General features: G+C 39.5%; 1 protein-coding gene and 1 long non-coding RNA gene across 2 annotated transcripts; both read left to right on the top strand.

Moving 5' to 3' along the window:
- Nucleotides 1-52,789: 52,789 nt before the first annotated feature.
- On the top strand, nt 52,790-62,933 carry LOC104215836 (protein DETOXIFICATION 33). Its single transcript, XM_009765755.2, has 10 exons — nt 52,790-52,937; nt 53,047-53,386; nt 60,241-60,436; nt 60,519-60,864; nt 60,954-61,040; nt 61,373-61,429; nt 61,550-61,788; nt 61,931-62,049; nt 62,159-62,245; nt 62,662-62,933. The coding sequence occupies exons 2-10, from the start codon at nt 53,102-53,104 to the stop codon at nt 62,716-62,718; spliced, it is 1,473 nt and encodes a 490-aa protein (XP_009764057.1). The 5' UTR covers nt 52,790-52,937; nt 53,047-53,101; the 3' UTR covers nt 62,719-62,933.
- On the top strand, nt 53,393-57,908 carry LOC138882092 (uncharacterized). The gene is made up of 2 exons (XR_011403571.1): nt 53,393-57,356; nt 57,562-57,908. It is a non-coding gene; the product is annotated as an uncharacterized lncRNA (long non-coding RNA).
- Nucleotides 62,934-72,089: the final 9,156 nt, after the last annotated feature.

Here is a 72,089-nt window from a genome sequence, read left to right as displayed (position 1 = left end):
AATTCCATAAAGGTTTTCCTACGATTTCATTAAACATGGAAATTAAAGTCCATAAAAAGGACGTCTGACAACTCAAACGTGCTTTCTTGTTTACAATAGGAAAATTTCAATGTTTGGAATTGGACTTCATGGAAAGTCCATGATTCTCGGCAGTCACGTTACCCATTGAGAATGAGATTGCGAATTTTCATACAAAATCCCATAAAGTTTATTTTGGAAAAAACTTTTACCCTAAGTAAATCATTACCTCAACCAAATAGGAAAAGAGTTTGTAGGTGATGTTATATAAAGGGTGATGGAGAAAATTTGCCGAATAATTTTTCCATGAGAAGAAAACCCACTTTGTGAAAGTGAGAGTGCAATACAAAGCCAAGAGAGAAAATACAATTGCAAGAAAAGTGTTTCTTGTTCTTCTACTTTGAGTTGAGATTTTTGAGAAAAATTTCAACACATTATTTTGTTCAATTTGTTCGCGGGTTTCATTGATCAAAGAGTTCATAGCAAGGATCAGTTTCGGTGTGGATACGCATAGAGTCTTCGCACTATCAAAGAAATTTTGAAACGAGACTCTCTTCACCAGGTACGTCTTAGATGTGATCTATTAACATGTAAATAAATTTTAAATATGAAAAGATCTGCCTAGGATTGTTATTGTCTTCCGCTGCGTGTTACGAACACCTATACGCAATCCTTCATAAATAACTCCATTCATGTTAAGAAATCTAGAAGTCTTCCTCTCTTGATGACCAACATGGTCTTAGTGAATGTGCCGTGTTACAATATTGTTTATTATTCTTATTTTATATGGGTAGAATGTATATGTTCAATGAATTGGAAAGTATTCTTTTACTTTCTTTCCTAAATGGACATGCTATGATAAAAAGAACTTTCTTTTGCTTACTTTAGGTTAATTAATTTGTGTGCATGATAAATTAGATAAATGCAACTTTTTTAGGTAAAAACTATTTGTTCAATTACTTTAGAAATAATAGCTTTTTATGATTGAAAACTATCAAAACTCCCAAATTAAATGAAAGAGGTGAACAACTTAAAATTACCACATTAAAGCTTTAAAATTGAACTCTATTTTACCTTGTATAGACACTATAAGTGTTTCGGAAAGTTCTTTTTTTTGTCTCTTGGAAAGGAAAATAAATACTAATATTTTATCTTTTTCTTACAAAGTGCATCCTCGACGTTTCAGTTATCCTAGTAGGTATAAATATGCATACTTAAAACTCTGAACTTAATTATCACCCCCATGATATACTCTCTATAATTAAAACTTTGTCTCCTGAAGAATGATCATATTTGCACGGATCGCATCCTACACGATAATGCTAATTTCCACATCTAGTCATACAAACCACAAAATTAATTAATTAACTGTGTAAAAAACTTAATTCAGCCTAAAAGATAGCAATTCCAAACTTCTACCCAATATCACACTAAAAGTACAAATAGTTCTGTTTACCGTCAAAATCGAATAACAATAAATGGTTTTAAAGATATGTAGATTAAATTGACACAAAGCAATAAATTAAAAGTACAATTGAAGTAAGTAATGATAAAGTAAATTCAAACCACACAACTTGAACAGTTACTGCCTTGGAGGGTGAGCCATCATTGAACAGGATACACTTCGATCGGTGTCAAGACACAATTGATTATAAGAACTTAAAGAGAAAATAATAATATATTGCTTCTGAATGATTGTTACAATGTCTTTTACAAGTAATCAAACACCCCTTACCCCATTATATAGTAGGGTAGTCCTACTTTAATTAGGTACAATTCTATAAAAGGTAAAAATCTTCTAATTTGCTGATTTGTCGGTTCCTTATTGATACGTGTTGCGATTCCTGCCGTAATACCCGACCGATCATGGATATTTCGGTCTTCCATTATCTCGGTCTTCGGTTGGTTATACTGACAATGTTTCCTCGAGCTCGTTTGGGATCAAGATCGATTCCGAGATCATGGACTCAATGTTCTCAAGAACGGACATTCTGACCTTGTGTTTTGGTTCTATGGGACTCGGGGTCGATCTTCAATCCCTCATGTTCCGAGCCCGATTTATCATGTAGTAGACGAGCTCTATTTCGATCGTATACAGATAATCCCCTCGTTTTTTGGAAAGTAAATGACGAGAAACGATATGAGCTTCTGATTCTCACATCGTTACTCCGCGTTAGAAACGACAAAATGAAAGAAACGTCTCTTCATTCACGTCTTAATGGCATTAAATGCTTGTCAGTTGCTGGTCGGCCACTCATGGATTTGAACCATTGTTTCAAAACTATAAATACCCTCTTATTCATTCATTCAAACTTTACATCCAAACCTTCTCTACTCTTGTTCCTTAGAAATCTCTACATTTTCTAGCACTTGTATCCTGGTATCTTGAGATTTTTGTAAGAATTTTCGCTCGTCTTTATTCCAAACCATCAAGTGTATCCCCTTAACTTCCTCTTTTTCATCTCTTTCCCTCCATTTAAAAGAAATGGCGAAAATTGCAAAAATAGTTCCCCAAAAAGAAACTCCTTCTACATCGCGGTCGGCTGCCGAGGAGACTGTTCCGCATATTGTTGTCGTGGAACCAGTAGTGGAACCCCCTTGATCACGTTTATACCTGGTGGGTGCTCGGTAACCGCTGATTTCAAGGTTGAAAAACCTCCCTCTGTTCCCGGCTGGTGTAAGAAGGTTTCGAGATACGTATGCTCGATCACTGAAGAAATCATCCCATGGTAAAAAAGGATTGCAACTGGGCTGACAAGCACGTGGTGGTTCCCGAACCCGATGAAGATATCATTACCCACGTTGAGGGATACTTAAGTGTTTACACTTATCCCTTTACGCTGGGCCTATTTGATCCAGTTATCATCCATTTCTGCAAAAGATAAAAGGTATGCCTTGGTCAAATTAACCATTCATTCTAGAGGATCGTGATCCTTTTTCGATTCTTCGTGAGCAAGATTGATGGATGTCCATTCACCGTCGACCACCTCATGTGTCTATACAATCCCTGACTCTTTCAAGGGGGACTGATCAAGCTCGTGCGTAGGGCTAGTAAAGCTCCGTTCTCGAGTATCGATGAAGATCAGGATCGAAACCGGCTAGGCCGGTTTGTACGAGTGAGGACCTCGACACTAATCCCATCAGAGTGCATGTCGTTCCTCGAGACGTGGAACACAAAACGTAAGTAAGATTTCCTTTTTCCATAATTTTATTTTACTCTCTTTTCCTTTTTTCTTATCGGTGCTTGGTGGTGGTGCAGCTATTGTTGGGGTCCCGAATGCAGTTTCTCCGCTATCTTCGATACTGCCAAGCATAGGTATAGTTGTTCGTCTGCCTTCAGCGTGTGAAGCAGCGTTGGGCTCGATAGATATTGCTTGAGCTCCTCCAAGGCCCGTTGGCACTCCGGGGTCCATGAAAAGTTATTCTTCTCTTTCAGCAGTGAGAATAATCGGTGGCTTTTATTGGAGGACCTCGAGATGAATCGCCCCATGGCGGCTATGTGTCTGGTTAATCGTTGTAGGTGTATGCGGCGAAATCAGAGGGCTTGATTTCTCGCTATCAAGACACTTTGGAAGAATACCTCGAGACCCCGAGGACATGGAATTGCGATCGAGTCCCCTCCCTCGGGGCTCGTCAAGGCCCGACTCAGAGAAGATGAAGACCGAGGCTAGATCAAAGGGGGAAATTCCCAAGGCATGTGGCTCAGTCTGACAGAGTCGGCCTATCCGGGGCCTCTGTCGAAGCGTCACATCTAGACATCCCATCTCCATACTTTACAATTAATGCATGTTATACTATAACCGGGTTCCCCTCCTATATAAAAAGAACCCACACTACTTTGTAAAGGGAGGATGTTGCTCCATCTATTTTCTCCACAAGATCAATAATATCTCTATCTCTTTCTCCTCTCTAACTTACTCGTTCCCACTAGCTCGAGGCCACTCTTAGCGTTTATTGCTTTCATACTTGTTCTCCATTCATTGCTTGGTATTGGCCATGAAGAGCCTTGTTTGATCATATCTCAACTATTATCCCATCCCAGATTACCCCTGATTGGTCGAACTTGAGCCAGATATCGACCTCGAGGTCCTTCATCGACCAGTCCGAGGCTCGGGCTGCAAGCCTCTCGGTTTGATTACTGCCCCGTTTTAGCTTGTATTTCTTCATTAAACTTCATACTCTCAACATCAACTGCTCTAACAACTAGCATAAAAATAGACCACGTATTTTTAGAATCCCATTTACAAATTTAATTATTGTTACCATTTTCACGGTAAACAGTTTGGCGCCCACCGTGGGGCTGAAAATAATAGTGATTATTTTCTTGCTGGTTTCATTCCACAAACTCAAGTTATCTTTCACACTTTTTCTTGTCCAAGATCTTTTGATTTCAGGTCAAAATATCTGGCTCGGTAAACAGAGTCGAGAACGACAACCTCGAACACCACGGGGAAAACGGTGTGGTTGTTCCAGCTACCGGAACGCAACCACAGCATCCCGATAATGCGCCCGGACCGATTCTAGCAAATGCAGATTCACAGGACGCACAACAGGTCGACGAAACCTCGCACACCGATAGAAGTATACGGCATAGCGACCGACAGGAAGCCCAAAAAACTCCAGCTCGGGAAGAACAGGAAGTTAGTCTTCATGTTATTTTTGAAATGTTGCAGGCACAACAATTGGCCATCGCTCAGTTACAAAGCCATCCGAAGACTCCCAGCACAGCAGTGCCGGAAACAACTCCCCCCACCGAATGAGTACCCGAGAGATCAAGATATAACGGATCAGTAGTCGACCCTGCCATAGTAAAGATGCTTGAGGACCTCACCGAAAGGATCGAATCGGGTGAGAAAATGATAGCAGCCAACGATAAAAAGGTCGGGACCTACAACTCTAGGGTCGATCAGAACCCGGGTGCACCCCCGATCCTCAAGGTCGTGGATTCGAAGAAGTTCATACAAAGGCAGTTCGCCGAGGAAGCGGCCCCAAAGCCCATTCCAAAGAAGCTCAAAACGCCAGAACTCCCTAGGTACAACGGGACCTCAGATCCTAACGAACATATTGCTGCCTATACGTGCGCGGAAAAAGGCAACGACCCAAAAGATGATGAGATCAAGCCCGTCTTATCAAAGAGGTTTACGGAAACACTCTCGAAAGGAACCATGATATGGCGTCATAACCTAGAGCCCGGCCCCATAAAATTGCTTACCATACCAGCAGATCCCTCCATAAAGGCATATGCCGGCACAATCGAAGCAACGACGAGAATGCCCGATGCATCTAGGGCCGAACAAAGGGAGAATGAAACACCACAGGAATTCACACCACATTCCCCGATGGAACGAATGAGATTACCCCGGATCTCAGACGACTGGGCAATACAGGCCTTCACTCAAAGCCTAAACAAACCAAGCCCGACGATTTCAGGGCAGTTCAAACAAAACTTGATCAGGTACCCAGCCAAGACCTGGTCGGGTGCTTGTACCCGTCATCAGTCGCAAATTAGGGTCGTGGATGACAATCCAGGAGCCTTCTCGGGCTCAGCTTACCCAAACAGGCTCCTGGCAAAGGAACCAATGCCAAACAGAGGAAGGTACCACCCGTGTTCCGCAGACAGGAGGAATGCCCCGAGATGCAATCTACCTCACAACGATCGGAGAATGGCTCGAGGGCAATATCTTCGAGGAATCATTAACAAAGCCAGATTCAACGAGGACGCATGGCCGACAAGGGCGCCTCGCCCATCAGAGTACAATTTCCACATCACTATACCAAACGTCGTGTTCGCCGTAGGTGAAACTAGGGACATCGAATGGCTCGGACCAATTCGGTCGAATTCCTATCATAGGAATCACAGCCTGGCACGGGAACTACATAGCAAGTGCGGTCGAGGGGCCGAAGATATCTGCCAGCTAAGAAGGAAAGGTGCCACGCCGCTCGACAAAAATCGCCGCCGATAACTGACGAGCAACCGAATTCAAGTTCAATCCCCAGTATGGAAGGAGGCCAAGAGGAACAAAGCAAACGGGCTGCAGCGCGTTACCACGATAATGGAGGAACGACGACCCTTTCCAAGAACTTGTAAAAGGGAGAACAAAATTTCCCATCACCGGAGAAAGGCAGATCTGGGGATATGCCCCTAAGGACGTCCTTACATTCAGCAAAGAGGGTACCGAGACCTCGTCTCGACCTCACAATGATGCATTGGTAGCTTTCTTCCTCTTTCAATCCGTTTTAAATAAAATATGTGCACGTGAGTGCAGGTGGCTCGATCAGCACTTTCGGGCTGAGGATGATGGGGCGGCTTGGACCACCGGGTCAAAACACAACCACCTCTCGAATCTTTGACAGATTCTAAACGATGATCGCTATGACAAGGAGAAAGACCATTCTCTCATAACAGCATGACTGGCCCAGACCGGAACACCGAGTTCCATATCATCAAAGGAGGCACAAGACACGGCGCCTTATTCAGACGACCACGGGCGCATTGCCCGAAGATAGGGTCACCCCCACTTTGCCAAAAGGATGAAATTCCACACAAGGTCCAGAATTAAAACCATCAGTAGGAAGCAATACGCGATAAGGGGAAATTCCGCATCACATGACACATCGCCGACACCAATATCTCCACTCTCGAAAAAGTCAAAGGGTAAGCAAACCACATCTTCGGCCAAGCCTGATTAAACACAGCGTAGGGCTGTACTAGAGTCCACACCCCGAAATAGCAGGAACATACCAAACCTCGGAACATCACCTACACATCCCGCGATAAAGAAAAACTACCTCCCTCCTTTGATATTTTTCACTAACCTGTATGCAGACACCCGGTTAGGGCGTTCGGAAGTTCTCACTCTCCCCGGGGACCTCAAGGCCTTAACAGAACCCGTCGCACTCTTTCCCCTCGGCCGGACTTCCACCCCGAAGAGGGTCTCGCCAGCGAGGTTCTTAGCGGAGCAACGTACCCCTTGAGGAGGATCCGACAAGATCACAGGACTTCTTTTGCAATCAAACGATGAACGACACCCCCCCTTGAAGGTGCCGCCCGCTCAAAAGGACTGGGGAACGGTAGACTAAGTTTCAATAGGGAATCATGTACCGGATCAAACGGTCCAAGGAGCCGCGCCCGCTGGGGCCAAGTTCACAATAATGAAACGATATGTATTTACGCCAAGCAATAAAAGAATATCTTTTAGCATCTCATACTCCAGAAAAGGAAATTTTAGCATACTCTCGGCAGGGATCCCTCCACCAAATGCATTCCAAAATATTCGGAGACTTAGTGTCAACAATTTGGCACCCGCACGACCCCAGGGTCGGAACTCCGGGCTCATAAAGCCCCAACAAGGTAGCTCCGAGCTCACAAAAAACGGCCTTCGAGCCTAAGCAAACTCGATGACTTAGAGACTGTCGCCAATCGTCGTATACTAGAAAACCTGAGGCCGTAAGACCCCGAGCAGGTAGACTCGGTATAACTAGATCTGTTCTACATAGCAACAAAACTGTAAGACCTCAATAGGCATGACAAACTGTAAGACCTCAACAGGCATGACAAACTGTAAGACCTCAACAGGCATGACAAACTATAAGACCTCAACATGCATGAAAATTTTGTAAGACCTTACTACATGCATAAAACTCAATCCCGAAGTTTAGCCCATACGTTGCATTTGTAAGAATCCCGAAAGGGCATACCCTCGGTGTAGACGCCTAAACTATCACTCGAGATAAAAAATGGCTCCAGCCAAACATATATGACTACAGTCAAAACAGCTGCACCAGCCAAATTAATGCGACTCGGGGACGCCTGACTGTCGCTAACAAAATCATAGGCCATTACTTCGAATATACTTCGAAAAGAACCGATTAAAACAGGCTTCCCTCAATAGGCAAATGAGCTTCGGCCATGTCAGCTCCAAATCACAAGGCTTCGAGCTACTCAGCCTACGAGCTAAGAACCTTCCGAGGTGCTCGAACATCGCCACTAACGACTTGTAATCGAGGTTCTTCCCGAACCGACAATGGGTCAGGCAAAATCATTTCAAAAAGACCTTAATGAGAGGAAAACAAAGACTACAAAATGCCCACGGGCAAAAGCGTATGAGCCATTGTCGCCAGCCAAACGAGCCTCCGGGCCGTACACTAAAAGGTCTCAACGACCAAACAGTATAAGAGCCACTACCGCCAGCTTGAAAATTGAAAACTTGAGGATTAAAATGAGCTCGAGTTGTAACCTGATTCGGAGACCGGATCCAAAATAGTTAACTATAAATGCCTAAGGGCACAGCGTAAGTGCCATTGTCGCCAGTCAAACAAGCCTCTGGGCCACACATTTAAAAGGTCGCTTCGACCCGAAGCGCAAGAGCCATCGTCATCCGCCCATGCAGGCACGAAAAAACTTGAGGGTCAATTAAAGCTCGAGTCACAACGCGACTCGGAGACTGGACCCAAAATAGTTTAAACACAAATGCCCAAGGGAAAGGGACAAGAACAATCTTCATCCGCCCATACAGGCACAGAAGATTGAAGGTCAGGTAAGCTCTAGTCAAGGCCTGACTCGGAGACTAGGCCTAAAATAGTTGGGCAATGCACAGAGGCCCTAATGCTTACTCACATCAAAAATTGCACTTAAGAGCCTCCGGACCTGCCTAATTAGCTTCGGACCCACTGGACTTCTACCAAAATACTGAAACCAGCTCGCCTGGTCGAAAGCAATGCAGAAAGAGATACAAAAGAGATAAAGCTTCAAGTTTTCTCTTATTTACATATACAAAAGGCGCGCTCTCAATCTACAAACATGCTCTGCAAATATCAAATACAAAATGGAAAAATGGTGAAATCTATGCTCCGCTCCAAAAGTTATAGCCTGCCAACCCCAGATTCGCTCTATATGATGTCAGCAAGAAGTGACCGAGCATCGCGCTCGTCCGCCTTTGCTCGAGCCAACTCCTCCGAGAGAACGAAGCCCCTTGCGCCGATCTCCTCGAGTACCTCTCTTCGGTATCTGCAACGAACATATTCCTCGATCCTCTTCTCACAATCGAGGGCCCGCTTCAACTCGGCTTGGGCATCGGCAGTGTCCTTCATATGAATCGACATCTCCTGATCAGACTTGGTTTGACTTAATGCTGCTTCAGCCCGGGCATCGATTATCTCAGCCCTGACCTTCGAGAGATCGGACTCGAGCTTCACGATCATATTCGCTTGAACTGTAACATTGTCACGAGCCAAGCGAAGTTGGGCCTCGAAGTTGGGAACCTTGGCCAAGGCGCCCATCTCCTCTAAAGCTTGAGCTTGCACCTGAGCCCTCAATTCACCGCAAGCATTCCTGACGCGGTCGGCTTTGCCTGTAAGGTACTCCAAAGCCTCCATCTTTTTTTGTAGCTGAGATAGGCAAAGGGATTAACCTTAAGGGTAAAAAATAGCGAAGCACGTACTACAGAAGATTACTTGCTCCATCAAATAGCTCTCGTAATTCGAGCTCCAATACGCCTCATATCGCCAGTGCATCAACTCAACCTCATTCTCCTTGATAAGGAGCCTAAGGGACTCACCCTCATCCAGAGCTTTCTGAAGCATGGCCCCGTGACGGAGCTGTTCAAACCTAAGCCTATCAAAGGCCTGCAAAAGAAAGACTCGATAAAGAAAGGAAGATGCAAAATACAAAAGGACTGCGCCGAAACTCACCATGAAGTAAAGCCGGCAGACTTCCTCGAAGGCGGAGCACACTCATGTTGGTCCTGCCCCTTTGGCCCTGGAAGAACCAACCTCGGTCAAAGCATATTCACTCAGAGGAACCACCATTCCGGAATCAGACGCTCTGGGAACAGTAGGCTCGGGCGATGTCCTCTCCTCGAAGACACGGGCCCATTGAGCCCCATTAAAAGCTCCATCACACTACGGGTGCGAATCCCGTTTATCGCCAGCATCCCTCAGCTCGGAGGCTGACGACTCTTTCCCCTCTCCGGAGGAACACAACCTCGCCCTAAGGAAACACCCGATACCTACAACGGCAAAGCCGGTACAAAAGAAAGATGGAAATGTCATCTCAAATATACGAGGACCAAGGTAGGAGCAGCATACGCGCATACCCCGGTATTTTACTTCCCATCTGTCACGGGACATAGCTCGCCACATACACTCATCGCAAGTCGAATGGGTCGCCAACTTCCGAACCCAGCCGAGCAGATCAAGAACTTCATCCGGCGTCCATGAAGTCACTGCAAAAAAAGGAAGGAGACACAGTTACTCAGCTGGTTTTCGCTATAAGCAAATCCAAGGGAGCACGAGACACTCCATTCACGCGCGTAATTCCATCCCTCGGGAAACGACATGAGCTCCACAGGTATAACATCAGCCATTCAGACCCGGACGAATCGACTGACCCACTCTTGATCCCCATCTTCTTCATCATCGACAACAAAGGGCATGGACGAGCGGCACCGCAAGGTTAACAGGCCTCGGTGATGAAAAGGCCGGTACAGCTTGACGAGGTGGTTGAGCGTGAATTCAAGCCCATCCTTCTCCGCAAATAACCTTATCATCCGTACCACTCGCCAAAACAACGGATGTATCTATGCCAAAGTAACCCGATACTTCAAATAGAAATCAAGCACGACCCTATCAAGGGGGTCAAATGCGAAAGTATATAGGTATATGCTCAAGAATCCAACCAGAGTCCATAATACTCTCCTCCGGGGAAAGCACCTGCAGCGTTATCCCCTCACTCCATCCGCAGTATCTCATCACTATCTCCAGATATTCCTATTTTATCAAAGACACAGTCTTTAGAGTGAACTCCCATGGATCCTGAACACTGGGAATGGAATACTCCCCTCCCTGCCGACCCAGCCCCGAAGTAGCTGCCATGGCTATGGTAGAATTGACAAACTAAAGCAAGGACGTGCGACATGCTTTTTGTCCTTGAAGAGATGAAGGACCCGATGCCAAGGCGGAGGGATAACTATCCAAAATAATGAGATCTCCCAAAGAAGCGAAAGCCACCCCACATATATGTGGGAAACAACAACGATTCGCCTATCTAGAGTAAGCCCCGGGAGGCCAGCGGCCTCGGTACAGATCCTGGGGTGGTACCCGACCCCAGAGGCATCCATCGACAAGAAGTTAGGTCTCAAGGAGTCAACTGTATCGTCTCCAGTCTTGAGGTAGTGCCCGACCTCGAGGATCTCTGCCAAAAAAGAAGTCAGGCTTCGGGAAGCCTCAATGCCATCATAGAACTCAAGGCGACACCCGATCTCATGGTTTTTCTTTCTAAAAAGAAAAATAAGCACGCGAAGCCCTGATCATGAAGGCTCTAGGAGGTCTTGAGGCATCGCCTAAGTATAGGCAACCCCTCAACAGAAGTCTATCCACTACGCTTAAAAATGCTATCTACACCAAGTTCAAAGCAGACCCCCAGGTACCCAAAGCCGACCTTCGCTCAGGATACCACTCTCAAAAGCTCCAAAAACTCATCTATCTCCATACAACTCGAAGGGCCCGACAACCCAAGTCTATCAGATCAATTTAGGCTTGGTCCGAGGTACGACGATGGGCTCGGAAAAAAGCCATGTCAATCGGTAGAGGATCGGAAAGAACGCTCGCATCCAACTTAGATGTCAGCGGTCAACAACAATGGAAAACATTCAAAACACCACAACACAGCCTACAGGAGCTCTGGCGAACGGCCTTAAGGCCCTGAGCCCCAAACATAATGTTCAAGGGAAGAGAATGATGATAAGAAGAAATGGGAAAATGAGCCAACGAAGGTACTTGGATGGAAGAAACAACGCCAAAGCACCCCCATTTATAGGGGTAACGACACGGTCATCAAGGCTTTGGAAGATTGACCGGCAAATGCAATTATTGCATTCTTGAAGAACCGAATCGATGGCGGAGCATTCATTTTGGAGAACGGGAATCGACAGTGCATTGAATGATATCAAATACACAAGTCCATGGGACACCCCGGTTGCCGAAAAAGCTCACGCCACAGGTTGCATCACTGGTATGACATTGCCGTAAGAAGCTCGTGGAATCAGGTGTTAGAATTATTTCCCATCGCTTCGTTCTGGGAAACGCGGAGACTATCTATATGCGAAAACATCAGAGGACTTGATTTCTCACTGTCAAGACACTTCGGAAGAATACCTCGAGACCACGAGGACATGAAATTGCGACCGAGTCCCCTCCCTCGAGGCTCGTCAAGGCCTGACTTAAAGAAGATGAATACCGAGGCTAGAGCAAAGGGGGAAATTCCCAAGGCACGCGGCTTAGTCTGACAGAGCCAGCTTATTCGGGGTCTCTGTCGAAGCGTCATGTCTAGCCGTCCCATCTCCATACTTTACAACTAATGCATGTTGTACTATAATCGGGTTCCCCTCCTATATAAAGGGAACCCACACTACTTTGTATAGGGTGGATGTTGCTCCATCTATTTTCTTCACAAGATCAATAATATCTATCTCTCTCTCTCTCTTTCTCCTCTCTAGCTTACTCGTTCCTACTAGCTCGAGGCCACTCTTAGCGTTTATTGCTTTCATATTTGTTCTCCATTCATTGCTTGGTATTGGCCATAAAGAGCCTTGTTTGATCATATCTCAACTATTATCCCATCCCCGATTACCCCCGATAACTCAAACTCGAGCCAGATATCGACCTCGAGTTCTTTCATCGACTAGTCCGAGGCTCGGGCTGCAAGCCTCTTAGTTTGATTACTGCCCTATTTTAGCTTGTATTTCTTCATTAAACTTCATACTCTCAGCATCAACTGCTCTAACAACTAGCATAAAAATAGATCACGTATTTTTAGAATCCCATTTACAAATTTAATAGTTGATACCATTTTTACGGTAAATAGTAGGGCCTTCACGTTGTCCACAACCGTGATATCTTCGATGGTTTTGATCTTGTCGGGGTTGATCTCAATTCCTCGGTTAGATACCATGAATTCGAGGAACTTACCTGATCCGACTCCAAACGCAAATTTCTTTGGGTTCAACTTCATATTATACTTTTTCAATATGTTGAAGGTTTCCTGTAAATGTTTTAAATGGTCCTCTGCTCACAGGGACTTAACCAACATATCGTCGATGTAAACCTCCATGATTTTCCTATTTGTTCCTCGAACATTTGGTTAACTAGGCATTGATAAGTAGCACCGACATTATTTTAGTATAAACGGCATCACGTTATAACAGTATGTTCCGTATTTAATGATGAAGGAGGTTTTTTCCTGATCATCCGGGTTCATTCGTATTTGGTTGTACCCATTGTAGACGTGTGATTTTTGACCCTCCCCAAGATTTTACATATTTTAGCATTTAAATATTTAGTTTAGGTCTAATATAGCTATTTCAACTAATTTTAACTCTTTTACTTCATTTTATCACAAAAAATAAAAATTACAAAAATGGTTCATTTTTACATTCTTAGATTTTAATTTTGGATTATTATGTTTTCTCTTTAAATTTAGGATCAACTAATTTTTATAAATATTATAGTTAGATAATTAGCTTAATTTTATAATTTGAATTAATTTAGGAATTTAATTTAGGTTTTTAATTAATTAAAGAAAGAAAAGAAAACAAAAGGAAAAGGAAATTGAAAAAGGCTGGTTTTTAAATTCAATTGGGCCAAATATTTTAGAAGTCCAAATTTTCCCTCCAACCCAGCCCAGACCGGATCGACCTGACCCAACCCCCAAGATCTGGACCCTTATTCTTCTTAAATTAACCTAAAGCACAATACACATTAGACCTAGGCCCTAAGAGAGATAACCTAAAACCTAGAGACCTAACAAGCTACAGCTGTCACCCTCACAAGGAACGACCCCTCATCTTCTTCTTCAACCAAAAGAAGACCTGAACCTTAGAGAACAACAAAGGGAACGACCTCTCCAGCCGCAGACGCTCCTTCTTGAACCAGCGACGAACTCGCCGAAAAGAGCTAACTCCTCTCCAAAGAGAACCAGCGGCTGCTTCTTGACCTCAACACCCAATGACCACTCCTCCATAACCACCCTTCAAAGAACAAACCATCTTCAACCTCAAAACACCCCCTGAACTTCTACTTCTTCACTCTTGACCAACCCTTTAAGTAGCAGAAGCCATCAGCGAAAAACTCCATCCCCCTCACGCCGGACACACGCACACATGCACCAACAGAACTGGCGAACCACCAAACACTAGTCAAAAATCGAACTCCAACACCAAAACACTTCATAACAGCCCTTTTCCTCATAAAAGGTAACGTTTTCTGTTGAGATCGAGTTCAGTCAAAGTTCTATTCATTGGTTGCTAGTTTCGTTTGAGTTGCCGGCGAGGTTCTAGTGCCGCCGTGCTTTTTGTTCGAGCCCTTGTCTATTAGCTGAGCTTTGAAACAATCTTGTGAAGTTTTCTGAGGTCGAAGCTCTGTTACCCGAGGTCGCTGGCGAGTTCTCCGTTCCCGGTCCAGTTTTCTCGAGATTTCTCACCGAGTTTCCATCTTTGTACTCTCATATATAAAAGGTCCGTTTATTTTCGTGGTGCCATATAATTAGTGATGTTTGGAATTATTTCATGTGCTCTATGCTTTTTAGTCAACATAGATAAACTATGATCTCATAGTTTCTTTCGTTAATGTTTAGCATTTTAGCTGATGACTCTTATCTATTCTTTTATAATTGATTTGCTCGCTTAATTTGAAATAGAGTTGTAAATATTGAGATGTTGTTAGATTGCTTAAGTTTGTTGAATTCATGGTTTTCTGTTGCCTCAAGGAAATTAGCGAGACTTTCCCTATGAATATGTATTGAATGTTTGAGCTCTTTCTTGATTTATTGATTTTTCGTTTGATTTTTTTCGTTTTCCCTTCTGTTTCTATTTGGAATTTGCACAAACTGATTTAAATCATTCATTGTTTGTTAGCATTTGAACATTTTAGTTGAAGGTATTCAAGGCAGAATAAATGGATGGGCCGTGGGATTAAGACTAAAAGAAATAGATTAGTGGACCATGAGTTGGTTTTCTTAAAATCGGATTTGGGCCATGAAGCTAGCCCTTTCATATAAAGTAAAAATGGCGTGTAGTAGCCACTAATTAAGGGTGTCTTTAATTTTTATCCACTAATTATAATGCTCAGCAAAAATAGCCACCACTAATAGAAAAAAGACAATTTTACCCTTTCTTCCTCTCTTTCGCGTTGCATTTTCATCTGGAATACCCAAAGTGATTTCATGGTTGGCCTCCTCCATGCTTGGTCAACAGCATCAATCCCTCAATCCCTTATCTGTGCACATCAATCCCTCAATCCCTTGTCTCTCTCTCTCTCTAAAAGAAAATGTCGGAACCCCTCTTCATTTCACATACTGTTGTTGCTTCTCTCAAGCACTTCAACTTTCAAAACCCAAAAACTTTATAATAAACCCATGGATGAATTGCAGTTCAGTTCGACTCACAACTACTGCCACTGCCACTAAGTGTAGTGGAAAAGTGAATAGATGGTCCCTTTATGGCATGAATGCTCTTGTAACTGGTGGCACTCGAGGTATTGGGTACTTTTTCATTTGCTAGTTCATGATTTATGTTCTGTTTCAAGATATTTATAGTGTTCAATCCATCTACAATTAAAAGCAACTATTATGCATATTGTTTCCATCGTACAAGTCAAGAAAATGGGAAACAAAGGACATACGTTATAAAGTAATCCTTGTAGAATTAAGAACAGGTGTACTGTAAGTGCAAAACCAAGATAATGACTGTATGTCCTTAACATTTAAACATGGAATTAAAAGTTAAGGACTTTCAATCCTTAACTTTTGAACAAGAAATTAAAACTTAAGGACTGTCTGTCCTTAACTTTTGAACCAAAAATTAAAACTTAAGGACTGCATGTCCTTAACTTTTTAACCAGAAATTAAAAGCTAAGGATTGTCTGTCCTTTAACATTTAAACATATAATTAAAGTTAAGGACTACCAGTCCTTAACATTTAAATATGGAATTAAAGTTAAGGACTGTCAGTCCTTAACTTCTGAACCAGAAATTAAAAGCTAAGTACTGCCTGTCCTTTAACATTTAAACATGTAATTAAAGTTAAGGACTGTCAGTCCTTAACATTTAAACATGGAATTAAAAGTTAAGGACTGTCAGTCCTTAACTTTTGAACAAGAAATTAAAAGCTAAGGACTGTCTGTCCTTTAACATTTAAACATGGAATTAATAGTTAAGGACTGCTAGTCCTTAACATTTAAACATGTATTTAAAAGTTAAGGACTGTCAGTCCTTAATCCTTGTAGAATTAAGAACAGGTGTACTGTAAGTGCAAGACCAAGATAAGGACTGTCTGTCCTTAACATTTAAACATGGAATTAAAGTTAAGGACTTTCAGTCCTTAACTTTTGAACAAGAAATTAAAACTTAAGGACTGTCTGCCCTTAACTTTTGAACCAAAAATTAAAACTTAAGGACTGCATGTCCTTAACTTTTGAACCAGAAATTAAAAGCTAAGGACTGCCTGTCCTTTAACATTTAAACATATAATTAAAGTTAAGGACTGCCAGTCCTTAACATTTAAACATGGAATTAAAAGTTAAGGACTGACAGTCCTTAACTTTTAAATAAGAAATTAAAAGCTAAGGACTGTCTGTCCTTTAACATTTAAACATGGAATTAATAGTTAAGGACTGCTAGTCCTTAACATTTAAATATGTATTTAAAAGTTAAGGACTGTCAGTCCTTAATCCTTGTAGAATTAAGAACAGGTGTACTGTAAGTGCAAGACCAAGATAAGGACTGTCTGTCCTTAACATTTAAACATGGAATTAAAGTTAAGGACTTTCAGTCCTTAACTTTTGAACAAGAAATTAAAACTTAAGGACTGTCTGCCCTTAACTTTTGAACCAAAAATTAAAACTTAAGGACTGCATGTCCTTAACTTTTGAACCAGAAATTAAAAGCTAAGGACTGCCTGTCCTTTAACATTTAAACATATAATTAAAGTTAAGGACTGCCAGTCCTTAACATTTAAACATGGAATTAAAAGTTAAGGACTGACAGTCCTTAACTTTTGAACAAGAAATTAAAAGCTAAGGACTGTCTGTCCTTTAATATTTAAACATGGAATTAATAGTTAAGGACTGCTAGTCCTTAACATTTAAACATGTATTTAAAAGTTAAGGACTGTCAGTCCTTAACATTTGAACCAGAAATTAAAACATACAATTTGAAACTCAAGCTACAGGACTTTGTATACAGAAGAACAACAACAAAGTGAAGGACATTTTGTCCTTAAGTTTTTTTATTCAATTTGCAAAATGAGGCCAGTAGAATCAAAGTTAAGGACATAGTGTTCTTATTTTTTTGAATTCAATTTCTAAAATGAAGGCACTATGTCCGGAATACAGAATTATCATAGGAGGCGATGTCTATAACTTTATCAATCCTCAGTTGATCGCCGCTGTGGTAACTGCTGCTGCTGCTCGTTTCTTCTCTTTGTGTAACTACTGCTTGTGTTGATAGCGTAGGTATAAGTTATACCATAAGGGTATTTTCGTCCATTCATGTATAAGTTTTTTAAAGGAGTGGCTAAAGTCTAAATACATTGAAAACAGTGGCTTTAAAATAAAAGTCACTGCTTTTAGTGGCTATTTGTGCCGTTCGCCCTCATATAAATTAATAGACCATCTGAATCCTTCTAGCCTAGTATAGATAATTGAACTTGCTAATAAATCTAATAACTAATTTGCACCCTTTTCCATAACAAATAATTCCATAATTCATGACCTTCCATTAATATTAAAGTAGTTTAGGAAAATGACTAATGAACATGATAGTTTGCTTTAGGCGCGATTTAATATATCATCGTGATTGTGTACACATTCGCGTGACATAATTACGATACTAAAAACAAAATCGAGGTATGCGTTCGTGTAACTTCGGCCAAACTTTTTTAATAACAATAAAACGTTATTAATCGTGGACACGTACGTGTGACATGGTTTTTGACGCGCCAAACAAATGGGTACACGTATGCGTGACCTGTTTTAAGATAATTTCTTAATTAAAAGAGGTGAAAGCACATAGGTTCCAAAACGAGTAATTAAGCAATTTAATAAGCCAAGTATGATCAAAGCGACCGTGCTAAAACCACAGAACCCGGGAATGCCTAACACTTTCTCTAGGATTAACAGAATTCCTTACCTAGATTTCTGTGTTCGCAGACCATAAATAAGAGTCAATTTTTCTTTTTTAGGATTTTAAACTGGTGACTTGGGACAGCATAAATTATCCCAAGTGACGACTCTGAATTTCTAATAGTTAATTCCGTTTTGATTGTCACTTCAATTGGAAAAAGCTCCCTTATACCCCTTTCGGGGTAGTAAAAAGGAGGTGTGACAACTCTGGCGACTCTGCTGGGGATAAAAAATCAAAACTTCTGGTTCAGGGATCAAGAATTCGAGCTTGTTTTTATGATTTTTACTTGGCTTTATTTATTGTTCATATTATTGTATTTGTGGACCTAATGTGCTAAACGTTGTTTATTTACCGCTTGCATATTATTTGAACTATATTAAACTGTCTCCCTACGCCTTCTTTCTGAGTCTCCAAAAAAAATGGTGCACACGTTCGTATGTCACACTTTTTCTATTAGAAGTTATACCAAATAGAACGAGGCTAGGCCAGCAACAAGCCCGGGTAGACTTTCGTGCTCCCGGTACGTTGCCCCCTCTTCGGCTCGAGTAGTCCACTCGGGTAAGCAAGGTCAAGAACACAATCCCAGGTTTAAACTTAGAATAACATGCTCTCATACTGGATCCCTACTAGGAACGTTTGTTTGCATCATATGCATTTGACTTTGGGGACTCAACACAGGGGTTGGATCCATCTAGGACAGATGTACCCAAAAATAAAAGATCATCCTGATGCATCCTATGTGCCACATGTTGCCTTTCTTCAAGGGTAAAAGGATCATTTGGCTGACCAATGATGGCTGAGGGTAAATGAGAAAGAAAAGAGGGTGAAGTGTAAAAATAAAGCAAGTAGGGCCCAGTTATATTTTTCTTTCACATTCTTTTTAAAAGAAAAAGACAAAAAATAATACATGAAAAATTCAAAAAAGATTTGCACTTTTTCATCATGTTCCAAAAAAAGGAAAAAGAAATTCCAACACGAGTTTACATGTTTCATCATTTTTCAAAAAAAAAGACAAAAAATAATTTTTCTCTAAATTAGTTGTTTTTTTCTAATTCTCGCCCGTATCCAATCTGCCCGAACTACGCATACCTGATTCTCGTCTTTCGGGGCGGGATACGTAAGCAACCCACATAGGGTCCGGTCTTCCTAGTGAGTCTTAAGTTCTTGGCTTCGCAGGGTCTTAGCTAAATCTTGCATTTTTAGCCACTTTTAGCCACATAAGTTAATTTTAGAAAAATAGTCACAATCATGTCTTGAATATGTCCAACAGGAAGGGTTATTATCTCACATAGCTTTCTAGGTCTTTAACTTTATTTGGTCTTAATTTTCTCATACATGTGTGGATTTGCTTATCGGAGTTTGAGCATGACAGACGCCCTAGGACCATCCAGTCAGGATCGCTCATTCAGGAGTTGCTTAAGGAGATTTTTCTTTTTATGTTTTGAGTCTATTTTTCTTTTTATGTCGTCTTTTACCTTCTAGTTTTGTACAGTAATGTCGAGTCTTTTGTTATTGTATTTCTTATTTTGTATTGAAAAAAAGATGTGTAATAAATCAAAAATCCAAAAAAATTGTGTTTTTATATTTCTGTTAGATGTTTTCTTTAGAATACTAACTCTAGAAGTTCAAAAAAAAATCTTTTGTGGTTTTCCTTAGGAAATTAATATCTAGAACTCAAAATAAAAATTGCTTTTATATTTCCTTTAGTATATTAAGATTAAAAAATTCAAAAAAAAAAGAATTTTCTTTTAGTACCTCTTTAGAAGTTTTCTTTAAGATATTAATTCCAAAAATCCAAAAAGATTTTTTCTTAAGGTTATCCATTGGGAAATATATAAAAAAAATATTTTCTTTTTATTTTCACTAGAACTTTAGGATATTGTACATAGAAGAAAAAAAGCATACTTCATCTTGTGTTTATCTTCAGAGTTTCTTCCTTAGGTAATCCAAAACTGAAATCCAAAAATATTTTTTTATCTTGTTCATTTCTCGTTTCAAAATCTTTCTTCAGCGATATCAAATGAAAATTCAAAATAATTTTTTTGGTTTATTCTTTAGATTTTCTTCCTAAAAAAATATTTTTTTCTTCTAGAATTTTTTCCTTAATAATTTCCCATAGAGTATTTGTTTCAAAAAGAAATATATGCCCGTTAAGCTTGAGTTTAGGATAGTTTGTAGAACATTAAGTCTAGGAAATTCAAAAAAAAAATTGCCTCTTTTAATTCCTTTTTCTCGTCAGAGTAATCATTAAGTAAAAAAAAAAGAGAGAACGTTAGTTTGTTTAGTTTATTCCCGATCTTTCCGAACTACACAAAGATCTGATTCACGCGGCGTCATGATACGTAGGCAACCTACATAGGGTTTGATCGAATCATTTTTTTATTATTAAAAGAAAAAGAAAAAAAAGAAAAAAAAAGAAGAAAAAAAAAAGATGAAATTATGGGATGTGAGAAATGAGAGGAAAGAAAAGAGTGGTAATTAAAAAAATGGAAGGAAAATGAGCAAGCTAAGAAGTGTTAGAAAAAAGAAAAGAGAAGATTCAAATGGACAAATTAGGATGATGCCAAGTGACCTTGTGACCCCCGAAGTCATTCTTGAAACGTTAATTGTTGCTAGGCGCATTGCACGTAATGTGATATTTTTAGCTATTAAATGCCTAACGCTAATATGATGACTTCATTTTGTTCCTCTTTGTTATCCTCATTATAGCATAAGGGTGGTTGGTTTGTGGTTATTAAACTGGTAACTCTTCCATACAACACAAGGTCAAAGAGCAAGGTAGTCATGGATAGCAAAGACTTGGACACAAGAGTTGTTGACCCGTCCAGGGAGTTCGTGAAGTTAGAGTCTGAATTAAAAGGGGAGGTCCAAATGTTGAAACAGCAGATGGCAGAAATGTATCAGTCCTGGATCAGGGGGCATCATCCACCTTCATTCCCTACTAACTACACTGAAAACCCTGCAACTATCCCACCACTATCACAAATCTAGATTCTCACTGCTGCTGATATCACCCCACAACCTTTTCACACTTTACTCGCCAAAACCACCTCATATCCCGCTCCTTTGGCCACTCATGCTCTTGTAGCTCTTCCTTCAGCTACTTTTCCTGGATCCTCTAACGAGATTGTGTTCAAAGTCCCCGATGCCCAACACTATGCTCCAGAACCAACTTTCAAAATCTTGGATCCATACTCTCACGCTTCTCATTTTGAGCCTCCCGGTGAAATTGAAAAGCCTACTAAGACAGTGGACCAAGATGAGATATCCAGGAAGGTAAAAATCTTAGAGCAATCTTTAAGAAACATGCAAGGGATAGGGAGCCAGATGAGCATGTCTTACAAAGACCTATGCTTGTTTCCTGACATCCAACTGCCTACTGGGTTTAAGATGTCGAAGATTGATTTGTATGACGGACATAGAGATCTCGTGGCCCATTTGAGAGGATACTGCAGTAAGATAAGAGGCTCCTGTGGGAAAGACAAATTGTTAATGGCGTATGTCAGTTAGAGTCTAAGTGGGACAGTTTTGGAGTGGTACACCCGCCAAGACGCTAGCAGGTGGTACACATGGGACAATATGGCTCAAGCCTTTGCCCGGCACTTCCAATACAATATAGAAATCGTCCTAGATCGCATGTCCCTCACCAAGATGGAAAAGAAGCCTAATGAAAGCTTTAGGGAATACGAGCTCAGATGGAGAGAGCAAGATGCCAGAGTCAATCCCCCGATGGAAGAAAAAGAGATGGTCGAGTACTTTCTTCAAGCTCAAGAGCCAACTTACTTTGGGCATTTGATTTCAGCTGTGGGTAGGCCTTTTAATGATGTGGTTAAAATAGGAGAAATGGTAGAAGATTGGCTGAAGTCGAGCAAGATCATGAACTATTCTGCTTTAAAAGCCACAACACAAGCAATTCAGAACTACCAGGAAGCTTGCTGGGTCAGAAGGAAGATGATGATGTTGCCATGGTTGTCTCAAGATCAGGACATGGTTCAATAGGTCTGCCTCACCAATATACTCAGCCTCAACCCTAACCCCAAACCTATCCCCGAGCTCCACATAATCCACCTCAGTGTTATCCTCCAAATAATGTCCGATCATCTGTCCAACCACCGGGTCACTCCTTATGGTGAGCGCCAGCACCGCATAATGCACTCTTGCCTTCACAACATTTTCGAGCACCCAACAACCCTAAAAACCAGGGGCAGGGAGGGGAACAAAGGCAAAGAAATAGTTTCACTCCAATCGGGGAGTCCTACACAAGCTTGTTTGAAAAGTTAAAGCATCCTGGCCTGATTAAGCCGCTCCTTGGCTATACTCCAGACCCATATGCAAAAGGTTTTGATCACACTGTATGATGCATGTACCACTCTAACGTCCAAGGGCATAGCATTGAAGATTGTCATGCTTTGAAAAGGGAAATAGAAAGAATGGTTCAAAAAGGGGTAATTTTAATCAAGGACAATGACAAGGAGCATGCGAATCCTCTTGGGAACTTGCTGACTGAAGTTAATGATATTGAAGTTGGTAATGGTCTTGGCAATATTGATGTGGAACCCAGTGGCTAAGATGTCGTGCTTGGTAATTGGAAAGACGCTCCATTTCTTGGTTAGCCGGGGAGGAGTTTTGGTGGTTTATTTTGTTGTCCGGGTTATTTTCAGGGTTGTAATACGGATATTTTCTTGTGACTCAAACCCTTCTATCCTTTTATTTTGCATAGTTTATTTAGTCGTAGTAGCTCATTTAGTGTTGTCTGGTTTTGTTCCAGGGTTGTAACCCCAACTTATTTTACTTGTTTTGTTGTTCAAACCCTTTCGCCATCTATCTAATACAATTTCCTGTTTTCTGTTATTTCTAGTCAGTATTTGTTTAGTTCTCTTTCCCTTTTATAGTTCTTTTTCTGCTAACTCTAGTGAAATGACATGCACGTGTAATTCTCAGCTTGGTCTTAAAATTTAGTTTAGTCATGAAGCAATGAAACAATTTTGAAGATGATAGGGACATTTGAGGGAAATAAGTAAAGGCATTTTGAGATCATTTCAAGCCCGAATTGTGTGAAATTGGGGCAGATAGAACACAAAGAAACACTATTGAAACGCATCATGCCGTATCAGGTTGAAGCTAAAAGCAAGTTTGCCCCAAATTGGCAGGGGCTGTTCGTGGTAGCGAGAGTGTTGTCCAATGGTGCTTTGTATTTAATAGATGTCGAAGGCAAATGTGTGGATATGGTTATTAATTCTGATGCAGTCAAAAGATATTATGTATGATTTCTTTGGTTTGTTTAATTGTGTTGTTTGTATTTTGCATGCTTTGAAGATTGGAATGACGAAAGCATTTTTTGCTATCTAAACACTTTATCCTTTGTTACCCCTTTGAGCCTTATTTATTTTCTTTTATATCCCTCTTTTGGAATCAGAAGAAGAGTTTAGAAATATGATACAGAATAAAAAAAGGAGATAAAAGAGGAAAAAAGAAGAGAAAAAGAGAAAGAAAAAATGGAAAAAGAGTAAAGAAAAGAAAAGAAAAGAAAAGAAAAGAAAAAGAAAAAAGAAGAAGAGAAAAGTATAAAAACAAGGCAATTCCTATGTCATGAACTACGTTTGACCTGATTCCTTTTAAGGATACATAGGTAGCCTCACGGTTCGGTCCCATCAAAATAAAAATTCAAAAGTCCACAAGCAAAGAAACTGGGGCAGAAGTTGTGGTTGTTGTAAGAGATCTGATTCTAAAAGTTGTAATTTGAGCCCTTTTAAGCTATTTTTGAGCCTTTATGATATCCTTTCTTTCTAATCCTATCAAAAATCTTACATTACGGTCTAAAGAAAGACTTTTGATCAATCTTTGAGTAGTGCCAAGTCAAGCGAGTTAGAGGTATGATTCACATCAGGGGCAACACTCCGTTCTACACAAGGAAAACAAAAATGAGATTCTTATCAGTGAAAACCTTCGCAGGCGCTATAAGGCAACAGTAAGTTGAGAAAAAGAACAAAATGAGAGAGGCTTGATGGTGAAAACCCTTCGGGCACTACAAGTCGAATAAGGACCATGAATCAGATGGGATAATCGGAGCATTGAAACCTAGTTTCACGACTCAGAGGTACGACAAGAGTTGAACATTAGACTTGCTTGACAGATTAGGCCACTTAATCAAAAGGTGCATGTCATGGTCATTAGAGTTGTTGTCCACATCTGATAGGTTTCTACTTTGTAATTTTCTTGTTAGGCATCATTTCTTTCCATTGTCCCTTACTTTGTTCCTTTTGTCTTGTTTACTTCCTCTTCTTGAGTTTGTTTGGTCAAAACAAGTGAGAAATAACATCAAAATTAGCTACCATCTTTCCAATTGCACAAAACGGAATGTGGCTAGCACATCAAAGTGACATAAGTCAGGAAAGAACAGTATGCGCACTGAGTTGGTAACAATCAACGTGCTTTGGGGTTCATCCAAAATGCAAAGTTCGGTATTCATAGGCAAAATGCAACAGATAGAGAGTGTTGGATTTGAATGGATCAAAGGTATTTTCTGTGATAAAGTTGACAGAGAAAGTGGTTAACCAATAACAAGCAAGGTCTTCCAAATGGAAATCAAAGTTATCACGGCAAGTGAAGGAGTAATAGACCTCAAGGCCAAGGCCAGTGGCCTATGTCAGGAAAGAACAACAAGCGCACTGAGTTGGAAAAATCAACGTATTTTGGGATTCATGTGAAATACAAAAGTTTGGCAAATGTCAATTCATGAGCAAAATGCAACAGATATAGGATGTTGGGTTTGAACGGATCAGAGGTATTTTCTGTGATAAGGGTGACAGAGAAAGTGGTTAGTCAATAAATAAGCAAGGTCTTTCGAGTTGAAATCAAAGTTATCATGGGAAGTGAAGGAGCAATCGCCCTCAAAGTCAAGGCCACAAACCAACCACCATGTTTAAACTCACAAGTTTTTTTTGTTTGAAATAGGGATGAAAGCTATGTTCATATCAAAACTTGGAAGCTTGAATTTTTCAGGTGTAATGCCCCAGTTCTGCTTACGCAAAGGCTATTGAGAAGATCACACATCACCCCTAGGAGAAACACTTCCTAGTCTGGGTTTTCAAGTTATCTATTGTTGTAGGAGATGCACTTCCTAAATTGAGGTTTCACCCTTAGGAGACGCACTTCCTAGCCTGGGTCTGTAAGGTTATATTTTTATTTTAGGAGATGCACTTCCTAAATTGAGATTTTTTACCATTAGGAGACGCACTTTCTAGTTTGGATCATATGAGTTTTAGTTATTCATGTTTCACCCCTAGGAGATGCACTTCCTAGTCTGGGTCTTTCAAGTTATATTTTGTTTTAGGAGACGCACTTCCTAAATTGAGATTTCGCCCCTAGGATACACACTTCCTAGTTTGAGTCATTGAAGTTTCACCCCTAGGAGACGCATTTCTTAGGCTGGGTCTTTTAGGTTATATTTTTACTTTTAGGAGACGCACTTCCTAAATTAAGATTTTACCCCTAGGAGACGCACTTCCTAGTCTGGGTCTTTTAAGTTATATTTGGTTTTAGGAGACGCACTTTTTAAATTGAGATTTTACCCTTAGGAGACGCACTTCCTAGTGTGAGTCATACAAGTTTTACCCCTAGAAGACGCACTTCCTAGTCTGGGTCTTTTAGGTTATATTTTATTTTAGGAGACGCACTTCCTAAATTGAGTTTCATCCTTAGGAGACGCACGTCCTAGTCTGGGTCTTGCAGGATACACTTTCAGGAGACACACTTCCTAAATTGAGATTTTACCCTTAGGAGACGCACTTCCTAGTCTGGATTCTTCAGGATATACTTTTAGGAGATGCACTTCCTAAATTGAGATTTTACCCCTAGGAGACGCACTTCCTAGTGTGAGTCATACAAGTTTTACCCCTAGGAGACGCACTTACTAGTGTGAGTCATACAAGTTTTACCCCTAGGAGATGCACTTTCTAGTTTGGTTCATTCAAGTTTCACCCGTATGAGACGCACTTCCTAATCTGTGTCATTCAGGTTTTTTTAGTAGATGCATTTGCTAGTCAATTTTCTTGGTTTTTACTCACAGGAGACGCACATCCTAGTCGAGTCTTTAGTTTACTCTCATAATTGCATCAATAGCATAAGTGGTTTATAGTTTTGCTAACAACTTACAAATTTTCCGAGTGCAAACTGGGGCAGAAAACTTTGTTTGTTTTGTTGTTTTGATTGCAGGCACCCACCTGGAGAACAAGGGAATTTGTTTCGGAATTATTTCAAGTTTCAAGTTAGTAGCAGGCGCCCACCTGGAGAATAAGGGAAGTCATTTCAGAATTCGATTCAAGTTAGAAGTAGCAGAAGCTCGCGGCAAGAATGCGAATCAACAGTCCGAGATGATCAACAGAAGTAATCTCAATCCAGAATAAAAAAGAAAAAAGAAAAAAAAGAAAGTAAAGGGAAGTGAATCCAAAATGCAGAAGCTGAGACAAGAGGTGGATTTCTCAAGACATGACTGAAGTCACAAGTATGGTGTGTCCGGTTTTGATCCGAAAAGTTGAAGGAGAATGAACTAGCACCTGCAGCTAGCAAGTGTCAAGGTTCAAATCTAAAGTCTGCATGAACAACCATTCAAGACTCAAGATCAAGCTTAAGAAGACTTATAGATAGGAATCTTGTAACTCATAGTTTACAGACTTAGTTAGTTTTGTTGATTTTTTGATTTTGATGTAATAACAGGACCGCGGACCAAAACCTCGACGGAACGGCACCTAGACCGGCTCTTCACCTGGGTACACTCCATCATTGTTCCTACTTCTGAACTACACGTGGCATGATTCTTTTATATCCAAGGATATGTAGGCAGCTCAGATACCAGGGCTCGGTCATATCCTCATTTCTTTTAGGTTTTAGTCTCTCTAAATTAGGGTCGGGTCAAAAAATCTATCTAGTCATTCTTTGTCTGAAAATACTTAGTGTTTCCACTCAAAGAGAGGCAGCTGTAGACATGTGATTTTTGACCCTCCCCAAAATTTTACATATTTTAGCATTTAAATATTTAGTTTAGGTCTAATATAGCTATTTTAACTAGCTTTGACTCTTTTATATTATTTTATTACAAAAAAATAAAAATTACAAAAATGGCTCATTTTTACATTTTTAGCTTTTAATTTTGGATTATTAAGTTTTCTCTTTAAATTTTGGATCAACTAATTTTTATAAATATTATAGTTAGATAATTAGCTTCATTTTACAATTTGAATTAATTTAGAAATTTAATTTAGGTTTTTAATTATTAAAGAAAGAAAAGACAACAAAAAGAAAAGGAAACTGAAAAAGGATGGTTTTTAAATTCCATTTGGCCAAACATTTTAGAAGTCCAAATTTTCCCTCCAACCTAGACCAGACCAGATCGACCCGACCCGACCCCCAAGATCTGGACCCTTATTCTTCTTAAATTAACCTAAAGCACAATACACATTCGACCTAGACCCTAAGAGAGATAACCTAAAACCTAGAGACCTAACAAGCTACAGCTGTCACCCTCACAAGGAACGACCTATCATCTTCTTCTTCAACCAAAAGAAGACCTGAAACTTAGAGAACAACAAAGGGAACGACCTCTCCAGCCGCAGACTCTCCTTTTTGAACTAGCGACGAACTCGCCGAAAAGCGCTAACTCCTCTCCAAAGAGAACCAGCGGATGCTTCTTGACCTCAACACCTAATGACCACCCCTCCATAGCCACCACAACAGACCATCCTCTTCAAAGAACAAACCATCTTCAACCTCAAAACACCCCCCTGAACTTCTACTTCTTCACTCTTGAACAACCCTTTAAGTAGCAGAAGCCATCAGCGAAAAACTCCATCCCCCTCACGCTGGACACATGCACACATGCACCAACAGAATCGGTGAACCACCAAACACCAGTGAAAAATCGAACTCTAGCACCAAAACACTTCATAACAGCCCTTTTCCTCATAAAAGGTAACATTTTCTATTAAGATATAGTTCAGTCAAAGTTCTATTCGTTGGTTGCTAGTTTCGTTCGAGTTGCCAGCGAGGTTCCAGTGCTGTCGTGTTTTCTGTTCGAGCCCTTTTCTGTTAGCTGAGCTTCGAAACAATCTTGTGAATCTTTCTGAGGCCGAAGCTCTGTTACCCGAGGTCGTTGGTGAGTTCTCCGTTCCCGGTCCATTTTGCTCGATATTTCTCGCCGAGTTTCCATCTTTATACTCTCATATATAAAAGGTCCGTTCATTTTCGTGGTGACATATAATTAGTGATGTTTGGAATTTTTCATGTGCTCTATGCTTTTCAGTCAACATAGATAAACTATGATCTCATAGTTTCTTTCGTTAATGTTTAGCATTTTAGCTGATGACTCTTATCTGTTCTTTTATAATTGATTTGCTCGCTTAATTTGAAATAGAGTTGTAAATATTAAGATGTTGTTAGATTGCTTAAGTTTGTTGAACTTATGGTTTTCTGTTGCCTCAAGGAAATTAGCGAGACTTTCCCTATGAATATGTATTGAATGTTTGAGCTCTTTCTTGATTTATTGATTTTTCGTTTGTTTTTTTTCGTTTTCCCTTCTGTTTCTATTTGGAATTTGCACAAACTGATTTAAATCATTCATTGTTTGTTAGCATTTGAACATTTTAGTTGAAGGTATTCAAGGCAGAATAAATGGATGGGCCATGGGATTAAGACTAAAAGAAATAGATTAGTGGACCATGAGTTGGTTTTCTTAAAATCGGATTTGGGCCATGAAGCTAGCCCTTTCATATAAATTAATAGACCATCCGAATCCTTCTAGCCTAGTATAGATAATTGAACTTGCCAATAAATCTAATAACTAATTTGCACCCTTTTCCATAACAAATAATTCCATAATTCATGCCCTTCCATTAATATTAAAGTAGTTTAGGAAAATAACTCATGAACACGATAGTTTGCTTTAGGCGCGATTTAACATATCATCGTGATTGTGTACACGTTCGCGTGACATAATTACGATCCTAAAAACAAAATCGAGGTATGCGTTCGTGCAACTTCGGCCAAACTTTCTTAATAACAATAAAGCATTATTATTCGTGGACACGTACGTGTGACATGGTTTTTGACGCGCCAAACAAATGGGTACACGTTTGCGTGACCTATTTTAAGATAATTTCTTAATTAAAAGAGGTGAAAGCACATAGATTCCAAAACGAGTAGTTAAGCAATTTAATAAGCCAAGTATGATCAAAGCGACCGTGCTAAAATCACGGAACCCGGGAATACTTAACACCTTCTCCCGGATTAACAGAATTCCTTACCCGAATTTTTGTGTTCGCAGACCGTAAATAAGAGTCAACTTTCCTTGATTCGGGATATTAAACCGGTGACTTGGGATACCATAAATTATCTTAAGTGGCGACTCTGAATTTCTAATAATTAATCCTATTTCTATTGTTACTTCATTTGGAAAAAACTCTCGTATACCCCTTTCGGGGTAGTAAAAAGGAGGTGTGACACCCATAGTAGGCGTCGAAAAAACTGAGGATCTCGTGCCCGACCGTGGCATCGATAATGCAATCGATATTGGGAAAAGGGAAGGAGTCCTTGGGATATGGCTTATTCAAATCCTTATAGTCTACACACATTCTTAATTTATTCCCTTTTTTAGGGACTACCACTATATTTTCTAACCACTCCGGGTATTTAACCTCCTGAATGAACCCTATTTTAAGGAGTTTAGATACCTCATCCTTGATGAAATCATGTTTGACCTCAGATTGGGGTCTCCTCATCTGCTTGACCGAGTGGAACTTCTGGTCCAGGCTCAGCTTGTGAGTGGTTATCTCTAGCGGGATCCCTGTCATATCAAGGTGGGACCAAGCGAAACAATCTATGTTAGCCATAAAAAATTGAACGAGTTTCTTCCTAAGCTCGGGATTTAACCCCATGACCAGGTATACCTTTCAATCAGGTAGATGCTCGATCAATATGACCTGTTCCAGCTCCTCGACCATCGATTTAGTAGCGTCGGAATCATCCGGGGCTATAAAAGACCTAGGAACCCCATAGTCATCGTCTTCATCAGTTCAGGTTTCTCCGATTGGGTCGGGGATGGCATTGGTAATTTTTATTTTATCTTCTCGTGGCTGAGCTTGGCCCTTTTGTCGTTGTAAATGCGAATATCAGAATCTCTTCTTCAACCACAAACATTTCCTTCGCGGATGGATGCTCTCCGTAGATTGTTTTAATCCCTCCCGGTTTTGAGAATTTTAACACTTAGTTCAAAGTCGAGGATACTACCCTCATATTGTGCATCCATGGCCTCCCGAACAAGGTATTGTACCTCATGTCTCCTTTGATCACATAGAACTTGGTTTCCTAGATGGTCCCGGTGGCATTCACTGGTAATGTTATCTCCCCCTTAGTGGTTTCATATGCCATGCTGAATCTGTTTAGAACTCAGGCTGCAGGCACGATTTGATCCTATAGGCCGAGTTGTTCTACGACCCTAGATCGGACGATGTTGGTCGAGCTACCTGGATCAACTAACACAAGCTTAACTCGAGATTTATTTATGAGTACAGATATTACCATTACGTCATTGTGGGGCTGCACGATCCCTTCGGCATCCACATCGTCGAAAGACAAGGTTCCTTCTGGTATATATTCTCGAGTATGTTTTCCGTTGTGATGGATACCCCGGTGCTTTTCAACATCGGCCCTTGAGGGACATCGACCCCACTGATGATCATGTTAATGATGTGTTGAGGTTCATCCTGTTCAATCTATTTATTAGAATCCCTATTCCCGAAATGGTTCTTGGCTCGGTCGCTCAGGAAATCTTGAAGGTGCCCGTTGTTGAATAACCGGGCTACTTCCTCTCTTAACTGTCGGCAATCATATGTTCTGTGGTCGTGAGTGCCATGATATTTTCACATCTAGTTAGGATCCCTTTGGGCTGGATCAGACTGCAGAGGTCAAAGCCACTTAGTGTCCTTGATGCATCCGATAACTGATACAATAGCGGCAACATCAACGTTAAAGTTATATTTGGATAACCTTGGTGCTTCCTTAGGCCTGATAGACCTATCAAAACCGTTCTTGCTCACGAGTCCCCGGTTGTTCTGACCTCGATCACTTCTCCTTTCATTTTGCATAGAATTCCACCCGGACCCACTGCTTCGTCGATCTTCATTATCAGGCTGATACCGATATTTTTTTACCTTGGTTCACAGTTGATATCTCTATTGACTCCGTCGATGGTTATGACGAGATAAACAGACACCGAAGGGGCCCCAAGTTGGCCATCTTCGACTGTGATTTTTGATTGATACCAGCTATGTATGTCGACCCAAGTAACAGCCAGATATTCTATCAGATTTTGCTTTAACTGCTTTGAAGCCACTAAGCTTCGAACATTGAGGCCCCGGGTGAAATCTTGGATGGCCCAATCATCAATGACCGGTGGTTAGTCCATCCGTTCCATTTGAAATTGGGATACTAACTCCCTGAGCATCTTATTATCATTTTGTCTTACTTTGAAAAGGTCTGACTTCCTGGTCTCTACCTTGATAGCCCCGACATGTGCTTTCATGAAAGAGTCTGCAAGCATAGCAAATAAGTCAATAGAATTAGGAGGTAAGTTTTGATACCATATCATAGCTCTCTTTGATAGGGTTTCTTTGAATTTCTTCAACAGGACAGACTCGATCTCATCATCCTCGTTTGGGTTGGTCGATCCGTTGTATTTAGGGATCTCAGGCAAGTGGAATTTTTTAAGCATCGGCTTTGCAGCTTCACTCGGAGGGAAAGGTTTTTGCACGAACTTTTTGGAATCTAGGCCTTTCAGTATCGATGGCGCTCCCGGGATTTGATCGACCCTGGAATTGTAGGTTTCTAATTTTTTGTCATTTGCTTCAATTTTCTTCTCCCATAATTCTATCCGTTGTGTCAACTCCTCGAGCATTTTTATGATCTTGGGGTTGGTCCCCGATTCATTTTCATTCAACCTCTCTACAACCGGTTCTTCCATGCAGGTGATTTCCCGGGACGGATCGGGTTCAATTCTGCTCGGTGCGCGGCTTTGGTTCTGTAACTGAGCTATCGCTGCCTGTTGAGCCTGTAACATTTCAAAGATCACCCGTAGATTGATCCCGTCTCCTTTATTGTTTTGAATATTATGTGCTATCGATCGGACTCCACCACAGATGTTATTCTCGGGGTTTTGTGTCAGTAGCCACATGTAGTTAGCATCAACGGGTCCGCGACTGGAATTTCGATGGGATCAATGGGCGGTACCTCGTTACCGGGCGCTATGTTGTTATATTCACCGTGGTGACCGAACTCATTGTCGACAAGTAGGGATGCCAATTGTGAGTTTGACATTTAGAGCTATAACCAGAAATTAGAGGCACTTCGAAGAACAAGTATAAAGTAGTGTGTGTTATTGAAAATTTGTATCAAATTACCACTATTATCCTTAGCCCCACGGTGGCGCCAAACTGTTTACCCTCAAAATCGGATAACAATTGAATTTGTAAGTAGTTTTAAGGATACGTAGATTAAATTGATACAAAGTGATAAATTAAAAGTACAATTGAATTAAGCAATGATAAAGTAAATTTAAACCGCACAACTTGAACAGTTACAGCCTTGGGGGGTGAGCCACCCTCGAACAGAATGCACTTCGATCAGTGTCAATACACAGTTGAATAAGAACTTAAAGAGAAAATAACAGTATATTTCTTCTGAATGATTGTTACAATGTCTTTTACAAGTAATCAAACCCCCTTTATATAGTAGGGGAGTCTTACTTTAGGTACAATTATATAAAAGGTGAAAATCTCCCGATTTGCTGATTTGCCGGTTCCTTATTGATACGTGCCGAAATTCCCGCCGAAATTCCCGACTACTCACGAATATTTCGATCTTCTGTTATTTAGATCTTCTGTTGGTTATACTGATAATGTTTCCTCGAGCTCGTTCGGGATTAGGGTCGATTCTGGGATCATGGACTCAACGTTCTCGAGGACGGACATTCTGACCTTGTGTTTTGGTTCGATGGGACTCGGAGTCGATCTTCAGTCCCTCATGTTCCGAGCCCGATCTATCATGTATTAGACGAGCCCAATTTCAACCGTATATAAGTTCAGCTTAAACATAAATAAGTAATGAATTTTAACTTTTGAAAGTTTTGAAAATTGTATAGAGACAAATGGTGCCATATACATTAAGGCGTTTCAAAATAAAAGGAGCATCATAGAGTTGAAATGGAGGGTCAATATATACATTTGCCATTATCTATTATCTTAAGAAGATTTTAAAATTTAAAAATAGATGCCATTTTTATTTTGACCAAAAACACATATTTTTGTAAGCATAAAAAGTCTGATTTTACCTTCTTCTTTTTTTCTCAAAATAAAATCTTGTGTCTCTCTCTATATATTTTCAATAGAACTAATTAATTCTAAGAATAGTAAAATTCCAAATAATTCCCGATGTAATAAAACTATTAATAATAGTAAGTTATAGTCTACTGCAGAATTTCTACCTTCATTTCTCTGATATCTAAAAAGAAAAATAAAATTAATACGTATGTGGTGAATATACGTATGTATACAAAATTGTGAAAACGTATATTCAAGATTCAAAAACCGCGCCAAAACCCTCTACCCATTCTCCAACATCGACAACTCATTTCCCTCCATTTCTTCCTCTTCTTTCCAACAAACCCTAATCCCCCATCTCCTATACAACTCATTCAAAGCTCCCAAAAATAGAACTAATTAAAAGCCACGTTAAACAAGTGAGGTAAAGAAATGCATTGTTGCGGAAGCCAAATGTATATAGTGTGAATGAGTCACAATTACTATATCAAAAATTATAACAACCACCAAATAATAAATAAGACAATAAGACAACAATAAGAGAATACCAGAATTTACGAGGTTCAGTCAATTTTGCCTACTTCCTCGGACACAACCAATATTTTATTTCATTCCAAAAATACAAGTGAAATAATACTAAAGAGAGAAGATACAAATGCCTTAAACAGATGAGAATGCAAATGAGAGGTGTGTTTAAATCCTAAATATTAGGCCTCCTTTTATAAGGAAAAATTCCCAAACCCAAATTGTCACCCACTGATGTGGGACTTTTGACAATCAACAAATCTCCACCTTGGCAAAATTTCACATCTTCAACTTTCTCTCAATAACAAATTTTGGTTGTGTCTTCATCTTCAATCTTCAGTGTTTAACAATGTTGATCAAATCCAAACAATGTTGAAACTTGACCGCAGTCATTACTTTTGTCAGCATATCAGCAGGATTCTCCGTAGTATGAATTTTCTTCACCGTGACTCCACCTTCTTCTATGATTTCTCGGACGAAATGATACCGAACATCAATGTGCTTTGTCCTTGCATGATAAACTTGGTTCTTCACTAATTGAATAACACTTTGACTATCACAAAAAATTGTGATACTTTTTTGTTCAACACCAAGCTCTTTTAGCAACCCCTGAAGCCAAATTGCCTCTTTCACAGCCTCTGTAATAGCCATGTACTCTGCCTCTGTTGTAGACAAAGCAACTGTTGATTGCAAAGTAGACTTCCAACTAACTGGTGCCTTTGCAAAAGTAAACACATAACCAGTAGTTGATCTTCGTTTGTCCAGATCACCCGCAAAATCTGAGTCACAATATCCAACTACAGACTGATTGTCTTCCTGCTCAAAAACTAACCCGACATCTACAGTATTATGAATATACCGTAGAATCCACTTCACAGCTTGCCAATGCTCCTTCCCTGGATTGTGCATATATCTGCTAATAACTCCAACAGCTTGTGAAATGTCAGGCCTTGTGCAAACCATTGCATACATCAAGCTACCAACAACATTTGCGTATGGTACCTTTGACATATACTCTCGTTCAGCTTCATCCATTGGCGACATATTAGTACTTAGCTTAAAATGGGGAGCAAGTGGAGTACTAACTGGCTTAGTCTTGTCATCTATGCCAAAACGTTGTAGTACTCTTTTCAAATATTCTTTCTGAGATAAACAGAGTTTCTTTGAACGTCTATCTCTTATTATCTCCATGCCAAGAATTTTCTTTGCCTCACCCAAATCCTTCATCTCGAACTCCTTCTTCAGTTGAATCTTCAACTTATCAATTTCTTCCGAATTCTTGGAAGCTATCAACATATCATCAACATATAGGAGAAGATATACAAAGGAACCATCTTTAAGCTTGTGCAAATACACACAATGATCGTATTTGCTTCTCTTGTACCCTTGCCGCAACATAAACTCGTCAAATCGCTTGTACCATTGTCTAGAAGATTGTTTCAATCCTTTCCAGCAACTTTGAATCCTTCTGGCTGAGTCATGTAGATTTCCTCCTCCAAGTTTCCATGTAAAAATGCAGTTTTTACATCCATCTGAACTAGTTCCAAATCCAATTGTGCTACCAAAGCCAACATAATTCTAATGGAGGAATGTTTTACAACTGGAGAAAACACTTCATTGTAATCAATTCCCTCCTTTTGAGCATATCCTTTGGCCACCAATCTTGCTTTGTAGCGAACATCTTCTTGGTTAGGAAATCCTTCTTTCTTTGCAAATACCCATTTGCACCCAATTGCTTTCTTTCCCTTCGGGAGATTGGCCAATCTCCATGTATGATTCTGATGAAGGGACTGTATTTCATCATTCATGGCAATCCTCCACTTATCTTCTTCTGAACTTTGGACTGCGTCTTTATAAGTGGTAGGAACATCATCAGCTACAATTGAGGTGGCACAAGCAACCGTCTCTATAAGACGAACATGTTTTGTTATTGTTCTTTTTGGCCTGCTAATTGCAATTGATTCAAGTTGTTATTGAGGTTCCTGAGTTGGAATCTCCCTCTCTACTAGCTCTTCTTCCAGAGGATAATCTTCATTTGTTTCCTCCTCTGCTTCTTGTGTAGGAAAAATAAATTTTCCCTCAAACTCCACCTGCTTAGAAGCACCCTCATTTTGTTTGGTATCTTCTGTTACCTTATTTACCATAGCAGATTCATCAAAGGTAACATCCCTGCTGAATATTACTTTCTTTGTCATAGGACACCATAAGCGATATCCTTTGACTCCAGAAGTAATTCCCATAAAAATAGCCTTCTTTGCCCTTGGATCCAATTTTGACTCTGTCACATGATAATATGCAGTTGAGCCAAACACGTGCAAAGAGTCATAATCTACAGCAGGCTTTCCATACCATTTTTCAAATGGTGTCTTGCCATCAATAGCAGCAGATGGTAGACGATTAATGAGGTGGCATGCATATGTAACTGCTTCATCCCAAAATTCTTTGCCCTAGCGAGCATTGGACAACATACACCATACCTTCTCTAGCAAGGTCTGGTTCATACATTCTGCCACTCCATTCTGTTGTGGTGTATGTCTGACAGTGAAGTGTCGGACGATGCCATCATTTTCACAGACCTTATTGAAATGATCATTTTTGTATTAACCTCCATTGTCCGTGCGAATACACTTGATCCTCCTGCCTGTTTGATTCTCCATCATCGTCTTCCATTTGAGAAAAATTCTCAACACTTCATCTTTTCTCTTCATTGTATACACCCACACTCTTCGGGAAAAATCATCAACAAAGGTTACAAAATAGTGCTTCATACCCAATGAAAGTGTTTTGGAAGGACCCTAAACATCAGAGTGTACATAATCCAAAATGCCTTTAGTATTATGTATCGTTGTACCAAATTTAACCCTTGTCCGTTTCCCTTTGACACAATGCTCGCAAAACTCCAAGTTGCAAGCCTTTACTCCTTTTAACAATCCTTGATCTGATAAAGTTTTCAAGGATTTTCCTCCAGCATGTCCCAAGCGCATATGACATAGCCTGGTTGTTTCTGCCTCTTTTTCGTCTCTGGATGTTATTGTCGCTATCCCAATAACTGTACTACTGCGAAAATGGTACATGTTATTGTTCTTCCGATTGGCCTTCATTACCATTAGTGCACCGGAGCATACTCTCATCACTCCATTTTCTGCAATGATTTTGAACCCTTTTGATTCTAGGGCTCCCACAGAGATAAAAATTTTCTTCAAATCCGGTACATATCGAACATCTGTTAATGTTCTGATCATTCCATCATGGTTCCTTAATCATCTTGAATCAATGCCATATGAGGTAAGAGGGCTATTATCCGCTGTGTGGATGACTCCATATTCTCCTTCTTGAAAATCCACGACCAGTCCATGTTGGGACACATATGATAGCTACAAGCCGAGTCCATCAACCATATGTCTGATGATGTTGATGACTCTGTTGTAACTAATGAGAAGTCTGAATCATCACAATCAGCTACATTTGAATCCATAATGGCCTTTCCATTGTTATGTTTGGCCTTATTCTTCAACTTCGGACAGTCTTTCTTCCAGTGCCCTTTTTCTCGACAAAAGGCACATTCATCTTTGCTGGGTCTGGATCTTGACTTGGATCTTCCCTTCTTTGTCCTCGTTTGATTTTGAGGACGACCCCTCACAAACAGTGCTTCTCCTTCTCCGCCCTTCTGTTTTTCTCGCTTTCTTTGTTCATAGCTGTACAAAGCTGAACAAACTTCTCTGAGAGAAATTTCGTCATTTCCATGGAGTAGAGTAGTTTCAAGGTGCTCGTACTCATCAGGAAGTGACGCCAACAACATTAAGGCCAAGTCACCATCATCATAAGTTGTATCCATATTTTGCAAATCTGTGACCAACTTATTGAAACTGGTGATATGTTCATTCATCGTGGTACCAGGAACATAGGTGAAGTGAAACAGTCTCTTCTTCATGTACAATTTATTTTGACTGTTTTTCTTCAAAAATTTATCCTCCAGTGCTTTCCATAATTTACTTGCAGAAGTTTCCTTTGTGTATGGATATTTCTGCTCTCTAGCAAGGTAGGATCGAATGGTACCGCAAGCAACACGGTTGATAATTCTCCAATCTTCTTCTCCAATAACATCTGGTTTCTTTTCTTCAATGGCCAGATCTAGCCCTTGTTGAAAAAGGACATCTAGAACCTCGCCTTGCCACATCCCAAAATGTCCGGACCCGTCAAATATTTCGACCGCAAATTTCGCATTTGACACAATTCTTGTCATAAGCGAAGATGCCAATGATGACGTATTGTTGACACTTGATGTAGATTCTTCTTGTTTATTGTCTCCCATCTTTGACACAAATATTATTTAATAGCTGACGACACAAATCAAGATTATTTCCTTTCTGGTGTGGAAGATCAGACTAAGCTGCAACCACAGAGCATACTCAGACAGAACCTTGACTCAGTTACCAAGATAAATCTTTTCTGATGTGGAAGATCAGACTATGCTGCAACCACAGAGCATACTTAGACAGTACCTTGGCTCTGATACCAATTGTTGCGGAAGTCAAATGTATATAGTGTGAATGAGTCACAACTACTATACCAAAAATTATGACAGTCACCAAATAATAAATAAGACAATAAGACAACAATAAAATAATACCAGAATTTACGAGGTTCGGCCAATTTTGCCTACTTCCTTGGATACAACCAATATTTTATTCCACTCCAAAAATACAAGTGAAATAATACTAAAGAGAGAAGATACAAATGCCTTAAGAAGATAAGAAGACAAATAAGAGGTGTGTTTAAATCCTAAACATTAGGCCTCCTTTTATATGGAAAAATTCCCAAACCCAAATTGTCACCCACCGATGTGGGACTTTTGACAATCAACGAGCATTTCCATTGCAGCATTTTCCATCAAGTGTAAAGGTCCGTTTTTTAATCTCTCTGTTTTCTTTTTTTGTGAAATTAAAATGGGTTGTAATAAGATTTGTTTTTTTTCCTTATATGATAGACAGTACCTAATGCTATGAACTTCTGGAATGTCAATATTTAAGGTGTGGTGTTATGAAAGTTGAACTTTTAATATAGCTTTTGGAATGATTTCTGGAATTACTATTATGTCTAACACTCTAAATTTTGATGGCATTTGGGAATTTCAGTATTTAAATATTGAAATATGTGCATAACGTTTGGAATTATTCAGGTCTGTTTTCTTCAATCAACTAATGTAAAGATCATTTGTAGCTTGTATCCAAGTAACTTTAAGATTTTAGAGTAAGAGAGATAGCTGAGAAAGCTATGGCTAAGTGAGCAATGTTCTTGTTCGTATTCATGTAACAAGAATAACACTGATCCAACAGCTTCTTGGTGATGTTTGGTATAATGTTTGTTATTTATTCCGCTTGTTGCTCTTCCTACAACTATGAAAAATTAGCAAGAGCATATAATTTTTTTTTGGGGGGTTGCTATTATTAACTATAGAAACCAAACAAGTGTATTTTACAAATGTGTTCTTGAGCCTGTTCCTTGTGCCTTGTCTATTTGCCATGTTTTTCTAATCTTTGAACTATTGGACATAAGAACACTACATTATTATTTTTAGGTTCAATATCCCTGAGAATTGCAGGTTTGAAGGTGGTAACTTTCTTGGTCTATTTTAAGGTTTTCAAACTTCGCAAATCAAAATTACTTTAGCATTTGGTTATCTTTGTGTTTTAGGGTGGATGTTGTTTTGCTGGTTGATTCTTTTTTTTCGTGCTTCTTTTATTTAAACGTATATTATTCACTTTCTTGCTTCTTGTGTTTAACTATATGTTTATTGCTTTTTGTACTTTTATCTTGCTTGTAGTTTGGTTGATATAATATAACCTTTTCTTTATTAGATGGCAGAGATTGAAAGTTTAAGTGAACGTGGGAGTTCAAATGAAACAACTAACACTACATCTATCAGTGAAAATTGTTCAAAAAAAAAAAAGGAAAACTATGAAGTCTGGATCTATAGTGCGGGAACACTTTGAGAACTTCACTGATTCTTATGGAGAAACAGGAGCGAAGTGTAAGTACTGTGATAAGTGCTATGCTGCTCATACAATAGACAATGGTGCATCCACATTGATTGGTCATATGATAAAGTGTGCGAAATTTCCCCATAACTATGAAACTAGACAAACACAACTAGGCTTTCAACTAATTTCAGGTGGCCCAATAGTTGAGGGAAATCTTTATCCTTGCGAATTTGATCAAGAACTTTGTAGCAGGGCATTAACTCGGATGATAATAGTTGATGAGCAACCTTTTAGTGTTGTTGAAACGGAAGGTTTTAAGAACTTTATAAAAGTCCTACAACCTCAATTTCATATTCCTTCTCGTATTACAGTGATTAGGGACTGTTTTGATCTTTATCGTGAAGAGAAACAGAAACTGAAGAAAATTTTCGAAGAAACACAACAGAGAGTTTGTCTTACTGCTGATACATGGACTTCATTGCAAGGAATGAATTACAAGTTGTTGGGATAAAATAAATAATCCCGCCCAGGAATAATATCCACAGCAAATAATAATAACACAAGAGAGTAACAATGACACCAAATATTTTAGCGGGATAAAATACAATATCCGAGTGTAGCAATATTACCACTATAATATTACAACTCAATAGTGTCAAGAAACTACTACAACTTTGAAAGAAATAATACTTTTTATATAAAACACTTCACTACAATATTACTACCACTCGCTAGTTATCTCACAGACAACAATCTATGGATTACTCTCTCTAACTTCTATTGTTTCTCTTTTATTTTGGTGTGTTTAAACCGAGAGGGAAGCATCTCTATTTATAGGTAAAATAGCCACCCTCTCAGCCAATCAAAATTGACTTTTGCATTGCAAATTGAAATCTTGATCAACCGCCCATATGCAATTTTTCAAGCAGCTTATTTTGTCGTCTCCAACTTTTCTATCTTATTTCCTTTAGTAAGTGAGGTATGGACCCCACAAATCTCTCCCTTAATTTTGATTTTTCTTCTTCAGTCCAAGTCTTGTTCTCAATCTCTGAAAATCTTCAAACTTGAGAGGCTTTGTAAAAATGTCTGCAATGAGACTTCACATATTTAAGCTCGACTTCCTTCTTGGCAATGCACTCTCTGATAAAGTGATACCTTGTATCTATATGCTTGCTTCTATCATGATACACTGGATTCTTCGCGAGTGTCTATGCTGATTTGTTATCAATACAAATCTCTATAGCTTCCATTTGTGGCAAATTGAGCTCCTTTAATAATCTCCTTAGCCAAATAGCATGACAGGTACATGATGTTGCTGCTATATATTCGGCTTCACAAGTCGAGAGAGTAACAATGGACTGTTTCTTTGAACTCCAAGAAATAACAGAATCACCCAAGAAAAATACAAAACCAGTTGTACTTTTTCTATCATCAATATCTCCCGCATAATCACTATCACAAAATCCCACAAGGTTGAAATCATTAGAAGAAGAATAAAATAACCCAAAATCGATCGTACCTTTTAGGTAACGAAGAATTCTTCTAGTGACCTTCAAGTGAGTAGAGGTAGGAGCCTCCATGAAGCGACTTACTACTCCAACTGCAAAAAGTATATCTGGTCTGGTACAAGTCAAGTACCTCAAACTTCCCACAAGACTTTTGAAGAATGTGGGATCCACTTTTTCTCCTTCATCAAACTTGGACAATTTTGTCCCACTTTCCATCGGTGTGTTCACGGGGTTGCAATCGAGCATGTTGAACTTCTTCAATATCTCCTTTGTATAGCTTTCTTGAGAGATAAAAATTCCATCCTCCATCTGCTTCACTTCTAGGCCCAGGTAATATGACATGGGCCCTACGTCTGTCATCTCGAACTCACGGGACATATCTTTCTTGAAAGCTTCAAACAAACTTGGGTTATTACCCGTGAAAATAAGATCATCAACATAAATACAAACAATTAAGATATCTCCATTAGTATGAACTTTAAGGTAAATAGCATATTCATGGAGACAATGAGTCTTGAAAATACTTGTCGATGCAACTATTCCATGCTCGTGGGGCTTGCTTTAATCCATATAAAGCTTTCTTCAACCGCAATACTTTATCTTCATGGTTTTTGACAACGAAGCCTAATGGTTGTTCAACATATGCTTCTTCTTCAAGATAGCCATTCAAGAAGGATGACTTGACATCTAGTTGATGAATCTTCCACTTCATTTGCGCCGCCAAAGAGATCAGTAAACGAATAGTCTCCATGCGGGCAACAGGTGCATAGACTTCTTCATAGTCAATGCCTTGCCTTTGCTTGTAGCCTTTAGCCATAAGTCGTGCCTTGTATCTCTCCACATCTCCATCAGCATTCTTCTTTGTCTTGTATACCCATTTCACTCCAATTGCTCGATAACCCTTGGGAAGAGTTGTTAACTCCCAAGTGTTGTTCTTCTCTATTGACTCAATCTCCTCCTCCATGGCTTGTCTCCACCTTTTGTTTGTAACAGCTTTATCAAAGTTCATTGGTTCACTGTCAGCTAAGAGACAAAATAAAAAATCAAAATTAGTAACTTCTTTTGTGTCCTCATAGAGCTCTTGAATGCCCTTGTCTTTTGCAGTTGTTCATTTGAACCTTCTTGAGAAGAGGGAGATGCAACATTTGTTGGAGAAGAAGGTGGAGTTGTATCCTGCACAGGTTCCAAGGTCTCCGATTCTTCTTCATCACCAAAGTATGGAAGAAAATCATATGAAGTTTCTTCCTCAGCTTCCCAATTCCATGCCAGTTCTTCATCAAATTCAACATCACGACTTACCACCACCTTACCGCTGCTTGGGTTGTATAGCTTGTAGCCTTTTGAACTCGTATCATAGCCAACAAACACATGCTTGACACTTCGATCGTCAAGCTTTGCTCTCCCTTGATGTGGCACATGAGCATAGGCTATGCTCCCAAAGATTCTCAAGTGCTTGACACTTGGCTTTCTTCCACTCCATGTTTCTTGAGGGGTTTGATCTCTAACATTTCTTGTTGGAGACCTGTTATTCAAATAAACTGCACAAGAAATAGCTTCGGCCCAAAATTCCTTAGGCATACTTTTAGCTTTCAACATACATCTAGCCATATTAAGAATCGTTCGATTCTTTCTCTCTACAACACCATTTTGTTGAGGTGAATAAGGTACCGTTAGAGGGCGACGAATTCCATGAAGTTGACAGAAGTCATTAAATTCGTTTGAGGTGAATTCGCCTCCTCTATCGGACCTTAGATTCGCCTCCTCTATCGGACCTTAGAGCTTTAATTTCATAGCCACTTTCTTTCTCCACAAGTACTTTGAAATTTTTAAAAGCAGCAAAAGCTTCAGATTTTTTGTTCAAGAAATAAACCCAAGTCTTTCTACTGAAGTCATCAATGAAAAGCAGAAAGTATTTTCTTTTACCAAAAGAAGGTGGATTGATTGGTCCACACACATCAATGTGGACAAGCTGGAGCGGCTTGGTTGATCTTGACATGGCCTCCTTTGGAAAACTCCTCCTTGCATGTTTTCCAAGAAGACAAGCTTCATACAATTTTTGGGATGGTTAATTGATGGTATCCCATGCACCATGTTCTTTTCTACCATTGATTTGAGTTCTTCAAAATTTAAGTGCCCAAATCGCATGTGCCAACACCATGATTCATCTTGCATATTAGCCTTCAAACACTTTGCATCAATTGTTTTAAGATTCAGAGAAAACAATCTATTCTTTGCCATATGCAGTTTAGCAATTAGAATTCCACTTGAATCTCTAAGCCAAAGATGCATATTTTTCATGTGGATGTCATATTTCTTTTCAAGAAGTTGGCCCAAACTTAAAATATTACTTTTAATTTTGGTACATAATAAACATCTTGAATTAACTTGTGACTACCATCTTTACAGGAGATCAGAATCGTACCTATCCCTTCGATTTGAACCTTTGAGGTATCTCCAAAGGACACATTACCTCTCACTATTTTATTGATCTCCACAAACTTCTCTTTGCATCCACACATATGATTGCTTGCTCCATTGTCCAAATACCACGAGCTGCAATCATCTCTGTCTTCTTCCTTGAGTGCCATCAACAACGTTGACTCATTTTCTTCTTTCTTGTCGTCAACAAGGTTAGCCTTTTCTTCAACATTGCTACGACATTCCCAAGAGTAATGGCCAAATTTATGACAATTATAACATTCAATTTTTGATTTGTCATACCTTTGTCCATTATTTTCTTGGTAGTATCCACGTCCTCTTCCTCCTCTTTGTCCACAACCACGACCTCTGAATGTTTAGTGGATTTTAACTTCATTGTTGAAGTTGTTACCATTACTTCTTCCTCTTCCATGACCTCCTCGACCTCGGCCTCGTCCTCGTCTGTTTCCTCGATAGCTTGTTTCACCTCCATAATCCTTAAAGGATGCCTGAGTTTTAAGAAGTTGCTCCGATGACACTTCTTGTCTCCTTTTGATCTTTTCTTCGTGGGCCTGTAAAGAACCTTCCAATTGCTCCACTATCATAGAGTCTAAATCTTTAGATTCCTCAATAGCACACACCACAAAATCAAATTTAGGTGTTAAAGTGCGAAGGATCTTTTCTACCATACAGACATCTTCTATGTCCTCCCCGTATCTTCTTAGTTGATTTACAACAGCCTTCACTTTTGAAAAATAATCCGAGATGCATTCAGATTCTTTCATTTTTAAAACTTCAAAATCAGCCCTTAGAGTTTGAAGTTTTACTTTTTTCACCTTGTCAACTCCTTGAAGAGAATTTTGTAAAATCTCCCAAGCTTCCTTTGAGGTGGTAGCATCTGCCACCTTCTCAAACATGGCATCATCCAAACTTTGGTGGATGAGCGTGAGGGCTTGTTGATCCTTCTTCCTTTTCTTTGTCAAGACCTCTTTTTTATTTTGGGGCAGAGCTTCCTCATTATCGGGTTTTGCATACCCTCTGTCTACGATTTCCCATACACCCTGAGAGCCAAGGATGACTTTCATACGTAGACACAATTTCTCATAATTATCTTTTGTCAGACGGGGGTACTGAAAAGATAGCGGACCATTATTTGTCATGGCTCTGATACCACATTGTTGGGATAAAATAAATAACCCGCCCAAGAATAATATCCATAACAAATAATAATAACACAAGAGAGTAACAATGACACCAAATATTTTAGCAGGATAAAATACAATATCCGAGTGTAGCAATATTACCACTATAATATTACAACTCAGTAGTGTCAAGAGACTACTACAACTTTGAAAGAAATAATACTCTTTATATAAAACACCTCACTACAATATTACTACCACTCACTAGTTATCTCACAGACAACAATCTGTGGATTACTCTCTCTAACTTCTATTATTTCTCTCTTATTTTGGTGTGTTTAAACCGAGAGGGAAGCATCTCTATTTATAGGTAAAATAGTCACCCTCTCAGCCAATCAAAATTGACTTTTGCATTGCAAATAGAAATCTTGATCAGCCGCCCGTATGCAATTTTTCAAGCAGCTTATTTTGTCCTCTCCAACTTTTCTATCTTATTTCCTTTAGTAAGTGAAGTATGGACCCCACACAAGTGTCTTACGACTCATTTTATCGATGAAGACTGGACTTTGCATAAAAAGATACTGAATTTTTGTCCAATTTCCAATCATAAATGCGATGATATGGCAACTGTTATTATCAAATGTTTGCGTGATTGGGGTTTAGATAAGGTGCTCACTGTTACGGTTGATAGTGTGGATGATATCACAGTAGAAGAGCTGTCTAAACAATTTAGTAGATGGGGAACAAATATAATGGATGGTAACCACTTTCATATGAGATATATGACTCACATCATCAATCTTATTGTTCAAGAAGGTTTGGAAGAAGTGGGTGATTCTGTGAAACGTGTTAGACAAGCTGTGAGATACATTAGGCAATCTTCCAAAAGGTGGAGAAAGTTTAAAGCATGTTGCTTATTTGAAAGGATAACGTGTGAAAATTCACTATTCTTGGATGTTCCTACTAGGTGGGATTCCACATATTTGATGTTGAATGTGGCACAAGAATTTGAGGAAGCATTTGTAAAGTATGGTGCTCTTGATCCTGGATTGATGCATTATCTTGTTACTTATGTTTGTGACGATGGAAAACCTGCCAGCTCACTTGTAAGTAGTGATTGGGAAAATGTAAGCATATGGTGAAAATTTTGAAACCCTTTTATGAACTTACCTTGAAGGTCTCTGGATCACTTTATGTCACATCTAATGTTCACTTTGAAGAGATATGTGAGCTTGATGTTGTGTTGAAAAAATTGATAGAAAATGAAAATGTTGAGATGAGTTTGATTGCAAAGAATATGGAAGATAAACTTCACAAGTATTTTGGTAATCCAGAAAAGATGAAGATAATTTTTATTGCAAGTGTGGTGGATCCTCGGAACAAATTTGAATATGTTGCTTTAGCTCTTGTGAGTCTATTTGGGGAAGAAAAAGGGGAAAAAATAAATGATGAAGTGAAGAAATACATGACTTCTTTGTTTGATGAGTATCGAAAGAAAAATTCAATGGGATCTCAACTTTTATTGTCTTCCGCCATTGACACATTTGACCATAGTCATCCAAACCATTATAAAACACCTATCTCAAAATTGCGACAAAAATACCAGAGACATTTAGCCAAGGTCAAAAGTTCGGATGTTAGAACAGAGTTGGACAAGTATGTCGGTGAAGAACTTGAGAATTACAGTAATGACTTCAATATCTTGCTTTGGTGGAAAGATAATTCACGTAGATTTCCTATTCTTGCGGAGATGGCTCGTGATATCTTAGCAATTCCCGTTTCTACTGCGGCATCAGAACGTGCATTTGCTACTGGAGAATATATTCTTGATTCATTTAGGAGCTCATTGACTCCTTCATTGGTGCATATTCTTGTTTGTGCTCAAGGTTGGCTTCGAAGTGAATCTCTTCCTGTTAGAGTTGAGGAAAATTTAGATTATCTTGAAAAACTTGAATTGGGTAAGAATTTTTTATTGGTATGTGCCTTTATATTGAAATTTCAAATAGTTTATTTATGTGTGTTGCATGACACGTTATTTTAAATTCTCTTTAGATTGGTTCAACATCGGCAGAGCTTCTCTCGATGATATAGAACTGTAAGTTGCAACATATAAGGTGAGTCAAAATTTTAGGTATTTGATGAATGCATTAATTTATACATAAAAATTGCGTTTAATTTAGTGACCATTTTTCTTTCAGATGTGTGAGCATTCTCTCTTACTCTGCTGGTTTGCTGTCAGATTCGGCGTATGGCATATGAATTTCTCCAGCGTTCATGTGTTAGTCGTTGAAATTTGCTTGCTCTATGGTGGCTTCAAAGTCTTGAAATCCTTGTCGAATTTTGTAGTGATGCTCAATCTATTGGTATGCTGTAGACTTGGAATTGAATTTGTATTTTTGTGTAATGCACAATATTTATTGGTTGTCAGTGCTGTGGTTTTGCATTTGCATACACTTGGTGGAATTATTGCGGAAGGGATTGCTGGTTTGGCCTTCAATGGAACGTCGAATTATATTCATTCCGTAGTCTGCAGAATTGCTTCCTTTTATGTGAGTTATGTAATTTGTATTACATTATTAACGTGCATCATTGGAGATGTTACTATTGACTTAGAAGAGACGTTAACAATGTCAGATTGATTATCCAACTTAGAAAAAGCAGAGTCACATCCCACCACATGAAAGTTTTTTTTTTTTTTTGGCAATCCGCTAGGCAAGCGCCTAAGGCTAATTTTTTATTAATAAAAGAAAGAAAAAAAATACAACAATTAGGAACAGTACAAATAAGGGGGACAATAGCACCGGTATTGTTACCCATATGCCTTGGCTATATAATCACTCTTCTGCGCCTCACATTGCCTTTTGATGACAGCCTCATGTAAAGGATTCATGGTGTAGCTGCCGGCAAAGTCTCACGAGGGCATATAATCTCATAGCCGTGTGGATATTTTTCCAAAGGCATAGGACCAAGGCAACTCAACATGAAAGTTAACTTCATGCCTCTTTTTTTTTTTTTTTTTGAAGCTCATTTTACAGGTCAGTGCCATACGCTTTTTATTTAAACTTTGTTTCCCCAATCAGTAAATAAGTTTTTTAATAAAGATGAACTCGTGCTGGGCTAGTTAGTTTTCGGACTGGTCATTCAAGAATAGCCAGCGTTTGCAAAGTCATTGAAAAATAGTCACTATTTTGCTGCAATAGGGATCGGTCTAGCATAATATACTGGAGATCGGTGCACTTGTGTATGAACTTCCAGCATATTATGCTGGAACTCCAACACGTGAAAAATTCCAGCATAATATGTTGGAGATTGGAGCACCTGTGTATGAAATTCCAGCATATTATACTGGAACTCCAGTATATTATGCTGGAGTTCCAGTATACTTATGCTGGAACTCCATTATAATATGTTGGAGTTCCAGTATATTTATGCTGGAACTCCAATATATATTGCTGGAGTATTTTCGGATTTTGAACAACGTTTTCGTTCAGATTTATCTTTACATGAAAAATGGCTAAATTTCGATTACTTTTGAAACTGTGGCTATTTTTGAATGTCCACTTGTAAATTTGACTATTTTTGAATTTCTCGCTATTACAAATGGTCCAGTTTTGAAAAGGTTCAATTAATGTAAATTCCTTAAATTTCTTTCTACTGAACTTTGTGAGACTGATGCCAGCGGAGCACAACATCGAGTGCACTAGAGCCAGGGTGTGTTTGCTCTTTTTTCTGATGACTGGGAGACTCGTCAATGTGGGTGAATTTATGTTGGGGGAGATGGCCCGCACACGATTTGGGCGAAAAATAAAAGGTTCTTCTTTGATAACTTTTTGACGCAGTACATGCTCTCTCATGAGGTGCCTGAGTACCCCGGTTATGTTGAGGCGGTGGAGGCTCTGAAGGGACTGATGGACATTATTTCTTTGTTGGAGACTACTTCCAAGCTGAGCCACGCTACGAAATGAGCGGGATGAAAATTTCAACAAATATCTATATGGATCCCTGAATTTGATAATGAGCAAGTTGGGTATGACGGATGAGGAACGTATGCATCTACGAAATGATCTGTCCAGTTCTTCAAATGGAATATTGGTATTGCACCTGGAAGTCCCATTCACCCATTGGAGGATGAAAACACCAACAAGGTCTTAGATGATGAGGATGATATTGGTGCTAATGTCACGGGGCCAATGGCTTTAGTTCCCTTGGGAGCAGATAAAGATGAGCCTGGAGCTTCAGCTGGTGGGCGTTCCGAGGATGAAGGCTCCTAGTATAACCCCCATGGGTCCGAGTAACAGAGAGCTCTTCTCTCCACCTTACTTTTATTTTCAATTGTTATATGCATCGGGAACTATGCATAACATAAGTGGGTGGAAGAACTACTTTCTGAAGTGTAATTGTATAAAACTGTTTTTTTAGAAGTCGTAGTAGATATAGTCTAGTTAGTTAGTAGTAGTCTAGCGTAGTTAAAATAAAATAAAAAATCAGAAAAAGCTCAAACTTTTCCCGACGATGGATCTCTTGGACAGCTTTCTTAAGGGATTAAGGTTCAGTTAAAACAACCAAAAAGTTTTTTTTTAGAATAATTAGGTAGTATCCCTTGATTTCTTTGGGCGCCAGTTCTTTTCCAAGGTGCAGCTTGAATTCAGATATTTTTGTTTAAACTTTTCAGGAATAGGATAGGAAGAAATCTGACTTGCTCTAGATACTTGTTGACATGGTTGGTGCTGGCGCGTTAGGCTATGGCATGCGCTATGTCTTCCTGTTATATTTGATTTGAATTGTGATGCCTAAGTTAAATAAATAGCCTACTCTATGACGCATTTTTCTCAGTTGTTTGACTTGTATGTTACCTAGTGTATTATTGCTTATATATTTTCAACTATATTTGCTTGATTGTCTTGAGAGTTGAGCAAAACCATCTGATTGAGTCATGTGCAATGCATGTGTAAGGATTTGTGTTATTATGTGCTATCCTGTGCTATCTTGTGTAGTCTAGAACTTGCCCTGTGTGTTATTCAAAGCGAAACCATTAAGTTATGCTAGTCTAGGAGATGACGTAAGCAATTCTTTGCTTGATCATAGATGTGCTTGTCACTTATAAATAAAAATTTTCTGTTTCTAGCTCCTTTGAGCCTATAGACCTTTTTCTTGGCACCCACATTACAAGTTGTATCCCGATTTTGTTTGTAACTTGAGCTTGTTGAATCTTTACCTCCGAAGGCATTTAGTCGCTAAAGAAGTAAGGTAAGAGATTTGGGAAGTAGCTTTCGAGTGGAACCATGGAAGAGCCCATAAGGTGCATAAAGTTGTGAAAAATACCACTAGCCGATGAACCTTAATGTATGCGTTGTGTGTGAGAAAATAAAAGAGAGGAAAAAGAAAATTGCAAAGAAAGAAATTATAAATAATGTGATAGTCAAGAAGCAATCAAGAGGAAAAGAAAAAAAACACCTTCTAATCTTACTAAATCGTGCTAATAGGAACATAGAAGTGATTAATTGAAGAAAACGCTATATTGTACATGGTTTGTAGCGAGCGAATTGATTGAGAAGATTACGTGTTAGATTCTTGAGTGTAGTGTATTAAAGTTCTTAGGAGGGTTAGTCATTATTCCTAAATGTATCATATCCGTCCCTTAGACTACCATAAAGTCCTAATTGATCCTAGATTTGGCTAGCTTAGATTAGTAGAGATGTACACTACATGCAAGTTTATGGTACGATCACGGGATGCACATGAATTTCTTTGTGAGAGTGAGCGAATTTTGCTCAATTGTGTGATGTCCGTAATTAAAGTTCAAAGTTATACTTGAACGTGTGGACTATATCTATATTTACTCTCTTTTTTGTTGGTGAGGGCACTTGATCTCATGACAGATTGGTAATGTTATTAATTTCTCTTGTTGGGTAAGTGCGCGAGTTAAGGGTGCTTAGTGGTAATATGTCGGCTCTTGAGGTAGGGTGGTTATGGATAGGTTGTTTGAATTAGTTGAATTAAATGTGTATACTTGGGCATGTGTAAAACGGGAAGAATGTGAAATTTTTATGTTCATCCTTGATTGCGGATATTGACCATTGTCAAAGGTAGAGTGCATGATTGAAAATTTGAATTGCTCTTCCCTAGTTGAGATGTACGTTGTTGGAGTGTAGCTATAGTTCCATTGCTCGAGGGAGGGCAAAGGTTTAAGTGTTGTGTGTTGATATTCGGCTTAAAGTATATATATTTATATGCATATTGCCTAGCATTTTACTCATTTTTCGTAGATTTCGGATGTATAATATAATAATTTGTGCTAATCCGTGGTATTTTTATGTGTTGGAGTCACCCGAAGACAATGTGGGACGAAGGTGTATGATTTGAAGCAAAAATGAACAAAGTAAAAATTGGGACAGTATAGCGCCCAGGCTAGCGTGGGGCGATACCTGTGGCGCAATATCCAGAAGCACCAAAATTCCCAACGCCAGGGATAGCTCCCCATGCTACCCTGGGCGCTGGGTGGCAGGAAGTTATCCTAATTCGCAGGACAAGGTTATTTCGACCAAGATGCCCCCAACTCGTATAAAAGCAAGTCTAAATCTATTTTGGAGGGGGAGACACCACTTTGAGAGAAAAACACAAGTACGGAATGCTCGGAAGCACGTAATTCATCAATTTTTCCATCCTTCATCTAATATTCATAGCTTTTATGTTTAAAAATAATATCTTGATTATTGTCATGAATATGCGTGGCTAAGAACCTCGTTATTCTGGGTTATGGGTCGTGTTTGACTATTGTAATTTGATAGTTGATTGTGTTGTTTGATTCAATCATATTAATTTGTTTATTCAATCTTACACTTAATTATTCTATTGCGTAGCTAACAATAGAGTACTATCTACGAATTTATAGTTGAACTCGAAAGTGGAAACTACAAATTGCATATAAGAACTAGAGTAAGTTTTTGAATCCATGCATTGGATAATAGATTCGCAATTAGGATAAACATATTCTGGTTGCTTTACTTGGTTATTTTTGCAGGAGATATACATGCGTCTTGTCAAGTTTGATTCTGTAGACATATAGTCTTAGGTGCGCTGAATAGACGAGCGAAGCGTCGAACGAACTTTGCGAGCATAATAAATCCTGCTAATCAACAGATTAGATAAGTCAAGTGATTACATCAACCAGAAGAATACAATAGGAGAGACATCAGTCCCATAACCCTGAAATATTCCTATTTCATTGAATTTTTTCTAAGTGTTTGTTTGCTTTACTTGCGATCTTATTTTCTTGCTTGCTTATTAGTTCGTAGTAGTTTAGTTATAAAAATCACAATCGTCTTCGTCACAATCACTTGAGCAGTAAATTTATAAATAGTTTAGATTGGATAATAATTGATCATAAATCCTCGTGGGAACAAAACTTTCTCATCACTTTATTACTTGTCGACCGCATATATTTGCGTGTTCGTTTGGGCCAACATTTATAAATTGGATAATATTAATGGAGTAGCATTTTTGTTCTAAAAATCCAAACTTAAGGAGTAGTTTTTTACTAGACTTAATAGTATGTATCTTTGGCCTCCTAGTTAGAAAAGGACCCTAGTCCCTACAATCGCAGCCTCTAAAGGCGCAGACAAAATCATATCTGTCACGCAAGTTTGCACCCAACAAAAGTACTAATTTGACCAATCGCGGCAATTCTGTCCACAGAAAAAAAAACAACCCGAGTCTCTATTCAATACTTTGCCTAATCCACTGATCTTCTTCCCTTGGCTTAGCACTTAGCATCGTGCAGAGGCAAATATTTTATGGAATTAGGGGTGCGTTCAAAAACAGAAGACAGATTTTCAATGCATACCATAGTTATACTTGTGAAAAACAAGTTTTGAACCCACATTTTTCAATGAACTCTGAGTCTTGAACTTTCAGGTTTAAATCTTGGAACTATCTCCGCGTGCAGGCATATAAGTGATTGTTTATAGTCATGAGTCGCAACAAAGAGCCCCTTCTTGATAATCATCAGCTGGACGGAGAAGAAAAGCAGGTGGTGAGTAGACGTGGCACTAACGACGACGTTGGATTTGTTAAAGAATTTGGTTGGGAGTCGAAAAGGCTATGGGAGCTGGCTGGACCTGCCATTTTCACTACCGTATGTCAGTATTCACTTGGTGCACTCACTCAGACTTTTGCTGGTCAAATTGGGGAGCTTGAACTGGCTGCTGTCTCTATTGAAAACTCTGTTATTGCCGGTCTTGCTTTTGGTGTCATGGTAATTAAGCTATCTCTTTCATATTTATTTTTTTCCGGAGCAGTAGCCGAATTAAGATTTCATTAAAAGGAGTAAAAATATAAAAAATGTAATATATGAACAAATCAAGAAGACTTAACATATTGTATTTATACATACAAAACATGTTTACTCAATACTACTATAATTTTTTGGCAAAAGATTGTCAATTCAGAGCTACTCCTCTAGAGTTTAATTTACTTATAAGAAGTTTTTGTATTTACATAAGTATTGCTTAAAAATATTATTTCAGATAGTATATTTTTTTTTGTTTGTAAAAAGCATGATTTGACAATCTTCAAATTATGATAAGCAATGTGTTAAAGTAGGTAAAACTACAATAATAATGTAAAAAGAACTTTGACTTACAATGTCAATCTATTCAACTCAAATTCCTCCTGCATTTCCAACTTTGTATGTAGTGAATATTGATTTTTCATCTCAAATACATGGAAGGAGATATGGCTCAATTAAACTGAGTAGTTAGAGATGATTCATATATAGTCGATCTTAATTAGTCTCAGATGGCGACATGATTGATTGATCAATTAACTCATCTGGGATACATAAAAGTATACTATTGCTGCAATGCTTCATTATAGTTACACCCCAAGCTTTAATGTCTGACTGCTTTAATATAATATTAAATTATGTGAATAATCTTTCTTAAAAGTTTAAATAGTTAGAGTGATAACTTTACTTAATTCATTTTAAATGTGCAAGATACGATCACTTTCTAATATCTTCTTTTATTTTGGCCTGAAGCTGTGTACCAAAATATGAATTTAACTACTCTACTTTTTTGTTAGTTAAAATTAAATTAATCAAATGCATGACACGTGTTTCACTTAATAATGACTAATTAATATATATTCTCACCTCATCAAATTACTTACCATGATAAATTGATATTATTTATTGTAGAAAGAGGTGTAGGTATGTTTTTACCGTATATCCAAGTCTAAATTCTTAACATCATAGTCAATTTCCCTGCCTCTTGGTTTTAGCTTCACTTTGTGTCATGTATTTTCGATTTACTCGACATTAAAGTGTTTCAATTTCTCAATTATTATATCCTGGACAGTTGTGATCTTAAAGTTTTTAAGATTCTAACGTTTATTTTGCATTTTCTTGTCAAAATGCTCATATTATTTTGAGACTTATAACTTAAATACTCCTAGATATTCTATCCATTTATTTAACCGTAAAAAGAATTAGAATTTAATGTTTAAGATGTTGAAAAAGGTCATACCGTGATTAATTTAAGCTAACAAACAGAGTTGTAACTCGAATAAGTTACCCGAGTAGTTGGCGAAGTGATCCACTTTCAAACTTGAATTGGCTAAGTGACCTTCAAGTTTTAATTATTGTAGGATTGACCTTCATGCTGAATTAGTGCTTAAGTGAAATTATAAAATGAAGGGGAAGTTCAGTCTTTATCCCTAAAGTTTCACTTGTTACACTTTGGCCACCACCTATATAATTCTAATATTTCTAGATTTAAAAAAAAAAATCCTATCCCTTCTCTGCCATCCCAATCCCCATTTTCCACGGTTGATTCCTCCATTGCAGCTTGTTTTTCTTGCATTCAATACACAGAGGTCGTCTCCTTTCTTCCTCATTCCTCTCAAAGCTTCATTCTTTTGATTTATCATTTACGGAAAAGAAATCGAAAAATTGGGGATTTTCTTGATCTGCCGAATTTGGGGATGAAATTAGCGGTATATTGGATTGATAATTCATACTAGGTGGTATATTGTGTAGCTCTTTCATCTGGTAAGTGTTTTCATCTCATCTTCTTCGTCATTGTTAATTTGAGTTTCTGCAAATTTTATATGCACAGTGCTCGACCACTAGTGTAAAATAGACTACTGTTAGAATAGACCACCGGTTCGCAATAGACTGATGGAAGATTATATATTAGTATGCGGTCTATATTCTGGTAAATGGGTTGAAGAGCCAAATAGTTAGAATTGTAATTCCTATACAAAGGTTACAATACCTATTTGTATATCCAACAATTATACATTTGACAAATTTATTGATATCGTCATTAAACATGGAAAACTAACATGTTCGTCGAGGTATTTAAATATTACATATATGCTTAGCTCTGCGCCGAGGAGGAACAAGATTCCCCCCCTTCTTCATTAAGAATGACAACGATTTGCAATCGTACCTCTTTGATATTACAATTGATGGTATAAGCCTTGTTTCAAGATATTTGTGGCTGAAAATGAGCTTGAAGAAGGGGTTGAAGTTCCTGTTGAAAGGTCTAATTATGGTTCAAACGTCGCAGCTGCACCACCACCACCACCACCAACACAGCCACCAATCGTAGAAGTAGATGAGGAAAAAATGGTGAAAGATGACTTTAGTGGATTTAGACATGACTTGCATTATTTTGGTGACAATAAAATGAACTAGTATGGTCCGAAAGATGCAGATGGAGCGGAAGAGCTCCCAGATATTGTCAGTCAGGCAACCGAAAATGAAGGCTTGGTGGACTCATTAGCTACACAACACAACCACCCTGATGGTACAGGTCTTTTCCTTAGGAAATGTTTCGACAACAAATTGGATCTAATGAAACAGTTAGAGGTTGCTTATGTGAAAATGCATTTTACGTTTCATATGAAAAAGAATAGCAGTAAATTAATTTCGGTGATATGCCGAGATGTGAGTTGCCCCTGGAACTTGCGCATTTTTAAAGTACGAGAACTTTGATAGGTCTTTTTATTCCCAAGTACCATGGCGAGCACACATGTAGGGTACAACGCATATCAAATTGTCATCCTAATGCGTCGTCGAAGACTTTGGATGCATATTACCAGGAACGGTATATTAATGGCAAAGGCTCAACCCCGTCAGATCTGAAGGATGCTATTTTGTTGATTTTAACCAAAATCTTACTTATTGGAAGAGCTGGAAGATAGGTGAAATAGTTAAAGGTATGATCAGGGGTACTCAGGAAGAGGGGTATGCTTTGTTGGAAGCATATCGCCAGATTTGAAGGTTGATGACAAATTGCATTTTACATAATTTTTCTTATCTGTTGGAGCTTTCATTAAGGGATTCGCATATATGAGAAAGGTTATTGCTATTGATGGGACATTTTCGAGTGACAGGTATGGAGGTTGCTTGTTGTATATTGTGTCACAAGATATAGAGAATTACATTTTTCAATTGCGTTCTGTGTAGTCGATAATGAGTGCGGTAATTCTTGGACCTACTTTTTTGAACAACTGCGGCACATTGTTGACGACGGTGATGAATTGTGCATTATCTCTGATCGGCATCTGTCTATTGGGAATGACTTCAAAAAAGTTTTTACTGTTGTCCATCATGATTTTTGCACGCGTCACATTGCTGAGAATATGCACAAGAAGTTTCGTTGTTGAAATTTTATTAAATGTTTTTTCTGCTGTCATACAATATTGAGGAATTCTTTGACAATTTTCAGCAAGTGCGTGATGAAAGTAAAGAAGTAACTAACTGCCTCGCGAATGAAATTGGGTTCCAAAAGTAGAGCAGGGTCTTTTTTCTAGGGAACCGATATGGCGTGTTGATAAAACACATTGCAGAATCGCTTAACGTAATGCTTAAGGATCAAAGAGAATCCCCGATCATTGGCATATTCAATCATATCATTCGAAAGATTGTAGAAAACTTCGAAGAGAGGCGTAGAGAAATGAAAAATGTTTTGAACGTCTTTGAAATTTACCCATTTGACTGGCCATCTCAAAACAAAATTGATCACATTTCAACTCCAATTTTTACTTCCGAAAAACGATACTCAAACAACTGAAAAAATTGAGTCAAGAATGCTGCTAGTCAGAAAGTATCCTTTGGGTCGAGAAAGTATTATCACCACAGCATGGCTGCTAGTCAATTCACAGCTACAACTCCGTTGAATGCTGGTAGGCGATTCTCAAAATGTTCCAAACCTAAGGTAAGATATATTTCACATATTCGCCTCTTTTTAATTTTAGGGATTCAATTTTACTGATAAATTATTTTTCTATTTCATTCGATAGGGTAAAAGATGTTAATTTTGGAAATGGGACGATGATCTGCTAGATTCAAGGATTGCTGACCTTATCAGTAGTTTAAAGTGTTAAAAGGACACTCTTAAGCGTGAATTTTTTTTTCTGTAGATGAAGGTGGCTAAACTTGAAGATTAATAGCAATGGATGATTATGAGCAAAATGGTGATGATGATGGAGGAATTGAACCGGAGGGAGGGCATATTCTTGTAAATGATTATGTTGGATGGATGGATAAGATGAATGAAATGAGGCTGAATAAGTGGGTTATACTCTTATGCGTCATTGTTGGATTCGTAGCAGCTTGGATAATGAAGTGAGAAAGAACATTAGTTTATTGTTGGTAGAAATAGTTTAATTACTGTAAGTTTGTTTTGTTGGAAGTCTTTTGGATCATGTAATATTGTACTGATGTAATGTAATATTTGATGAAGTTATTACACGCGACTTTGAGTCTATTACGCAACCAAGTAGCAAGCTTATTGATGGACTCAATATCTATTACGGAACCAAGTAGCTACTAGCTAGTTTATTACTAGATACATTGTCTATTAGTACAACATCAATCGTTAATCGGAAAAAGATAATTTTATTACATAGAGGTAGATGCAAATATCACAAATTACTACAAGTTTGTCCAAAATAAATTTGTCCCATGACCAACACAAACATAAATTACACTAATAAAACTAAGAATGGTTTATCCTTCCCCTGAAGATATCCACTGCAATTTTTTTCCTAAACAACTCCATTCGCTTGTCATTAAGCTACACTAGCGACATATCAGTTAGGAGGAAGTCAATAACCTTCACTACATATGCTCCACTACTTTCACTATAATAATCAAAGACATAATTAATTATTAAAGAAACCAGAAGAATGAGTAAAACATAATGGATGACACATTAGTTTACGTATGCTGAATGGATGACACATCCATAATATGCTCCCGGGACTATTTCTTCGTAAGCACATCTTGGCCTAAGTCTGTAAACTGGCCAGTTTTTATCAAAATACTAGGCATCATGAGTGTGAGGGGAAAGTTCTTCTAGTTTACCATCATCATACAAACTGACATTGCTATTGTAAATTCGAATCAAAACCTCTGCCAAGTGAAAAACAACAGGCACAAAATACTTTTTATCAATTTGCCATACACTATACAACATCTTAGCCTTGCACCACTCCACAACCCCAGGTTTTGGCATACTTCTTTGAGGATATTGCATTAGGGGTGTAAGGCACAAGTCTTGGCAAGCATCAACTGTCTCACAAAAGTCCAAATCCTTTTCCTCTTTACTGGCAGCCTCATTGATCTTATCCCATGTAGTGCACATGCTGAAGGAATATGCTTCTTAGCAATTGATTTCTTCCTCATGTTACCTACATGCAAATATGTAATGTCACGTTTAATAATTTGAAACTTAAGGTCGGATAAGAAAAATAAGCCCCAATTCCAGCCAACATTTATAACCAGAAGACAATCGACCATAGGTTTATCAATAAATATTAGGTCGACAGTCCGACGAAATTCTAAAATACAAAGTACAGAGATAGTCCAAGAAGCACAAATAACCACCGACGCCATATAAGATATGGTTATACACAAAATCGATCTTGAACATGCACATGAATGAATCCCTCTACAAAACCCCAAATCACAAATATAAGAAACAAAAAAATTTTAGAATTTACCAAAATTGACACGTTCTGAATAATAATATAGTGCTTGTTAGGTCTATAGAGACGATTCCACCCAAAATCAAAGCTTGATTCTTGTCCCTTCCCGCCAGAAACTATCGTGGTCGAGGGGATTGAGTGAGAGAGAAGAGAGAGTAGAGAGATGAAAGAGAAAATGGCGGAAAAATTAGAAAGAAAGCTTGTTTTTCAAACTTTATAGGTGACCCACAAGTTTTGCAAAATGTTTAAAAGTGCCCAACCACCTTAACCCACTGATTTAGTTATTTTTTAACCCAAAAAGAAATTAAGAAAGGAAATAGGCGGTCACTTGACCAATTTAAGTTTTTTGGATCTTCTTAACAATTCCACTCTAGTTACCACGTGCAAAACAACAAATCGAAAAAATGGATGACTTTCGAATGATTTGCATAAGAATGGACAATCTTTATCCCATAGATCTCAATCAGGTCTTTTAAAACCTTATATTCTTATCAAGACATTAACGGGAGAACTATCTAATATATCACACGTATATTGCTTGCTGCAAGTTCCATTTAAGATTAAGACACTATTTAAATTGCACATGTTTTTGCATTGCACCCTCTTGGTGTAAAGCTCTGTAAAATTTCTTGCTTTTGTAGAAAAGACACTATTTAATTAGTTCCATATTTTTGTGTGTTTTAACATCTATACAATGATTATGTAAAAGAATTTTTTATACTATAAATCACCTAAAATGTAACTATATATAGGACCCAAGATTCGGTGGTCGCTGGCACCATGACAGTTGATATAAATTTATCACTGTTCATAAAGATTGGTACGGGGCATTTGCTAATATCTGACTATTTTTTTAAGACATTTACTAGTATAGATGAAGTTTTCATCGAAGTTTCCGGGTGCCGGTGATCCCTCGACCCATATTGTGCGTCTGTTTTTGTATGTATACAAACCATCTATAAAGAGAGAAAACAGTAACCTGAAAAATAAGACATATTATCTACTACTAACATGTTACAATACACTAATAGCATAAAACTTTTTAGATTTTCAGTGTATATGAATTCAATTTATTTCTTTTGTTTGTGAGTGCTAATAAAAAAATGGCAGCTGGGGATGGGAAGTGCACTGGAGACATTATGCGGGCAAGCATTTGGTGCAGGACAGCTGAGGATGCTGGGAATATACATGCAAAGATCTTGGGTTATTTTGCTCACCACTGCTTGTATTTTGGTTCCTGTTTATGTCTTTTCTCCTCCAATTCTCCTTTTGGCTGGTCAAACCACTCGCATCTCAAATGCTGCTGGTCAGTTCCATGCAACAAATTATACATATAAGCTTGCAGTTATAGATCCAACAAATTAACTTATCCTAGTGCATGCATGCAGGAAAATTTGCTTTGTGGATGATACCACAATTGTTTGCTTATGCAATGAACTTTCCGATTCAGAAATTCTTACAAGCTCAGAGGAAAGTGTTAGTGATGGCATGGATATCTGGTGGTGTTCTTGTGCTACATGTCTTTTTTAGTTGGTTATTCATACTGAAACTTAAATGGGGCTTAGTTGGAGCAGCTGTCACTCTGAATATCTCATGGTGGCTCATAGTAATTCTACAGCTGGTCTATATCTTTGTCACCAAATCTGATGGAGCTTGGACTGGATTCTCATCCTTGGCATTTCAAGACTTGTTTGGATTTGTCAAGCTTTCTTTGGCCTCTGCTGTCATGTTATGGTAACTCTCCCATGCATGCCAAAAACAAGTGAATAAATAAAAGAATTGGATGTCTCGTATGTTTGTTTTATGGACTTTACTAATTGCAGCTTGGAGTTCTGGTATTTGATGATACTGATCATAATCACAGGTCTTCTGCCTAACCCTTTGGTGCCAGTTGATGCTATGTCTATATGGTATCATCTTCTCCTCCTCTCTTTTTCTTTTTAAATATAAAAAAATGTATGTCCAAGCAAAACTCTTAATAGAGCTGTCTTTACTTTTCAGTTATTCACTACTTGACAGGCTATTATTAATCTGGAGCAACAATTGAAAAGCAATGCCTTGATGTCAGGAGACTTTGTGCTCAATCTATGGCCTTCAAACATAAAGTTGTAACCATAAATTAGTGCATTTGAGCTGATTTAGGGGTCTAAAATAATGGAGAAGAGAATATCTTTGTTATGTTTCTACACATGATATTGGAGGATATGCATCTGCTAACACGAGTCTCTAATTCTTTTTTCAGCATGAACATTAATGGATGGCAGGCCATGATTTCTTTAGGATTTAATGCTGCTATCAGGTAATACATAATCTGTTCCAAAGCAGAACAAAATCTCACTAGCTAGTCATTAGATACTGCACTCATAGTGTTTGTATTGAGAAGTATTATTAACTCTCAATGATTAAATCTTGATTGTAGTGTGAGAGTATCAAATGAACTTGGAGCTGGTAATGCACGACTAGCAAAATTTTCAGTGATTGTAGTCTCCTTAACATCAACTGTCATAGGAGCAGCTTGCATGATTGTCGTGCTAGCAACAAGAGAATATTTTCCCTACCTTTTCACTAACAGTGAAGCAGTTGCCGAAGAGACAAAGAAACTGGCAATGTTGCTTGCCTGGACCGTTCTATTAAACAGCCTTCAGCCTGTCTTATCCGGTAACAATGTTAAATAACTAACTTTCAATTTCCCATGACTACATTACCGATCTTTGTCGCTTATAAGGGCTATTATATTCTTTCTGATAAAGAATTGATTCTCATTTCCCTTAATTTCTTGTTTTTGTTTTGAAAATTAAAGGTGTTGCTGTTGGAGCTGGATGGCAGGCACTTGTGGCATATATTAACATTGCATGTTACTATATTGTTGGTTTGCCCGCCGGAGTACTCTTAGGCTTCAAATTGGATTTAGGAGCGATGGTGAACTTCTACGACTTCTAAAATATCCCAGTCAGACAAACATAACTGTACGTTGATATTAGTGAAAACTGTATTATCCAACTAATACAATGTTGTTTTGTTCTTCCAGGGAATCTGGGGTGGGATGATTGGAGGCATTTGTTTGCAGACCATTATCTTAATAGCTATTACAGCAATGACAAACTGGGAGAAAGAGGTCAGTGTTGTCTCTCTTTTACATGCTATGTGGAGTAGTATTATTTATTCCTATTTGTCGGACTAGGGGATTCAATTGAATCCCATTCGGACCATGTAGCTCTGCCTTTGCATCAACCAAAATGGAGTTCACTCGAACTCCCTTCGCCGGAAAATTACCCTGTATATATAAGGGAAAATCTAGTTTGTACCTCTTAATATGGCCCAAAAGCATAGTTCGGGGGTTCAAAATCTTTATTAGGTCGTTGGTTCAATTCCCAGTTGCTACAGTCTCCTTTAGTTTTTTAAAATTTTTCTTTTTTGAACACCCTTAGGCCTTAGGGCAAATATTGCATACGCTATTGGCTTCAACAATGCTTCAGTTCATTAGGATATATATTTAACATGAATTGACGCATTAGTCTTATAATTTTGCAGGCAAGTCTAGCTGCAAGTCGTGTAAAGCAATGGGGAGGAGCAGCTGCAACTGACTAATATGATCGCGCAGCTATATTTGTTTTTGTAGCAGCCATTTTTATCATTTCTTAATTATGAAATCAGAGATGGGTTCTGGTTCGACAAGTAATAAGAAGTATTATTGCTTGTTGACTACAACCTCGCCAGAACCTCTCTTGTTCCATCGTTTTAACAATCCATCTCTATCACATTGTTTACCTTGAAAATGGTAATTACAATTAAATTAAATTTGATTTTGTGGTTCTAAAAATACGTGATTTATTTTTATGCTAGTTGTTAAACAGTAGGTGCTAAGTGTGAGACTAGAATATAAGATAAGAACTCGAAAACAATATATTTAAGCAAACCAGGTGGCTAAGAATCGGGGCCTCGAGCCAGGTTATATGGGGCCTCGAGGTCAAGCTAGGCACTAAGCTGTGGCTGACCGATGAAGGTCTAACAATTCTAAGAGCTTTGATCTGAGCTCTTTATGATCAATAACGAACAATAAATGAAGAACAATCAATAGAACACAATAAATGTAAGCAATAAATGTAAATAGTAGAATTAAGAGAGAATGTGTTAGAGAGCAGATAATGTTTTTGAATTGAATGTTGTAAGTAATATATGTCTTACGAAATGACAAGGGTCCCCTTTATATATGAGGGGGAACCCCAACATAGTACAAATGTATTTATTACAAGGATTTGAGGCTGGTACAACCATTTAATGCCACGGTACGGGCTTGAACTAGCCTAATAGACTTGGTCAGTTTTAGTCACGTGCCTTGGGATCTTCCCGTTTGTCCATCATAGCCGTCGATTTGCACTGCCTCAAGGTCGATCATTGGGAACCCTCGGGATCGAACCCCGAGCAGAGCCTCGAGCCTTCTGGGGGAGGCCTTACGAAGTGCCATAACGATCATAAAATTGGACCCTTTGATTTTTATCGTATACAGATAGTCCCCGCGTTTCTTAGATTGAAATGATAAGAAACGATTTTGACGTCGATCTCCTCGAGCCTCTCATGATGACATTATGCTAATGACGTGAGCTTTTGCGATAACTGAGATGTCTAATCGGTTCATCTTTCCAGAAGAATTCAATGTAGCGTCGGTTTATTTTCCCAAAAGCGATAATATAGCCGCCGATCCATTTCCCAAAATGCATAAATTGCGCTGTCGGCTACTCTACCGCCTTTCTATAAATGGGAGCTTTCTTGAATCACCACTCCATCCAGTCATTCTTCAACGGCCTTCAACTCTTTTCTTCTCCTCATCCTTATCCAAATTCTATTTTCCATGCTTCACGCCCGTGACCGTAGGGTCATATGGCAGCGGTCTCGCTAGTTATGTCATGGCTCTCTCTCAGAGCTTTCCCCTACTGAAAGGGATCGTACTGATTTGTTGTTGTTGTTGGTCCGAAATAATGAGAGAGGAATCTCAAATTATCTTCGTATCAGAGGATATGTGGACCGTAAATTGCTCCTCATCTCTCTTAACTTCAAGCGGGTGTGGCGTTTCACTCCTTTTGCTTTTCATGGAGTGAGGTGGTGCCCTCCACTAACGTTTGCATCCCACACCGATGCAATGTCTCAAGAAGTGGCTTCTTAATAGTAGTGCTGGCGAGACCCATACTCGCCTAGTTTTTCAGCCAGCCACTTCGTCATCTTTTTTCTCTTCGGAGGATGTTCTCGAAGACGTCATTTGGAAGGTCAAGATGGGATCCCCGAGGGAATGGTTCTCGCAGAGATTGCCCCCGAGGATGTACCTCCGAAAGTAGATGAGACTTTTAGCTGTTATTTTTGCTTCTTTGTTTCTGTCTAAGGACCCTCCGTGGGTTTTTGTAATCATGTGTAAGGACCCTTCGTGGGCTTTTGTAATCATCGTTTATTAATACAAAAATATTTCTTCAATTTGTCGCTGATTTGTACTGGATTTCCCTTTATTTGTGTTTGTGAAGAATTTGAGCATGTGACTTAATCGATGGTCCGAATATCGAGCCTGGGCGTAGGAATTTCCTCAGTTCTTGATTGGTTAATATGATTTTTCCTGAGACCCTTTACCGTTTCTCGGACCATGTTCGGGTTGACTTGATACAAACTTAGGCCGCCGAAACTGGCGACTTCGAATCGAGTGAGAATGGGGCCTCGATTTTTAGAACAAAACTTAACCCTTTTAGACCCCGTTTGTAGTCCTCGAGGGATAATTTGCTCAAACGCCTGAGAATAAAGATAGCCCTAAAACTTTCATAGATAGTCCCCGAGTGAGAGTTAGCTCGAGCTCGGGCGGCCTAAAAAACTTGATTTGAACTTAGAGTGAAGATAACCCTAAGGCGTTATAGATAGACCCCAGATGAGGATATGCCTGGACTCGGTTGGCCCCTGGACTAAAGTAATCGAGAGAGCGTTTAACCTGATCTGAAGGCAAAAACAGCTTTAAGGCTTTATTAGTAATTCTCGAGTGAGAACTGGCTCGGGCTTAGGTAGCTCGAGGGCCAAAGAATCGAGTGGATGACCCGCACTCGCAATAGCAAAAACCCTCGAGATAGGGTACCACACCGAGGTTAGGTTTATACGAATAGCTCCTTAGAGATTATTTTTCATTTTGACAGAGATCCTCGAGACCGGGCACCATCTCGAGGCTTAGAATGATATTGATGGCTCCTTAGAGCCTATTTTCATTTTGACAGAGATCCTCGAGATCGGGTACCATCTCGAGGCTTATAGTGATATTGATGGCTCCTTAGAGCCTATTTTCACGGTAGCAGGGACCTCGAGATCGGGTACCATCTCGAGGCTAGATTGATATGGGGGTTTTTGATCCTTCGAACGTTGTACATCAGTGTTGATCGTATGACATGGTCATGAGATGATCGAGGTGATCCTGCTGGTACATCTCCCCGAAAGTGATAATGGCCTAGTCGGAATTAATTGGCCTTGTAGGGTAGGCGGACAGTCGCCGCTTGCTCTATATATGAGTTTATTTCCTTCTTTTCTGAAGATTTCTCTATTTTGAGTCGCTGTCCCTTTCCATAGAGTTCTTCTTCCTTGTGTTAGCTTTTCCATCATTTTAATTCAAAGGTTTTCACCTGAGTTTCTATTTTCCTTCTCTTGTTTTATTATTGCCATGGCTGCCATGCCTAAATCCATTCACCAAGAAGAGGAGGGTTCCGCTTCTTCTTCCCACTCAATCAGTGGTATACCGTCGGCGTCTGGCGAGCCAATCCCAAGATGCTTTGTCTCGAGAAGGGACCTTTCGCTAGAGAGGCCTCCCAATGTTGAGGGCCATTGGGATCATGCATCAAGGTTTACTTCATCAATAGGACAGGAACACCTCGAGGCAGTGAGGAGATACTGCGAATGGGGAGAAACAATGGTACTGCAGGTACCCTCCCCGGAAGAGAACATTACGGCTCATTCAGAGGGGTGTTTACACGTATACACGTACCCTTTCACGTTGGGTCCTATCAATAGAGTTGTGCTTGACTTCTGTCGAAGATATCGGGCTACCATGGCACAGGTTCACCCGTTGTTCTGGAGGACAGTGTTGATGATGAGGTTCTTTACGGAAAAAGCCGGGCTCGATTTCACCCTTAGCCATCTCATCAGATTGTACCGACCCTTTCATTGCCGAGGCCTGATAGCTTTGCAAAGCCAATCCACCAAACCCTTCGTTGTTGATGATGAAGAAAATAGGGACGGAGGATGGATGAATCGATTCATCGAAGCAAAGACCGTCGATGTTATCGCCGTGGAGTTCCTGCCGTTTCTTGAGAAATGGAATGTCACACGTAAGTGGTACACTTGTGTTTTTGTCGTTTTTGCTCATGATGGAGACAGATTCTATAATGACGCTTTCTCTTTTTTTCTTTTCTTTTTGCAGCAACCCCGTGGATGCCATACGATGTTCCCAACCTGGCGGATTATTGGGCTTGGAAGCTAGCAGCCCGTTCGACCTATGACGAGCATAAGTGGCGAGATCTATCCAAGGGTAGATAGGAGGAAAAACACCACGGTACGTGCTGTGTGATTTGCTTTCTTTGGAGGGCACTCTGTGTACACTAACCTCATGACCGCAGGTGTTGAAGAGTTTCCTGAGGTGAGATCGTTCTCCCTCGGAGAGAAGGAGTGGTCATCGGCTTCAGGACTGAGGAGCAATAACAAACGGAAGGAACCCTCGCAGCGCGAAGGCGCTCATAGCGAGATAAGTCCTGCCCGGAGGCCCAGGGAAGATTCTCGACTGAGCCTGCAACACCCGAGGCTTTCGGTCTTTGAGGAATGGTTCCTCTTTTGCCATCGTCTTCTTTTCCCGTTGAAGGTACTTCGAGGGGTGTTCGAGGCTAGGGGCCACCTGGCTTATGCGAGGTCTCGAACGATCACATTAATATTGGGAGTGGTTTTGCTGGGGCCGATGAAACTAGGCCGGTGGGTGTGCGTTCGACCTTTGAGGAGGCTTAACGGCTCTGTTCCGTGGTGAGTTTTGGCCGATTGTATCAGTTTTTCAGTTTTGCACTCCCACTTTCTTATTGAGCTCCTTTTTCATAGTCCTTTGACAAGCTCAAGTCCGAGCTGCTCCGCCGTGAAGCCAGGTTGAGGAAATCCTTGGATGGGGAGAAATCACCCAGGCTTCTTTGTGATAAGAGGGGAGATGAGTTGGTATATCTGCGGTACGAAGTGAATCGGAGCCTGAACTACGAAAGCCACCTTGAGAAACATGTAACCTTTGCTCCGAGGGAATGCATGCTTCTTCTTCTATCCTCAGGGATTAATATTTTGATACCTCAGTTGTAGAGCAAGGCAGAGGATTTGGAAAGCCTTTGGGGCAAGGTTGGTCAGGCCAAACATGAGTGTAACGAGCTAAAGGCTCAGATAGATGCCCATGTTGCAGCCAAGAAGAACGCTCTGGCCAAGGTTTCCGGAACACCCATGAAAATAGCTCGGTTTAAACGAGCAGGATTGCAAGGCTCGAGTCCAAACTTTTGGAGATGAAGGCCGAGGTCACTGACGCCCGGGTTGAAGCTGAAGAGATTCGGGCTAAGGCTGACAAGAAAGTGACCGTCTATTTAAAAGACACTGCCGAAGCTCAGGCTGAGCTGAGAGAGGCTTCTGATAGAGAGAGCAGAAGCAGTGAATATGCCAGGTGTAAATCTCGGAGGGAAACCCTTAAAGAGATTCATGCTAGGGGCTTCAATATCTTGGAAGAGATAGCGCATGCCAAGGCGGATGAATACGACGCCAAGTTCTTTCTGTCCGATGTCGAAGATAATGAGGAATGGGCTGAGGGGCCATAGTCCCCGAGGGGGACGTAGACTAGGCTTTTTCTTTTTGATTCTTTGTACAGGGATCTTAGAGAGAATTTGCAAATGTAGCCTTTCATTGTTTCATATGTGCATATATAAAGAAGCCTTTCGGTTTTCTTCTTCCATGAATTTTTATGTGCTTGTGTATGCCTTTCTTTGTCTTGAGTTTTGACATTTTGTCAACGATTAGCCAAACGAATTGGCCTTTGAGTAAACACCCTTAGGTTTATAATTCGGCCCTGGGGTTCGTGAGGCTGGCTCATAGGCTCTTACGCCTTTGCCCTTAGGCATTTTTAGTCAACTGTTTCGGGCTCAGTTTTCAAGTCAGATTTTGACTCAAGCTCATTGACCCTTAAGTTTTTAAGATGGCTCTTAGGCACTGACCTCTTAATGTAGGCTGCCGATAGTGGCTCTTACGCGCTGGATCAGTACGACCTCTTAATATAGGCTGGCGACAGTGGCTCTTACGCGTGGGGTCGGTACGACCTCTTAAAATAGGCTTTGGTTTTCCCTCGCTAAAGACTTTTTGAAGTTTTGTGTTCTCCCGACTCTTCGACGGTTTGATAAGAACCTCGATTATGAGCCATTAGGTACCGATAATTGAGTACCTCAGGAGGTTTCGCTCGACGACTGAATTGTTTCGAAGCCTATTGTTTGGAGCTGATATGATCGAAGCTATTTTTCTTATGCCAAGGGTAGCCTGATTAACCGGTTCTTTTTGAAGTTTTTTCGAAGTAATTGAAGGACTATGATTTTGTAGCGACGGTCGGGCGTCCCCAAGTCGCGTTAGTTTGGCTGGTACAGCCTTGTGACCGTAGTCTTCGTTTTTGGATGGAGCCTTTCAATCCCCGAGTGAAGTAGTTTCGGCGTCTATATCGAGGGTATGCCGTTTTAGGAGTCTTATAAGTTTGGATATATGGCCTTAACTTTAAGATCAGGATTATGCCTTTTGTAAGGTCTTACAAATTTTACCGTGCCTTTCTTGAGGTCTTATAGATAAGTTTACTTGGTACAAGTATGGTTCATCCCTTGCTTGAGATCTTACAGTTTTAGTGTTGCCGCATGGAGGGCTTTCGGACTCGAGGTTTCCCGCCTGGGGTCTTACGGCCGTCAGTTTCTGATAGTTCGACGGGATGATAGTCGACGACAGTCCCCAAGACGTCGAAAGTTTTCTGGCTATGGAGTCATTCTTTTGTAAACTTGGTGTTGCCTCGTTGAGGTCTTACGAGTTTGGTGACAGTCCCCGAGTGTTCGGAAATTTTTGGCTTTGGAGCCATTTCTTGCGAAAGTATCAAACTTTTTTGAAGCGTAAAACATTTTGATGGAGAAGGAAATATTCTTTGATTACTTGGCACAAGTCTACATGTTTTTGCCTTCAAGGGCTCAATTATTCCATGCGGACACAGTTCATTCGACCGTTTGGCCCGATACATCGCTTTCCTACTGAGACCCGTTTCGGCTTATCTTGAATTCTTTGAGAAGGTGATCTTCCGGGGGGGATGCCCCCCGGTGTTCAAGGTTGACTGAAGAGAAGCCTTGAACACTTATGAAATTTTCCTTAGGTAGCATATAGATGTTGCCTCGTTTAAACCTTGTCGGTAAAACCATTCTTGGGATAAAACCTGATCGAAGGAAAAGAGTGCAACATATGCTGTGAAACCTTAAGGTCTTTGAGCTGTACAACGCTTTGACTTGTTCTGATCGGACATCTGCACAAAGGTTAGTATAAAGCGTAAATGAAAAAGGAGATAGTTATACCTTAGTAGTGATGGCGCTTTGAGCCTCGATATGTTTCCTTTGGGGACACGACATGGTCCTTTGATTGTTTTATTCAGATGTAGGCGAGAATCTGTATCATTATTGCTACTTCAATGTTTGCTTATCCTTTGGCTCCTTCGATGTTGGGGGCGTTGACGCCGGTGCCACATCGTGCACCACGAACATTTCCCTTACTGCATGTTGTTCCCTATACATGGTTTTTATTCCGTCCTTCGTCGGAAACTTCATCATTTGATGAAGGGTTAATGGTACTACTCTCATGCAGTGTATCCATGGCCTTCCATGCACGATATTGTACCTCATGTCTCCTTCGATGACATGAAATTTAGCATTTTGGGTCGTGCCGGCCACGTTGACCGGGAGGATGATTTCCCCTCTCGTTGTTTGACTCGCCATGTTGAATCTATTGAGGACTCGAGAGGCGGGCACAATTTGGTCAAGCAGTCCGAGCTGCTCCACTACCCTCGACCTGATAATGTTGGCCGAGCTACCTGGATCCACAAGTACACGTTTAATTTGAAATGTATTCACAAGAAAAGAGATTACCAGTGCGTCATTATGAGACTGAGACAAGGTCTCGATGTCCTCATCACTAAATGTGAGAGCGTCCTCGGGTATGTAACCTCGAGTTCGCTTTTCCCTGGTGATGGATATTTTTGTTCTTCTGATAGTGGGTTCCTGTGGTACGTCAATTCCTCCCATGATCATGTGGATGACATGTTCCTGTTCATCTGTTTCATTCTTCCTGTTCGCCTCTTTTTCCCAGAACTGATTATTGGATCGGACACTAAGGAACTCTCTGAGGTGCCCTTTGCTGAGTAGCTGGGCTATTTTTTCTCAGAGATGTCTGCAATCTTCGATCCAATGACCATGTGTGCCCTGAAATTCGCACACCCTGTTAGGATTCCTCTATGGCGGATCTACGGGCCTTGTCCACCTAGTGTCTTTGATTTTACTTATGGCTAATACAATGTCTGAAACATCAATGTTGAAGTTGTACTCAGATAATCGGGGTGCCTTTATCGGACCTGTGTATTTGTCGAATCCGGCTTTGTTTATGAGTCCTTGAGGATTCTGACCTCGGTTTGTCCTTCGGTCATTTCGGGGTATGTTATGCCTTGGGGCGTTTCTCTTGTCTTCGGTGTATGGTTGGTATCTTTCCTTGTTTGGCTTTGGCTCCTTTGCCAGGAGTCTGCTTGGATATACTGAGCCCGAGGGGGCTCCCAATTGGTCATCCTCGACCCTGATCTTTGATTAATATCGGTTGTGAACATCCGACCAAGTCACGGGGAGGGGGGGCATTCAACCAATTTCTGCTTCAGCTGTTTTGAAGCCACCGAGCTTCATTCGTTCAAGCCTTGGGTGAAGGTCTGTACTGCCCAGTCATCGGAGACTGGTGGTAACTCCATTCGTTCCATTTGAAAGTGAGATATGAACTCTCGCAATATCTCGTTTTCCCTTTGTTTGATTTTGAAGGCATCGAATTTCCTTGTAGCCACCTTGATGGCACCGGCATGTGCCTTTATGAAATAATCTGGCAGCATGGAAAATGAGTCTATTGAATTCGGAGCTAGGTTATGATACCACATCATGGCCCCTTTCAAAAGTGTTTCTCCGAACTTCTTCAACAGGATGGATTCGATCTCGTCGTCCTTCAGGTCATTTCCCTTTATAGCACAAGTGTAAGCTGTGACGTGGTCGTTTGGGTCCGAGGTTCTGTTGTACTTTGGAAGATCAGGCATTCTGACTTTGGAGCGGAATTTGATGGGAATGGCTTTTGTACGAATTTCTTTGAATCAACACCCTTCAGGATTGGGGGTGCGCCTGGGATCTGGTCGACCCTCGAGTTGTAGGTCTCTACCTTTTTGTCGTTGGCTTCTATCATTTTTTTGCCCGATTCAATCCTCTTTGTGAGGTCCTCGAGCATCTTCATAATAGCGGGGATGGCTGCGACCCGCTGTTACTCGATCTTTCCAGTACCTGTTCGGCTCGAGGAGCCATTTCCGGTGCTGCTGTGCTTGGAGTTTTTTGATGGCTTTGCAGTTGAGCAATTGCCAGCTGTTGTGCCTGTAACATCTGTAAGCACGTGATTTTTGACCCTCCCCGGGAATTTTTACGTTCTTAGCTTAAAATATTTAATTTAGGACTAATATAGCTATTTTGACTAATTTTACTTTATTTTCGTTGCAAAAAGAAAAATTTCAAAAAATATATATATAAATTTTAGTTTATGTATCTCTTATAAACTTGAAAAATACAAAAAATGCACTTTATTTTTGTACTTTATATAATTTCGAAAATTACAAAAAAATATAGTTATATTAAGGTTTT

Source organism: Nicotiana sylvestris, chromosome 11 (assembly GCF_000393655.2).
Source record: "Nicotiana sylvestris chromosome 11, ASM39365v2, whole genome shotgun sequence".
NCBI classification, from domain to species: Eukaryota; Viridiplantae; Streptophyta; class Magnoliopsida; order Solanales; family Solanaceae; genus Nicotiana; species Nicotiana sylvestris.
Note: the sequence above shows the minus strand (reverse complement) of the source record. Positions and strands in the feature narration are given on the sequence as shown.

What these genes read in the sequence shown, in the direction of transcription:
- LOC104215836 (XM_009765755.2), top strand. Translation starts at nt 53,102, where the DNA reads ATGAGTCGCAACAAAGAGCCCCTTCTTGATAATCATCAGCTGGACGGA. An exon ending in GTCTTGCTTTTGGTGTCATG is followed by an intron (nt 53,387 to 60,240) that starts GTAATTAAGCTA and finishes AAAAAATGGCAG; the next exon opens with CTGGGGATGGGAAGTGCACT. An exon ending in TGACAAACTGGGAGAAAGAG is followed by an intron (nt 62,246 to 62,661) that starts GTCAGTGTTGTC and finishes ATAATTTTGCAG; the next exon opens with GCAAGTCTAGCTGCAAGTCG.